The sequence below is a fragment of the Rhodamnia argentea genome, chromosome 9 (assembly GCF_020921035.1).
Source record: "Rhodamnia argentea isolate NSW1041297 chromosome 9, ASM2092103v1, whole genome shotgun sequence".
Lineage (NCBI taxonomy): Eukaryota > Viridiplantae > Streptophyta > Magnoliopsida > Myrtales > Myrtaceae > Rhodamnia > Rhodamnia argentea.
The window spans coordinates 18,697,953-18,769,473 of NC_063158.1; the positions used below are offsets into that span (position 1 = coordinate 18,697,953).

General features: G+C 39.3%; 5 protein-coding genes and 1 long non-coding RNA gene across 7 annotated transcripts; 4 read left to right on the plus strand and 2 right to left on the minus strand.

Annotated features, from left to right (window-relative positions):
- The first annotated feature begins 3,946 nt into the window (after nt 1-3,946).
- Nucleotides 3,947-15,108, plus strand: LOC115729760 (cytochrome P450 714C2-like). Its single transcript, XM_048285902.1, has 6 exons — nt 3,947-4,294; nt 11,827-12,109; nt 12,768-12,994; nt 13,443-13,684; nt 14,035-14,392; nt 14,624-15,108. Exons 1-6 carry the CDS (start codon nt 4,028-4,030, stop codon nt 15,047-15,049), a joined length of 1,803 nt encoding a protein of 600 aa, XP_048141859.1. The 5' UTR covers nt 3,947-4,027; the 3' UTR covers nt 15,050-15,108.
- A 1,008-nt stretch (nt 15,109-16,116) lies between these two features.
- On the minus strand, nt 16,117-18,209 carry LOC115757177 (cytochrome c oxidase-assembly factor COX23, mitochondrial). Its single transcript, XM_030697297.2, has 3 exons — nt 18,054-18,209; nt 16,601-16,677; nt 16,117-16,373 (listed from the first exon to the last, which is right to left on the minus strand). The coding sequence occupies exons 1-3, from the start codon at nt 18,142-18,144 to the stop codon at nt 16,326-16,328; spliced, it is 216 nt and encodes a 71-aa protein (XP_030553157.1). The 5' UTR covers nt 18,145-18,209; the 3' UTR covers nt 16,117-16,325.
- A 3,960-nt stretch (nt 18,210-22,169) lies between these two features.
- Nucleotides 22,170-25,908, plus strand: LOC115757176 (rac-like GTP-binding protein 5). Its single transcript, XM_030697296.2, has 7 exons — nt 22,170-22,505; nt 22,687-22,774; nt 23,669-23,778; nt 23,934-23,997; nt 24,343-24,407; nt 24,879-24,944; nt 25,450-25,908. Exons 1-7 carry the CDS (start codon nt 22,212-22,214, stop codon nt 25,546-25,548), a joined length of 786 nt encoding a protein of 261 aa, XP_030553156.2. The 5' UTR covers nt 22,170-22,211; the 3' UTR covers nt 25,549-25,908.
- Nucleotides 25,909-41,847: 15,939 nt separating this feature from the next.
- On the plus strand, nt 41,848-48,104 carry LOC115757174 (uncharacterized protein At1g28695-like). Its single transcript, XM_030697293.2, is given in 4 exon segments — nt 41,848-42,079; nt 42,157-42,567; nt 47,407-47,802; nt 47,804-48,104. Coding segments are annotated over 4 exon segments (1,107 nt in total). The 5' UTR covers nt 41,848-41,920; the 3' UTR covers nt 47,945-48,104.
- Nucleotides 43,240-43,637, plus strand: LOC115731194. The gene is made up of 2 exons (XR_004014228.2): nt 43,240-43,346; nt 43,379-43,637. It is a non-coding gene; the product is annotated as an uncharacterized LOC115731194 (long non-coding RNA).
- A 5,060-nt stretch (nt 48,105-53,164) lies between the features above and the next one.
- On the minus strand, nt 53,165-59,119 carry LOC115757173 (protein gar2). 2 transcript variants are annotated; one of them, XM_030697292.2, is made up of 12 exons: nt 58,609-59,119; nt 57,536-58,080; nt 57,357-57,446; nt 57,014-57,253; nt 56,361-56,582; nt 55,524-55,815; nt 55,128-55,441; nt 54,920-55,029; nt 54,708-54,820; nt 54,543-54,616; nt 54,367-54,460; nt 53,165-54,187 (listed from the first exon to the last, which is right to left on the minus strand). In XM_030697292.2, exons 1-11 carry the CDS (start codon nt 58,880-58,882, stop codon nt 54,368-54,370), a joined length of 2,367 nt encoding a protein of 788 aa, XP_030553152.1. In that variant the 5' UTR covers nt 58,883-59,119; the 3' UTR covers nt 53,165-54,187; nt 54,367. The 2 variants fall into 2 exon arrangements, with proteins under 2 accessions (XP_030553152.1, XP_048141858.1); XM_048285901.1 differs by having other exon boundaries at nt 53,165-54,244.
- Nucleotides 59,120-71,521: the final 12,402 nt, after the last annotated feature.

Here is a 71,521-nt window from a genome sequence, read left to right on the forward strand (position 1 = left end):
TTAGACTTCATTTGACTCATGTGCTCTATTATTTTGTTTGGACCAAGCCAATAATGGAGACCAAGCTTCTCGCACACTCTTTGACTTCAGTTGATCAGCCACTCTTGCTCTTCACGTTGCTGCCTTGCTGCTCTTTCATTTTCTGCACTTCCACAGAAAGTCGCTCAGCCCGACAAGCCCCGATGCCCTTCACTATTTCGGTCGTAACTTCTTCTTCCGACATCGGTTTAAGGTGAGTTCACCTCCATCAGAAATCTTGTTGTCTTAGCTTTCCAGGAACATATTATGAGCTCAATTTGACCCAGTGGTTTTTCCCGTAGGTCTGATTGAATGGACAAAGGTCCAGTCGAGATTGAATCTGACCCGGTTTGAGAGGGAGCTCTCTTACAACGGTTTCAAGAGCTCATTTTGCTTCAAAATTTTTGTGGGATGTTCTAGACATATAGTACTTGACTTGGCTGAGTTGAAATGATAATTGTAGTTGAGAATTGATGGGTGTTCATAGCTGTTTTGAGATGGGTTTTAAAGAGCAGAATTTGACTGTTTTGCACACTTGAAAGGATTGGTTTAATTGGAGGTCTTCAAGGTGTTTAATTGACTTCAAATTTTCGGTGAACATATTAGACATATAGAACAAGGTTTTGGCAAGTTGGTTTCGCATTAAATTGAAGCTTAGAGTGAATGATGGACTGATTAGTGTGGATTAGAGCAGAACCAAATTGGCCATGTTCTGCGGGAGGTGCTGTCCGGTTCTGTTCTGGGCTTAATGGGGTGTCGCCTTAGCTTGAACTTGTCGTTTAGACATGCTACGACATATATTAGTGTGTTAACGAAGAGTATGTGGAGTGGTTTGGCGATTAGAGCTAGAATTGTGACTAAACGGCTCGACGGAACTTAATTGACGATCTGCTCTGTTTTGGACAGAATTAATCTTGGATTTGGAAGCTTGAATTGGAGGTCGCGACTAGCTGAATGGAATAAGTAAATTGCCCTTAACCCTTTATTAAGACGTTAGGGTACTAAGGGACCAATTTGTGATCCAATTTTGTGAATTATGAGGGAAATTATGCATGATCGATTGCATTGAATGATTATACGGTATTTAATCATCTGTATGACACAAGAATAAATTATGCTTGAATTGGCGGGAATTTTGCCGGGCCTAGTGTAATGTGGCCTTGTGTATTTTTGTGTGATAGATTAAATGTTCGCTAAGTCGAGCTATACTCGATCATGAAGTCTACAAAATGAGAATTGTATTTGTGAACCCTTGGCCAATGGGAAGGTTTTAACTGAAATTGAGTCTGATCAACTGGATTGCGAAGTCATGGACTATAGTAACCCGAGGCGTTATGACGCGGGTTATGAGATTATTTGTACCCCGATGCATTATGACGCGGGGTTTTGATATTATCCTGAAACGTTAAACGCGGGATTTGACCTGATGCATTATAACATGGGTCTTGGCAATTATACATAAACATGATGCGTTATTACGCGGGTATTGCCAAGTACATCAAGATAACCTGATGTGTTATTACGCGGGCCTTGATATCGAGAATGAGATTATTATACTAGTACGTAAAGCTTGGTTTGAAATATTGAATGCCTGGTGGTTGTGATTGCTTGATTTGCCAATGTCTTTGCTTGTGCCTGTATCCCGTTTATACTGGTTTTATTGACGTCTTCAGACGTCTTTGATTTGAAAAGTAGTCCGGAGGTACTAGTGGCTTAGTTTAGGGTTAGGGTTGATTTACCGAGATTCATTCTCACCCCGTTGTGGGATCCTTTTTTTTAGACCCCACATCCCGAAGATGCTACCGGTTCGCCTGGGAAACCCCAAGAGATGACCTCCACTTTTGATGAGTTCCCTAATGGTAGAGGGTTTGTGTGCATTAGGAAGTGTACTACCATCCGGGTGGATGAAGGAAAGGAACATTTAACACCTTATCGTTATGAGGCGTGGTATCGTCGGGTTAGGGACATTACAACAGGTCCACCGAAGTCAATATAGGTCCCTAGAAGAGTAGTGTCAAATTGGTGTCACCCTATCCGAGACGACATAGAGCTGGAAATTAGTATGGTTGGATTGAAGAACATCTCGGAGAGTACTCATAAAGCCGAGGAGGACATGCAAGTGATTAAGGTTTTTGACTCGAAGGAGGAGGAGGAGGATACCACCGAGGTGCGATCCGCCGGTTCTTTTGATTACGACCCCGAAGCGGACCAAGATGAGGATGAAGATGAGACCAATAGTTCAGTGTAGTGGTGTTAGGATCCGGGATCTTGGTTGTCTTTTGCTAGAGACTTTTGACGAGACCAAAGTGGACGTCTGTTGTACTTGAGTCCGATATTTCTGTAAGACTTTTGGTGTGTATGTTTTATAAGTGTGGGGTGTCCCAGTGCATCTTTTATTTTGTCTGAGTTATTTATTTACTTCTGCCTGTGTATTTCATCCGAGTATTGTTACCGTCCGGATCCTGGAATTGATGGCGATAGCGGGATGTGGCGAACACTAGGGTATGCGGGCATGACATCACCCATCAAAGGATCTTCATGAAAATTGATATCGAAATGGCATTAATTGAAAAATTAATGTACCCAGTGTCTCGAACTCATAATCTTTAGTTCGTAGAAATAAAATAGTTCTTTCACTGTTTTATTTAGGTTTCTAATCAACCTACCGTAAATGATTAGTGTCGACTCCAAGATAAATCTTTACATGAAATTGAACTTGAGTTGCTATTTGGTAGGGCTTGGGAGAGTCCGCATTAGGTTAGTTGAATATAACATAATAATCCATTAATATGAAATTTCCTAATTTTAGGTAGCGACAAATCAAAGAATTATGAAGGAGCTGTGAAGCTTCAACATGAACTACAAATACAAAGAACGATGAGACTTTTTAGGAATCTCATCATGCCTTATTTTTTGAAAATTAAAAACATCATTTTTCAAGTTTATATTTGTTCATCTAAAATATAGATTCTTTTACTTCATTTTTATTTACTTTTTTTTATGTTTCCTTTTTTTTTTATTATTTACGTTTTTTTATTCCTTCATTATTCCTTACTAATGATTTCACTAAGTAATAAACTATAGTCATATGACTAATGTTCATAATAAATATAAATTATAAGTATATGTAGACTATATTACAGAATAGAAAGAACTTCAAGTATATGGAAAATTAGGAATAAATAATAATGAAAACTTTTTTTTGTTTGTCATTTTGAATTTTCTTTTTTATCTAAGAAATCAAATATTATTTATATTAAATTATTATCTTAATAATATTAATTTAAGAATTTTATTTTTCCAAAAAGTAGAGTTTATATCATTGATATGAGGAACCATGTCCACCTTATTTCACCTTTTTCATGAGATATTTTTATTTGGGTTATGTCCCTCTTATATCCGACTCTATCTTGCCTTCGGTGAGAACTAAACACAAGATCTGATAAATTTTATCCGATCGCGACTTTTATCCCTGATGTCAAACATAACCTGTCAATTAAAATAAAATCATATTGATTAGCATAAGCATACTATTCAACTTTGGTTTATGAATTTCATGGACTTATTAATTGCGTGAATCAAAATATTGAGAGAATTTTATACTTCCGACGGTCACTTTATTTTGATGATACATTTGCAATTTCAAAATCATATTCCAATGCCGAATACATTGCAACCTGAGCACTTATGAAGATCGATACTTCTATTTATGATACTCCTTGCGAACTCAAATTAACAGAAAAAGTGGAGTTTCTATGACCACCTAACCGACCAATTAGATAGATTTAGTTTACTATATTCATAATGTTATCAATAACCATAGCCTAAAATTAAAATATTGATTGCAGCTGTCCAGTCCAGTCATTATCATCGGGGTCATGATGCGATAGATTTCTAGCAAATCGACATTATACGAAGGAAGTTACAAACTCATCAACTCGCAAGATTCCCAGTGAAGCGACGAGAGGAAGAAGGATCGCCAAACTGAAACAACGAAACGAAAGGAACGATGGCAGCTGATGAACCAGCTATGTCTGCTTCCATGGCGATGGTGAAGATGGCTCCCACATTGATTCTGGGCTTGCTCGGGCTCGTCCTGATCCATGCGTACAAAGTGTTCATATGGGGACCGAAGAGGCGCCGATCAAAGCTTTGGAGGCAAGGAATAGAGGGACCTCCTCCTTCTCATCTTCTTCTCGGAAACATCCCAGACGTCAAGAAGGTCCGAGCTGACGAAGCCCAGAGAGCTCGAGAGTCCCGCAAAAATGGCGGCCTCTGTCACGACTGGCCTTCGCTTCTGTTCCCACACTTGCAAAAATGGCGAACACTAACATGCATCATTGGCCAATTAGCTTCGTCTCTGTGATTCACCGGCAAAGAGTGTTCAATGGATTGTTGCTTGGGCGTGTGTTTTGGATTGGTGAACATGTTTGGACTTCTTGCCGAGCTCTGAGATTTTGGGCGCCTGTGGAACACGATCTGTCACGGCGGTGAAATTTGACTGTTTGACCGTCTCGGCCGTCTCGATCTGCGACTGGATTGACTTGTATCCATAAAGAGGCAATGGCACTTTTCAGACACAAACGTTCGAGCACAGGGCATGTTTGTGATTATAATTGACTGGGATGGTTTTCTCTTCTTTTTTTTTTTTTTTTTTTATATGAATAAAACTTATTCTAGATCTAGTTGTCGAGACAATTAAAAAAAGTATGGCAACATTTGATGCATGTTTGTTTGGAGCGATGAGGAATTCAGTGAACTTGAAGATCCTGATATCCTACTCTATGGTGATAAACAAAGGAGGAGTCTTTCTCAGTGTCAGTAGGAAAGTGGGTTCTATAGTTTAGCTGACCAACTATCCACATTAGAGAAATTCTTGTGCAAGCGCCATCACTAGCGCTTGCTGTAGCTTGCTGCATAAGTTAGCCACAGCAACAGGATCTTGAAATGTGTCGCGTGATTGACATTGTTGCTGATGTGATCGAAAACTTCTCACCGTCCATAAGGCGAACTTGGTAAAAGGATGCGCAAATGAGATACAGGAAATGTTTCTTTCTACACAACGACGACAGATCCTTCTAGTGCCACTTACTCCTGAACTGTGTTTCCCTTTGCGAAAGAAATTATGTCAGCATGTTTTTGGCAGGACCCCCCATCTTCACGTATTCAGCCGGGAACATACAGTTCTTGTTGATAACCAATGTGGAGATGGTGAAGGAACTGTGCATGTGCACATCGCTGAGCCTCGAAAAACCTTCCTATCTCTCCAAGGACAGGGGAGCTTTACTTGGACAGGGCATTCTGTCATCAAGCGTCTCTACTTGGGCCTACCAGAGGTAGATAATTGCCCCCGAGCTGTATCTCGATAAGGTTAAGGTGATTCTTCCCATACATTGCTCTTTTTTGGATCCAGAGATGAACCTTGGATCAAGTGAAATGGTAACTGCACATACACCCGCCTACTATTTCTGCAAATGCAATTCAAAGTAGGAGTAATAGGAATAGCATACATCTAGGGTTGATCTGGGGGATCTTTCATTATTATACTGCGAAAACTCATGATTGTTTTATTGATGTTTGTCGCTTCACATTGGCAAGATATTTAAGGAAATGAAGGAGAATTAATCTTGCACAATGTGGCAGAAGTCCTAGTCAATAGTTAGGAAAAAACTTCCCGAGAAAAATATGAAGCTGTTACGATAATGTTGCTTTTCGAATTTATTGAAATGCTATGCTGAAATATAAATAAATCTGTAGATTAATGAACCATCATTTTAGTCGCTTATTCACCTTGAAATCTTCTGTCTAATTGCTTTTCAAGGGCATGGTCAGCCTCATGGTAGACTCCGTAGACTCGCTGATATGGTCTTGGGAGAGCAGAATCAAAAGCAGAGGAGGAACGTCTGACAGAAGAATCGACGAGAACTTGAGAGGCTTGTCTGCTGACATTATCTCCAGAGCTTGCTTCGGAAGCAGTTACTCCCGAGGGAAGGAAATCTTCTTGAAGCTCAGACAACTCCAACAGCTCATGTCACACGGAATGGAAGCATTGGATTACCCGGAATGAGGTGTAGTTTTATCATAGCTAAATCTTATAGAGACTGAAATATCATATAGGGTGATGATGAATTCAATCGGTTAGAAATCAAAGTTAGAATGTTGTACATCTAAAAATATCTGTGTAATTTCGTAATCTGAAGTATCTTTGATTTAACTACAACTCAAAGGAAAAGTATTAGATGATTTTTGCTAAGTGCTTGGGAACTTTCTCGATCAGCTTCACAAGCATGTGCTCAAATATGTTCAAGTTCGCCTACATGACTGTTTTCATCCAACTCCTGTATGGGACAGTATATCTCAATCTAAGCCCTTTGTCTTCAAACGTCTCAGATACCTGCCAACCACAAGCTCGAACGCAGGCCTCATACGAGAAGGACCTCTTACAGATGATACTCGAGGGTGCCAACAATGAGGGCCTGCCGTCAAATCTCCCTGCCGAACGATTCATCATGGACAATTGCAAGAACATATACTTAGCCAGCCACGAGACAGCTGCTATCACAGCATCTTGGTGCCTGATGCTGTTGGCTGCTCATCCTCACTGGCGAGCAAGAGTTCGGGCCGAAGTGCGAGAGATTCTTGGCCATGGCGTTCTGGATTCTGATAAGACCCGAGGCATGAAAACAGTGAGTCACATTGGTTTATCTGACACTTGCAGCCGGATACTGTAGGGTGTATAGTTAGTAAATTCCTTGAGTCTTAGGTTATTTCACTGGTGCTTCTGGAGATCGTCTATACGCTACATGCTAACATGTACCATATTACTTTTTGAGCTAAGGGAATATTCTGGTGTGATTATTATTCAGGCAGCATTTTTCATGTGCTTTTTGTCCTGATGTGTGTCTGGATGGGCATTCCCGTAAGCATTTCAAGCTTCCTTTTCTTTTGCAGTTCCTAATAATCTTTATCAACTATTGGCTGCTAACCATGGGAATCCAGGAAACTTTGTGACTATCCACCGGCAGTGTTCCACAATAGAGAAGCCTTAGAGGACATCAAGTTCAAGGGACCAATCCACATTCTGCACCAGCTTCCCAAAATATGGGCGAGGCATGCAGCTCCGTCCGGCCACCTCCGGCGACAAGTTACCCGTTGAAATGCTTGTCTTGTCGATACAAGTCTAATGGTATACTTAAATCCCATTTTCACTAAGCAAAATTACATGAAAAGGCGACATTTCGCCGCTGGTCCGACGTACCCAAAATCACGGTGGGACGTGGTGCATGCGGGCTCTCTTGGCGTCGCCTGGTGACAGTGACCACTCAAATTTCTCATTTTTCCAAGTCCATTCCAACTATGTGTTTGAAAATCATTTTTATTGCATAAAAATTCATGAACGAATCGTGAACAGTACTCTCGAAAGCGGGTTTTTTGCTCTAAAATTGACGACAAAACACAATATGATCAAGAGACAAGAACAACTATACCCTGATATCAATGAAGGGAACCAATCCCAATAACATATATCATGCAGAACAAACATGCCTCGATTGCCACATATTATAACAAATTACATGCCCTAAATCAACTTGAATCATTGATCGAAGAAGTATATCACGTAGAGCAAACATACCTTAATTGCCATAGATTAAGAGCCCCAAATGTAGATGAGAGAGAGAATCGGGATCCAACGATCGCTTGTTCTTCGAGAGAAAAATCAAAGGGAGTTTTTGGAGAGTATTATTGCTTCAAAACTTACAGAGGGAGTGTATATATTTCTCCTCTTTTAAAATCAGAATCAAATTTCTAATTATTGCAATCAAATAAGACTTGTCTATTTAGGCTTATATTATATGGTAACTGATACCATACAAAAAGCAACCTTTATTTTTGCCATTAATGGGTGCAATTATTTCCAACAGCATTAATCATATACAAAATCACGTGATAAATCATATGTAAGGCATGGTAATGAAATGAAATGACATAACATGCCAATAATCATGTACAACATGACATGGCAAATCATAGCCCCCAAAGCTCCATGGGAGAATGTCGACGGATTTGGTTCAGCTTTAGGCCATCATTTGGCCAAATGTCGGCATTGGGAAAGCTAAAAGCTCAATACTCGTAGAGACCAGCATTGGGATTTTAACATTTTGCAAATGCTAAAAAAAAAGTCCCTTCCAAAACTACCCTCACAATTCCTAATTTTCCAATTTTGCTCCTCTTTGTAACCGTTCATCTTCTTAGTTAAGGAGGCTAGATCCGGCTAGCAAGGGACCAGCGAGGCGACAGCAAGGGGCCAGCTACCCAAGCGAGGGCAGCTCGGGGTCGCCCGACCCGGGCATCGTTGCCTAGTTCATGCGAAACCAAGCATCACCTAAAGTAGTTCGACCTCAGGCGGCCCTCGCCCGGGTCACGTGACTTTAGGCGAGGGCGAGCCGAGGTCGGGAAACCTCGGATGACGGCTTAGCGAACGATTTAGGTTTTTTTAATTAAAAAATAAAAAATTTGCATTCAAAACCTTTTTGTAAAGTCATTTTTACCAAACACCATTTAACCCAAAGTTCATTTCTAAATTTGTTTTTACCCAAAGCAATTAGTATTTTCCCGAATTCCTTCAAGTTGAAGGCATTTGTATTTTCTTATAGCCCATTTGAAATGCTAAACCAAACCATATCCCCTCCAAACTGCATAACTTATATATCATCAGCAACAACAGCATGCATTATATCATACGCCCATTACGACCATCATTTTAATAGCCTAATGTCATATCTAAACAATCATTTTGACGACCTATTCATAAGTCCTGGCGTCGTTTTCACAGCACGGGGACATATCATACTACTCGAGATCAAATTTCTCTATTATGATAGCCTAAGAACATATATTCACGATTATTCAAATGGGTAGCATAACGAAGTATCCAAGGCTTTTGAGCTTTTATTTTTGGCATTGCGGCAACCTAAGAATACGCGAAAACATTTTTAACCAATCGGCATCACAACGATGTATTCTAATTTTCATGATTCAAATAGATATTATGACTTAAGCACACTACAAGTGTCAAAACTTGTGTACGGCGCTCACTTTAGTGTCAAAACTTTTAAAACGATCACTTAAGCGTCAAATTTGTTGAAAAACGATTACTTCAGTGCTAAAACTTTTAAAACAATCACTTAGGTGCCAAATTTTTGAAAAACACTCCCTTTAGTGTCAACTCTAGCGAGCCACGCCAGCTCAAATATTAATAAAAAAAAATAGGCTACATCGGATTTCCGGCGAGGCATGTCAGCTCAAATAGGAGTTGGCATTGAAGTGAGTGTTTTTAAAAAAATTTGGCACTTAAGCGGCCATTTTGAAAGTTTTGATACTAAAATGAGGGCCGTATATAAGTTTTGGCATTTATAGTATACTTTTGCCCAAATATTACGATGTCATAGCACTTTCAAAAATCATCATCATTTACCATAGATAGCTTAGGGGATTGGAGAAGTTTCGCACGATTTTGAGATGTCCAGGTAAAGTCTTGGCTTGGGACCTTTTTCCGGGCAACAGAAGATTTTAGTAAAGTTTAAATGGCTATTACATCTTCGTCTGACATCCGTTCGACTTGATTCTTGTTGTGTTGGAATATGCTTACGATTCTTAATTTCGGGATGTGCGATTGAAATTGTGAAATCACAAATTCCCTAGCACTGTGAACATGGGCGACCGAACCCAAGGGGCCAAAATATCGTCGGATTCGAGTGGCAATATGAGTGTCTAAAGACTGAATATGACTAGTAGAACCCAATTTTTTAGGCACGCATGACAACACTTTTGAAATAGAATTTTGTTCTTCACAAGTGCTTACGGAGCAGAATTTTTTCTTTATGTCACGCAAAATTTTTTTATTTCTAAAAAATATTTTTTTTTTTGTTTTAGAAGTAGTTTTGAATCGACTTGAAGAAGTAAAAAAAAAAATTACTTCTCTCCATAGTACGTAAATCAACTTCAACTCAAAAGTAAAAGTAGAAAAATTAACTTTTTACCGGAAGTTGATTTCTAAGGCGTAAATGTTGCCATATGCACCTATAGGTGCCACATGTGATTCATGCCTTGTATCTCTATGGTCAACCTCAGGTCAGATAGAAAGATCGTTTGGAAGATGAGGCCAAAATTTGAGATGTCAACAATAAGCCTTAAAACAAGTCTTCCAAAAGTCTATGGCATCTCCCTAGCGCCGAGCAGGGTTTGATCGGGCACCCGCTAAGTCTAGCTAGATGCCCGCTTCATCCATAACATGTCCGGGCTTATCCGGGCACTTGGTCGGGGGCTCGACCCTACGTGTCCGAGCACTTGGTCTAGCCGGGCCCGTGGCTAGCAGCCCACAAACTATGGGCGACTATGGTCTTAACTCCGATCGGCCAAAGTCCAATTATTGGCCAGCACCAGCACGATTCAATATTTGGATGCCTCTCAAACTCCATCTTAAAAGGCTTTTAAGATTGTCAGAGTATAATGTAACCCTATTTCAAATCAATATTTGGATGCCTTTCAAACTCCATCTTAAAACATTTTTAGATTATCATAGTCTAATGTAACCCTATTTCTAAATTAATAACATTAACGATACTAAAAATAATTCAATCTACACATTATTCATGATCTTCTGTTCTTTGCCTTTTCCCCATCATAAATGGACTTTGCCAATAGGAGTACAATTGTATAACCACGGAATACCCTACAATAAAATCAAGGGTCAAGTCATGTTTTTAACATTTTAAATAGCCTACAAAAGGGTTTTGAAAGTAATGAGATTGCTCGATGAATGACAAGCCTACAAGGCGTAAAAGTCTTGAAATCCCTTCTCTCTCTCTCTCTCTCTCTCTCTCTCTCTCTTTCTCTCTCTGATAATCGTTATCCCTTCTCAAATCTAAAATAAGACCGAGTTGATTATTATAACCATATTATTCAATGTTTGCCTAATTCATGGATTTTATTTAAATATGTAAGCCAAACCACATAGAGCACCTTAAATTTCGATCGGTCACATTATTTTGATGATACATTTGCAATTTCAAAAAAATCATGTTCCAATCATGTATGTTGCAACCACAACACTTGTGAAGATCGATATTTCCATTTATGTTACTCACAGTATAATAACTTGTGAACTTAAACTAACCCAAGAAGAGGAGTTCATATTTCCTCCCAATGGACGGATTAAATAGTTTTCTTTTATTATATTTCGACTATACTAAATAAGCATATCTTGAAATTAAAATGGAAAAAAATTTCAAATAAGGGCATGAACTGGATTTTGTTTCAATTAATGACATAAAGTGCCATCTTTATTTCAAAAAAGGACCCGATCAATGGCATTTTTGTCAGTTTCTTTTTTTCTTTCTTCTTTTTTTGTTTTCTCATTTGTAGGGGAAAGTCTTAAAAGCGTGTTTTGGTTGTGGCCAAAGCAACCACGTTGTGCATATGGCCGGAAAAAAAAAAAAAATTAGCCATGTTTCGCGTGCGAGGGAAAATTTAAGGCAATTATGAGACAAAAAGTCAACTCTTGCAGAGGACATAAAGTAAAGATTAGATAAATTCGTTACACGTGATTTTGAATATTTCTCAATAATTAAAGGGTATATAAAAAGGAGCATTCATAGAGTTGATGTTGGTGTTGGTTAGAAGAAACCTTTCAGATCGCTGGACGCCCAGTGAAGCGACGAGAGGAAGAAGAATCGCCAAACTGAAACAAGGAAAAGAAAAGGAAAGATGGCAGTTGATGAACCAACAGTGTCTGCTTCCATGGTGATGGTGAAGATGGCTTCGACGTTGATTCTGGGCTTGCTCGGGCTCGTCCTGATTCATGCGTACAGAGTGTTCATATGGGGACCGAGGAGGCTCAGATCAAAGCTTCGGAGGCAAGGAATAGAGGGACCTCCTCCTTCTCATCTTCTTCTCGGAAACATCCCAGACGTCAAGAAGATCCGAGCTGACGAAGCCCAGAGAGCTCGAGAGTCCCGCAAAAATGGCGGCCTCTCCCACGCCTGGCCTTCGCTTCTGTTCCCACACTTGCAAAAGTGGCGAACCCAATACGGTACTCTGCTTCGTTTCTGTGATTTGCGTGAGCCCAAGTTGCTGAGGAATTTTCTTCTGGGTCTTGTTTCTTTTTCATTCATCAACTTGTTTCCACGATTGTTGCTTGGGGTCTGTTTTCGATTGGCGAAAACGTTTGAACTTCTTGCTCAACTCTGAGATTTTGGGCTCGTTGTGGAGCACGAACGGTCAGGATGGTGACATTTGACAATTTGACGGTCTCGGCCCTTCTCAAATCTGCTACTTCGTTAACTTGGATCCAGAAGGAGGCAACGACACTTTCGGACATGAATGTTCAAGCACTGGACATGTTTGTGATCATGCTTGTGTGGGACAATTTTCTCTTCTTTTTCTTTCGTTTTGTTTTGGATGAACTAAATAATGAATCTCGAATGCCAACAGTTGAGGCATGTTTGTTTGGACCAATGAGGAACTCAGGGAACTTGAACACCCTAATATGTATGCATTCCCTCAGCTAATATGGCGACAAATGAAGGAGAACTCTTTCTCAGTGTCAGCAGCAAAGTGGGTTTTATAGTATAGTGCAAGCACAGTCGATTGCCCGATGCTTGCTGCATAATAGATCCTTCTCGCACCACGTACTCTTGAACTGTTTTCCCCATTTGCAAAAGAGTTTAATGTCGGCATGTTGTTGGCAGGACCCATCTTCATGTATTCAGCTGGGCACATACAGTTCTTGTCGATAAGTGATGTGGAGATGGTGAACGAACTGAGCACGTGCACATCGCTGAGCCTCGGAAAGCCTTCATATTTCTCGAAAGACAGGGGAGCTTTGCTTGGACAGGGCATTCTCTCGTCAAGCGGCTCTACTTGGGCCTACCAGAGGAAGATAATTGCCCCTGAGCTGTATCTCGATAAAGTTAAGGTGATTCTTCCTCTGCATCACTCTTCTTTGGATCCTTACAGATGGACCTTGCATCAAGCGAAACGGTAGATGTACATACACTCGCCTGCCATTTCTACAACTGCAATTCAAAGTAGCAGTAATAGGAATAGCATACATCTAACAGTGATCTGTGGGATTGTTAACTATACTAGAAAGCTCATGATTGTTTTATTGATGTGTTGTTGCTTTGCTGGGACAATAGATTCAAAGTACTCAAGGAGAAGTTATGTACCACAATATTGCGGACCGTTGTAGTTAATAGTTAGGAAAAACCTTCCTAAGAAATTTATGAAGCTGATACTAAAATGTTGCTTTTTGAATGTTGTGGATATCCTACGGTAAAATGTACAGAACTCTGTAGATTAATGAATCATCAATCAGTAGTCGCTCATTCACCTCGAAATCGTCTTTCTAATTGCTTTCCAAGGGCATGGTCAGCCTCATGGTCGACTCCGCAAACTCGCTAATAGGCTTCTGGGAGAGCCGAATTGAAAGCGGTGGAGGCACGGCAGAAATAAGAATCGATGACGACTTAAGAAGCTTGTCCGCCGACATTATCTCCAGAGCTTGCTTCGGAAGCAGTTACTCCCGAGGGAAGGAGATCTTCCTGAAGCTCAGAGAACTTCAACAGGTCATGTCACATGGAAGCATTGGAGTAGCTGGAATGAGGTAGAGTTGAATCAGAGCTAATCTAATAGAGACTGAAATGTCATATAAAGGATGATGGTGAATTCAATCAGCGAGAAATCAAAGTTAGGAATGTGTATATCTAAAAAGGTCTATGCAATTTCATATCCTGAAGTATCTGCGATTTAACTACAGCTCAAAGAAAAACTATTAGATGATTTTTGCTAATTGTTGGGGAACTTTCTTGATTAACTTCACAAGCATATGTGCTGAAATATGTTCAAATTTTTATCTTTGGAACCTTGTATCTACATGGCTCTGTTGGTTTTCATCCAACTTCTGTATATGATCAGCATATCCCACTCCAAGCCCTTTGTCTTTAAACATCTCAGATACCTTCCAACCAAAATCAATAGACAAATTTGGAAGTTGGACAAACAGATTCGGTCGATGATTCTAGAGGTCGTGAAAGCACGAACGCAGGCCTCATATGAGAAGGACCTCTTACAGATGATACTCCAGGGTGCCAACAATGAGGGCCTACCATCAAATATCTCCGCCGAACAATTCATAGTGGATAATTGCAAGAACATATACTTTGCTGGCCACGAGACCACTGCTCTCACGGTATCTTGGTGCCTGATGCTGTTGGCTGCTCATCCTCAGTGGCAAGCAAGAGTCCGTGCCGAAGTGCTCGAGATTTTTGGCCGTGGAGTTCTGGATTCTGATAAGCTCCGAGGCATGAAAACAGTGAGTCACATTGGTTTATCTTACACTTGCTGCCTGAAACTATAGGGTGTCGGTAGACTCTTTGGGTCTTTGGTTATTTCACTTTCTTGTGCTTTTGGAGATCGTTCATGCAATCATGTACCAATTCCCTTCAAGCATTTGAAGCTGCTTCTTTTTTTCCCTTCTTTTCCCTCTGATGTGCGTTACAAATTTATTTGCAAGTTCCTAACAATCTTTATCAACCATTGGCAGCTAACCATGGTAATTCACGAGACTTTGCGGCTCTATCCGCCAGCAGTGTTCAGCATGAAAGAAGCCTTAGAGGACATCAAGTTTAAGGGACTTCTGATTCCACAAGGCTCGAACATCCAAATTCCAATCCACATTCTGCACCAGCTTCCCGAAATATGGGGGACGGATGCTGCGGAGTTTAAGCCGGAGAGATTTGCACGAGGAATCTCTGGAGCCTGTAAATCTGTTCATGCATACATGCCCTTTGGTTCGGGACCTCGGATCTGTGCAGGACAACACTTTGCCCAGGCCGAATTGAAGGTGATCTTGTCGCTCATTCTCGCCAAGTTGTCGTTTTCGCTTTCACCTAGTTATGACCATTCTCCAGCATTTAGGCTGGTTGTCGAACCTGGAGATGGGGTCATCCTCGATGTGAGGAAAGTTTGAGAGATCTCAAAGCTTGGTTTTTTGCGTCGAAAACAGAATGCTATTCACTTGCAAACATATCTTGGAATTGGCCTCTCTTGGAAATTATGGCTGCGTATGGTAAGCTTTATATTCCCGGGAACAATTTCTTTCTAGAAATAGTTTTTTTCTATTTCTATTCTTTGAACAAATTTCTGAACAGAAGAAAGCGTTTGTTAACCGTATAAAATTTATATTCCCGAAATAGAAAAAGAATAGAAATGCGAATGATTCGACCCTAAAAAAATTATACCGACGGTGGTGATCGACGGTGGCGAGTGGTGATCCATAGTGGTGTCCGGTGACCAGCGGCTGCAAGGACCAACCACTGGAGGCGGTGGCAACCTGTGGTAGACTCGTGATTGTAAAAAAGAGCATTAAGTTATACTAAGCTTATTTTCTAAAATAACATTCTTTCTCTTTTTATTCTCGGAAACAAAGATGCTACTAATTTTTACCTCTTATTTCTGTTTCGAATTTATTCCCTTTCGAATTTATTCCCTGGCCACCAATCTGTTTGAACAAAAAAGTTAAATAATGTACACAAATAAATTTATGTTCTTTTTCCGAAACAGAAAAACAGAGAATCGTTACTAAATGCACCTTAATCTTAAGAAATGTATATTTCCAGTTGGCAAAAACTGTGAAGAGACATTGATTCACCAACAAATTCCTCGGAAAAACTCAAAACTCTGCCTTTAGATAGTAACCTCGAACTATGAACGAATTCTGTATACCCTCTTTGCGACTGCATAGAAGAGCATTCCATGCAAATTTTTTAAAACAGATTAATGATGTACATGCGCTCAGTAAAGGTAGTGCTCTGTTCAAAGTCTACTAAATCATTGAAAGAAATTGGCACCAAAATTTCAAGTTCCACCAAGAAGTTCTAGGCCTCGCTTGTTTTTTTCTTTCTCTTTCTTACCACCCCTCTGGCCGGCGGGTTCAGAGAAGTCTGTATGCATTCAACATTCTACAGAACTTTTAGAAAAAAATGGTCAGGCGCAATGTATCTTCTCCGCACCAGCTAGACCAAAGATATGTTTACAGACAACATCAGAAACTGTGTTCCATTTGTTTTCTCCAACAAGGCTGCTCCTTAGGTTGAAAACCTTGATCCGCACAAATCAAGCTGTCAGAAGCTCAACATATTGATCTTATTAAAACATTGTGCCCAATTTTACAACACTCAATCTTACGACCTCGAAACAGGCATCTTGGCTCCATCTATCAAAAGCGAAGTCCTTGAAAACCGTCTTCAAGAGAAGAAGGACCGGTTTTTGTTACGTTCAAGTCGAGCTTCCCTCTGTTGAAGCACCAAAGGCACAGCACAATGTTACCAAAGGCTATAATAATAGACACAAGCAGAACAACGACACTACATTTATCTAACCTTTGACTATAGAAAAGACTATTCGCCAGATGAATTATTTAGTTACATTCAGATAGACTATTGATGTCCAAGTAGGCGGTAAAAGGAAAAAGTCAATAGGCTTGTAATCCATATATTCATTAAAAACTAAGGTTCAATACCTCTTTTTTCTTGCATTCTTTGTAAACATCGAAATGTTTCTGACATTTACTCTTGTCAGGACTGAACGTTTCTAAACCTGCATCATCAACATACACAGAAAGGATTTATATTGCAAAGTTATAGGTCTCATGAAACATTTGAGAAGGAACAGTCATAGGAATACGTATATGGACATTTCCAGGCCTAGAGAAGGCAATCAAAGAAGCAAACTAAAAGCCGTCAGTTGTGTATAGCATGGAATTCCATCATATGAGTACTGTAAAATATAAAAGAAGAGCCCTGACACTTTGTTAGGGATTGATGGTCAGTGTACATTATTTTTGTAAATCAAAGCAATCAATTTCAAACACCACATCAGCCCTTTCGATCTACAAGCGTAAGTAATGTATCACACATCTGTCCATCTATTCAGTTGTTAATTTGCCTTAACCCCATGTGAGCCTCGTAAACCTCAATTTTTAGCATATTTGTTGCCGATGATACACGTTACGATATGTAGGAAAGCATTCTGGGTAATGCACCAGAAACCAATGCTTTTCTTTTTTCCCCGTCTCAAGAAAGAAGGGAACGGATGGCAGTTTGCTCCAGTGACTAAGAAACGTGACGACAGTACTGCTATTAGTAGACTCGGCAGCTGCCTAAACCCTAATCAAAGTCCACCAAAAACACTTACCTCCTCTAATCAAGATTCTCCACTGACTTGAAGGATCTATTCCAGGAGATCCAGCATTGAAATCTCTTCCAATACTTCCTCATAATTGAAGGGGAAACACAAGCAGTCTACTCGAATGAGGCCACAAATACATAGGAGTATGGCAATTATAAGGGATTTGACGGGAGCTTGCCGTCGACTGAAGTTAATAGTCCTCAGCACTCAAGGACTGATCGGAACTGTCAAGCCTGCACCGAAATTTCTCCTCCCGAAAAGGAATTTCAATGCTTTTTACCTTGCAGAAGCAATCTGCATTGATCATAATCGTTGTAATCTGAATTTAGAGAAGCAATTCCTATCCCAATTCTCTGGTCATGATAGAAGTTTTGTTACATACAACACCCTCCCTTGTTCACTCCCTAGACCCGATTAGGGAACAATCAGAGAAAACTAATCCATAACTCAATAATCGCCCCCACTATCTACTTCTGTGAACCCAACCAACGACGCATCCCTTAGGATTCATCCTAAGCATCACGCCATCACAGAACTACTTTATCAACGCGCAACGCGATTCGCAATGCCCCGAATCGATCCACAAACACAGTGCCTCCCACTCTCTTCGGCTCCATCGAGCAACCGTACAGACAATCCTACCCCGAAACGCCACCAGAACTCTAGACAGCGATGGAAACGAGCCTCGCAAGCAGATTAGGATTGGAGATCGGGGTCGAGAATGCGCGATGGTTCAGTAGGGTGAGCGAGAAGGGCAGGTCGAGGTCACGGCGGAGAAAACTTACACTTGAGCGAGGCGGCGTATTGATGGTAGCATGGGGAATCGGCGATCCTCGCAGCGCTTGGGTACTGCGGCGTTGAAGCTCGCGACGCCATTCTTGGATCTCTCTTCGCGTTTTCTTCTTCTCTCTTTCGTTTCGCCTACGCATGTAAATGAATTGATGACAATTTCACTAAATTATATTTTCTTTATCAAAGATTAATTTAAACTCATTTCTCCCTATTTTTTTTTATTTATGTTCTATTTACTTCGCGAAAAATTAGTAAATTGAAAATATTTTATAAAAAAAATAATTACTTATATAACTTACAAAAATGAATTAATAAAGAATATTTTTTTCATGCACGAAAATTTTTAAATATAAAATATTATTAATAATGAAATATTTTTGACTCTCAAACAATTAATTTACTAAAGATATTCTTTATTTACTTACATTTCACAAAATAAACAAAGCATTAAATTTGGATTTTTCTCCATTTACAATCCTTTGGAGAAATCAAAAGTTTAAATCACACCCCAATGAGAAGTCAATACTTCAATCAAGATAATAGTCAAATAATAGTAAAAAAAGGCAAATCAATTTTTAATTTAGATGTTTTCCTGTCATGACCAATTAAATCCTTCTCCTTAAAACATTGTATTTATTAATTGAATCTTCTTACTATTGGGTGATATCTAATGAGAAGTTACAAGAATGTCACTTTTTATTCAATTTTTTGGCGAACGAGAAGCAAAATGGACATATTTTGAATATACAGACGAATATCAATGTGTTACACAAATTAATTGACTAAAGAAAAGACACGAAATGAGTTTTACTTTGAAGCAACTATATACTCGGTTTAATGCGATTTGTCTCTTATATGTGTATTATTGGATATACTTCAAAATGACGAGTACTTTTCCATAAGTTCAGCAAACATTATTGACACGTTTCCTTTGAGTTTATTCTTTTGGGAAAAACGATTTGTCTAGCTTGATATTAGCCATAATAATACAACCACACAACCAATCACGAGTCTGCATCATGCAAGTGTGGAAACTCGTACATAATTAGGATGTGACAAGACACCAACTTGCTCACGTGATTCCGGAGTAGTGCCCATTATCATGTAGAGTCAAGTCTTGCTAGCGTGAAAAAGGCCAAAAAAAAAAAAAAAGATCAAATTTCATGCGATAAGAGTGTTAACAAAAATGTCGCAATTATATGGTTAATTAATACAGTTCTTATCGATTTAAACTCTTGGGAAAAACGGTTTTCCGATTTCTTGCGTCTTTTTTATCCTCTCTCTTGGGCATATCACTTGAAAATCCTCCAATTGAACATGTGCATTTATCTCGACTTTAGACACATTTACGTTTCCAAACACTCTCTCTTGGCCTTCATGACTTCCTCCTTTTAGAAGCTCCTGTAAAATAGCCATTTGAGCATCCGTGGAGAAGAAAAAGAGCCGTTGGAGTTCTACGGGACATCTTGTCCTCATGCCGGTACAGCTTTTTTCACATTAGACTTGACTTTCCTGAAATGGGCCCTTAGCTACTATTTCGAGTTGACAGTTTTGAAATTTTCTCTAATACAGTAATATTATATTCCCAAGGAGATTAAAAATACTCCAGTTGGCCTTTCACATCAAGTATGAGCGGCTTCAGTTAATCTTTCTCAAACATTTGCAAGTATAGACTTTATACTTCTCGTTTCACCTGATCTTTCAAGCTCCGATATCAAATATTCGGTGGCTAGATCTTTTGAGGTCCTCAGCGAATGTTTTCACGAAAGTGATTCAGTCTTCATGCGATTTTTATCCAAAGGCCATCTCGTGATCCATAGCCATATGCAACAAACATCTCTCCCCTCCGCGACTCGCGAGATCGATTTGCCGCCGCCCATCTTCGGTGGCCGAGATTGGGTAATCGTCAGCCCGAACAAGATAAATGACTTTCTCCCCTTCGTGACTCACGGATCTGATTTATCATTGAGCTTTTGCTCGGCTTGGACATGTCGCCCTCAATTTTCGAGACGCGGGCAGCCATGGCCACAGAGATGATCCTATGAGCTAGATGGAGCTGGTTGTAAGGGTCCGTGGGCATTACGGCAAGTATCTCCTCCGCGAGGTCATAGTCGGGACAACCATTGCCGATGCCCTCTGCGACAATACCCAATTCCAATTCCCCGCCGCTCTGAAACAACACACACCAAGAGCAGGTGAGGGCCGCACCCCTCACTGGCTGGCGAGGGCATCATGACCCTTACCCGCGACTCGCAAGCGCGGCGCTCGCCCAGTGCTTGGCAAGGGTCGGCTAGCAAACAATCGCTACACCCTAGTATGTGCCGATCCTCGCTGGTTTTAAAAGGAAAAACAAAATAAAAAATGGACTTTTTAAAAGAAATAAAAATTAAAAAATATAAAGAAAATCAATTATAAAAATTGCACACAATGATTTACTAATATAATTTTTTCAAAAGCTATAAGAAATAAATTTTCTTAGATTAGATTAAATAGAGAAGTATTTTAATAAATGGGTAGGGTCGAGTATGGGTTGGGCATGGATCGGGTCAAGAATTTTGCACTACATATAAATAGGTCATAAACATATTAATGGGTCAATTTGGGTCAAACCATTTTATGACCCGATCCAAACCCGACCCAACTCGACCCACCTGTTTGACAGGTCTAGGCTTAGGTCATCGAGTACATCATTCGAATAACATATTTACTTTGGAGCCGAAGAAACCTCGTGGAATCAATTAGGAAGCGAGCACGCGGGCTAGAAATGCTTACATTTTCGGAAATTCTTGAATTTTTTAACGAGTTTGTCATCCAATCTTGTCCCTCATTACAGCCTAAACAAGGCAAATTCCAACAACATGAGATCCAACTTGAACGTGAATTCGACCTCAATGCAGCCCGACAGTTCCACCTAGTTTTAAATTTTCTCTTTCCCTCGCATGTTTAATATTAATTTTTTCCTCAGCGTTCGCGCCTTGATAACCATCCGAAGGCCCACGAGAACGAGTGCAAAACCAGGATTGCTTCAGCAGGAATGGCGACAGCTGAGAAAAACTCAACAAGGTGAGAACTCAGATGTTCGATCTGCTATCTTTTCTGGCTTTTCAGCTCATCGATTATGGCTTTTGGAAGTCCGATAACTTCGTGTCGGTCATGTGCTTTTCAGACATGCCAGTTGTGACTGGAGCTAATAAGGGAATTGTACTGGATATATGTATGCAACTAGCTTTGAAAGGAATCGAGGTGATATTAACAGCTAGAGACGAGAAACGGGGCCTTCGAGCTGTTGAAAGCCTCAGAGAATCGGGGATTTCTGTGATCTTCCATCAGCTCGACGAGACCGATGTCGACAGCGTCGCCCGGTTGGCCGAATTCATCGGGACCAATTATGGAAAGCTTGATACTTTGGTGAAAGGTCTATCTTGCCAATGGAATTCTTTGAGAAGCGTTCGATGAAGGATCTCTCCGGTCTTCTTTGCGCATAATTTTCGCAACCCAGTCGAGGACGGAGTGAGAGGGCCGGTGATGTTGGCTTTGCTACCTGATGATGGGCCTTTAGGATGCTTCTTTACCGGAGGTCTCACGATTTTGACCACCTTAAGTGAAACTGTTGTTTCCCATTATGAACTTTGCTTACATAGTGCTCAGTTTGAAAAGTGTACGCATTGGGATTTTCCCGTAATTTAGATGAATTCGGACCATGTGAATCTGCGTCTCGATCGAGAACTCGTTTTGTAATGTTACTCTAATAGGATCAAGCAAAATATTTATGTCGGCCTAGAATGAGATTACTTATGGAAAATTATTATTGATCATTTTGAAGTTCAAATTATGCGTACGGATCAAATTATTGACATCTACATAAATTAACGAGCAGAAATTATCCTTTTTTAAAGATGTACAAATATTTTTTAAATTTCTTTGGCACTTTTTTTTCTTTCTTTATTTTATATTGAAATGATTAATCTCCGAGGACAGGGAGGTGCTCTTTTTTTTTTTTTTGGCCTTTTCCAAAACTTTTGCCTCCTTGACAGCTCAAATTAAAGCGCGTGACACACCCTCAGCCAAAAAGCTGCACAAAAATCTTTCCTTTCTTTTTCCTTTGCCGTCCTTCTATTTTGTACAGTTGGTTTTGACTCCGCCTTTTCTACATGGCACAAAATCTTGACTTCCCTCAAGAAGCCCACACATTCCACATTGAAGAGAGAGGGAGAGTTTTAATCGCCAATAGAAAGAAAAATCCACCATCATCTTCTTCTTCTTCTTCTTCTTCTTCTCCTTCATCTTCATTGTCGGGTTACACAATGAGCAGTGCAGCAACAGTCACAGGCAAAGCAGGAGCAACAGCATCAGAGACCAAGTTCATCAAGTGTGTCACCGTTGGTGATGGTGCTGTGGGCAAGACTTGCCTCCTCATCTCTTACACCAGCAACACTTTCCCCACTGTACCTCCCTCTCTCTCTCTCTCTCTCTCTCTCTCTCTCTCTCTCTGCTTAGCTTGGTACGGTAGACTTATGTTTATCCTGGGTCAAGTGCATTTATCTTATGTCTCACTTTGTCTTCTCTCTTGTTTCATGTGAGTTATGAGTTAGAATAATTGAGGGTTTTCGTCCCTTGTGTGGGCAGGATTACGTTCCAACTGTTTTTGATAACTTCAGTGCCAATGTCATGGTTGATGGGCAGACTGTGAATTTGGGTCTCTGGGACACTGCTGGTTCTCTCTCTCTCTCTCTCTCTCTCTCTCTCATATTTATGTTCTCTGTGAAATCTGATGGGTGATTGCAATCTTGGTCATTGTCGCTCTTTGTAACTCAAGTTTACTTCATCAATGGGGGTTGCCCTTCCTTCATTCGACATTCTCTGGTATGAACCTGATTTGTAAGGACTTCAAACATGTTTTAGTTGAATTTTGGTTTTAGAAACGACATGATGGTCGATAGCGCCTGAACTTTTACTTGTCATTTAAGATTAAAGAGCATGCTGATTTCAGGCACCCTCTACCCAGATGCCCCCATTCATCATTTCTAACCCGAGCATGGAAAGTAGAGAGGTTATTCATCACAACATGCTGTTTGCCCACAAGTACTAAACATTTTAAGGGCATCATTCAAATTAAAGCATTCTTTTCCAGTAAAATAACTGGTGAACATGCCTATTGTCCTGAAGAATCCTTCTTATGATTATGCTTCCCCTGTCTCGTGGGGTGTCTAAAAAGCGTTCTGGCTTACCGACAATTCCATCTATCTTTTTGATGGAACTAGATTATCTGGGCGAGTCTAAAGATTCAAACTTTATGCCATTGCAGACGCCGGTGGTAGTCAAATCGAAGATGATATCATTTTTGGAGTAGTTTGTATGACAATGTTACTTTGTTTTAAAGATGTTGGATTAGCCCAAGATAGTGGATGTAAGATAATTTTGCATGTGCACTTCATCATGACTCACTAAGTTTTCTTGCTTTATTTGAGAGTTAATCATTGCGGGAAATACACTTGATTTAATTAATGCGGAAAGTGGTTGCTCATACATTTGAATAATGTCCTTGAAGTTGCTCTCAAAAGCGACTGAATCGTCTGAAAGTTCCTTAACATTCGAGTTTTCTATTCAGGCCAAGAAGACTATAACAGGCTGAGGCCTTTGAGTTACAGAGGAGCAGATGTCTTCATCCTTGCTTTTTCCCTCATAAGTAGGCCAAGTTTTGAGAACATTGCCAAGAAAGTAAATGATGCTTTTTTTTTTCTCTTTAACTTTAATCACTTCTTTAGAAACTTTTTTTTGACTTTTCTGTTGACTAATTTTTTCCCTACTTTCTTGTTCTTTGTTGCTGTCTTTCTTCTTCTTTTTTCTTTCTGCACATCTTTATGTTGGAGAAGTGGGTTCCAGAGTTGAGACATTATGCTCCATCAACTCCAATTGTTCTTGTGGGGACCAAACTAGGTAAGATGATGTTTCTTTTCTTCTTTGACATGTAGCTTCTAGGAGGTCAGTTAGATCAGACCTCTTTGCTTGAATTTTGAAATTTCAAATTTTTAAATATCGTCATGAACTCTAAATGACTTGCGGAAGTTGTTGCAAAAGATTCAAGAATTATAAGATATATGTCTATTTAGGAGTGGCAGTGTTAAACAAATAGCAGCAGGTTGCTATTTTGTGCACTCATACAAAAACAGAGTTTTACCTTAGAAAACAGATGACATTGAAGCCCTAATTAATTTCAAGCTGAGCAGTTGTTAACCTGTTTAGCTTGAGTCTAAGAGCACTTTTCCTTCTCTGTAAAACCAGATCTAAGAGAAGACAAACAATTCAAACTAGACTACCCTGGAGCATGCACTATTTCAACGGAACAGGTAAAGTATCATTTTTTTCCTTTGTTGCCCAAAGCAGCTGTCTCTACTAAACAACATTATATGAAATTGTCGTGTGTTTGAAAATGTTGCGAAATCAATTCATCATGAGTGAGGCAATGTATTGAGGAAACAGGACATGCTAACTGATAATAATGTCAGTCCATTGCAAAGACGAGTTCATGTGGCAATGGATATTCCTGCATCTTGCAATTTTCAGAAAAAGACGACCAGATTAACTTGCAATTGAGGAACAAGATTAATTTGGGCATATTCAGAAAAAAAAATTTGCTTATTTGTGTTTCAGCCCCTGTATTTCCTTAACCTGCGAGTGTTCCAGTAAGTACATTTAACTAGTTTCCATACCCTCTTCGTTACATTTGGAGTAACTGATATAGATTTTTCTGTTGGTCAATCAGTCAACCACTTTTCTATTCCCAGTTATGCTTCTCGTATAATTTCCTCCATAAACAGGGTGAAGAACTGAGGAAGCAAATTGGGGCTTTGGCATACGTCGAGTGCAGCTCAAAGACACAGCAGGTCAGTCTCAGTAGGTGGTTGCAAAATGAGTTCTGTACAACCTTAAGCGCATCATTGTGTTCAACATGTCATAGGTTTCTCATTCTGTAGACTTACCATACTGGATGCACGAAAAGGAATAATGGTGAAACTATGATGATTTTGAATTGCTTGTAATAGTTGTTCATGACCGGTGATAGCGTTAGGGCCCATGATATTCAAAGTCAATGAGTGCTTGCAATTGAAAATCCGAGATGACCTGTCGAATTACGCTTGTCCGCACGAGCAGTTATTTCAAAAGACTTGTGCATCTTTTGTCCTTCACTTTTTTCACTAAAAGGCAATAGAACCAATTTTTAGGAAATTTCATCTGGAGGTAACATGTGAAGAAAAACATCCCTACAAGTTTTTGAAGAAGCACAATCATTTTCATAAGACACTGTGATAAATACATTGTTCCATCCTAGTTCCTGGTTGAAACTCAGACCTGAGCAATATTCTTTTTTTTAATCTGGCCTACGTGCAGAATGTGAAGGCCGTGTTTGATGCGGCGATCAAGGTGGTTCTTCGGCCTCCTAAGCGCAAGAAGCAACAGAGACGATTGAGCGTTTGCCATATCATGTAGACTTGTCCTTGAACAGCTACGCCGTTGTTCAACTCCGGTCGAAATTAACCCGTTTCAGTTTTCACATTTCTGTGCATATTTGACATCCTCAGTCTTCCTTTAACCTTTGCAAGATTGCATTCTTTTGTGAGCGAACTGAAGCCGCGAAACTGCCTTTTCTTCCTTCTTTTCTGATGCATAATCTGTGACTTTGTGAACTTTAATCTCTATTTGCCTATGTGAATGTCAAGTCTGGTTGAGATTGTAAATGTATACACGCATTATGTTTGGTTATTGTTCCTCTTTTGATGGGCATAAAACGATCTGTTTGCTACACATCAATTGGTGCTTCTGGAGTAGGAATTGTGTTGATTGTTTGAACCTGGTTTGGATTTTCATCTAGTGATCATATTTGGGTTTTCATCTAGTTCTATGGCCCATTTTTTTACCTCAAATTCAGTGGGTGGGGGAGACGTTTATATCGATACAGGAAAATTTTGGGGTAATGTTGCCAAATAGTTGTAAAACGTTTCCCATTATGTACCAATAGGGTTGTGAATTGGTTAAGCCTGGTTTGAGTCTCCACTTATACCGGACCCGACTTGTGGACATGAAGGTTATATATGTATACATACAACACCAATGGAAATATTAAAAAAAAAAAGAGTCCGAGCCTGGTCGGCTTATTAATTATCCTTTTTCTTCCTCGGAACCGGATAGGTACCTTTGATTGTCTCGACCCAAATTTTCGTGAATGTGCTTGTACCAAAGCTCCAGGATAAACAACTTTGAGCCTCAATCTCTTGTGGCCTTCTGTGCTTTGTCTAACAGCAAAAGATACTACTCTTTAACACCTGGTCCACGGCAGGAGTCTCCTGATTGTGCAATACATCGCTCCTGGTGCACCAGATATGGTAAATGCAGCCGTTCCAAGTTATTTTCAACTAGAAAACAGGCTGACTCTTCCCAAGCATGCTGCTTGATCCATAAGTACTCAGAATTCCAATCACCAGGAAATCTACCGAAGGAGAATAAGAACATAGCCATCCTACAAACATGCGAAGAGAAAGCACATAAAAGAAACAGGTGACCCAACCATTCTTTGCCCTACTTACATCACGAGCATAATGTTGAAAATGGAATAGAAAACCATCGAGTTGTTCGGCGAGCCAAACGAGTGAAAGTCTGGAAAATTAATCTCCGGAAAACACTATCGCTCCAACAAAAACACCCTCAGGTGCATTAGGAGAGAGACCAAATAAGCTTATTCCAATCCACCTTAGGGCCCCTTGTTCCTTGCTAACTCCCAATTAGTGACAGAGTCCTATATACCAGAAGCAGATGCCATACAACCTACTCTGTCCTCAGCAACAAAATAGATAGAAATACACCTCACCAAGTGGGATTGATTCCCGGTCTAAGCTCTTCCTTTTCATGGTTCAGAAATTTTTATGTAAGCACATGACCATAGTCCACCAGTCTAGTCCGAACCAGGAACTAAATTCACTGTAAAAATAAAAAATGGGTTAACATCTACCAATCTCCGACTTTGTCGATCATCAAAAGAAACCAATACTGAGTTCGGGCTCCATGCTCGTAGCAGTCATCCAATGCCAATGACTCAATGACCGACGCCACATGCAAGTTCAGTGTACATCATCAGAATTTGCTTCACTCTGTCCCATCCCTCAATTGATTTCTCGTTTCCAAACCAAGACCTGAGTACTAAATAACTTCGTGGGTCCGCAAGAACCCTACACATATGGACCGCCACAATCCAAAGAAGCAGGAAAGAACCAATGAGAACTGAAATAAATAAGGGAAAAAGAGACAATTTCACAGCTTGGAACTATAAGCTCTCTCTTGACTTTTGCACAAATGGGTATGATTGGGTATGAACATAGTAGGACTGAGATCTAACTTTTTCATTGGAAAGTTAGATGCAGCATTTTGATTATTTCCCAGTTTTCCAATTTTGTTCCATCATTTTCATGGTTGATCAGCAAAATCCACCCTCTCAAATGAACTGTGCTAATCCTTTTCCTTTCTCTATGTTACACTGGAACTTTTGAAGCGAAGAAGAGACACCATCCGTTGTGCTCTTCTGATGAGTTGAATGTTTAAGTTGCCCCCTTTCTTTATTCAAGGAGAAAATGCTGGGTGAGACATACATCATTCTCATTCTTCAGGAAATAAATCATTTTCTGGTTCAGAATGCACAGATAGATGGCAAGATCGATGGTGAATGAAATGGCCTACTGCATTCCTCATTTTAACGTGTCGGTGCCCGCATGCCTTGCACCCCCATTGTCAATCTATCATTTTATTCCTTGGTGATGGGAAATACCCTCTATCTGCTTTACGTTTGAGGTATCCCGAGACCGGAATGAGACCTTAGACAAAGCAGTTTATGAAAGGCCACTGATGTGGCATGCTGAATAATCGTCTAACTGGAATAAGAAAGGTTACACATATAAGGAAGAAGAATGCGTGCACCTTTATGAGAATCCTCAGAAAAATTGATGCGAAACGTTGACGAATCGAGACTCGAGCGCTTCCCCTCTATTTCCTCTTGTTTACGCCAGTCAAATGAGATAGCCATCATCGGAACGAAGAGGTGTGTTCTCATTTTTGTGAGTGAGGGTTAGAGGGGGGTGGGGAAGGGTCTTGAGCCTTTATATAGAGTTTTCAGCGCGGACCCTCGCATCATAGGTCGTGCCTCTTCGACCTACACTAAGCCAGCCCATATTATAACTAATTAAGAATGTGCATCATACTTTAATGGACTAACCTAATTCGCCTAATTCACTGAAAAGTTTCAAAATTTAATTCAATCTCAAATCTACCCTGAAAATAATTTTTTTTATCTAAAAAAAACTCTCAAGTTCAAATTCGGTCTCAAATCTACCCCAAACTTTTCTCTATCTCGGAAAAAACCACATGCTTTAGGTACAATCCCAAATATGTTCCAAATTTTATTTTGTCTAAAACAAAATCACAAATTTTCAACCTATTCTCAAATTTACAACATGGTCCAGTCTCAACTCGACGAAAGAAATTCTCTAAAATGAAACTGTTCTAAGATATGCAAAATTAGGGATGACTATCGCCGATTTTTTGACAGAGGGCTAATGCGGCAGATTTGAGATTAGAGTAAACATTGGCGATTTTTTCTTAAACAACAAAAGTTTGGGGGTAGATTTGGGACTAGACCTAAAGCTTATGATTTTTTCTAAGACAAAAATAAAAAAAAAAGTTTGGGACAGATTTGGGATCGAGCTCGCAGGTTTTTTTTGCAAGACAAAAAAAGTTCGGGGCATATTTGGGATTGAGCCTAAAGTTAGGATTTTTTTAGGGAATTAAGCTCATTACTTTTAAGGTTTTGAGATCAATATTGTGTTTCGGCTCCGTTTATTTAGTAAAAAATTAATAATTAAAAAACAATCGTTTTTTTAGAATGATCGTCTATGTTACTTTGAATAATTAATCGATACTAAATATTTTAATAACAACAATAGTATATATTCAAATATTTACGAGGATGATCAAAATATTTTTTCATTCATTTATTGCTCTAAGGATGTAAGTGGTTGTTTTTAGGAAAATATTTTTCAAGTCATTTATTTTTCACGAAACAATTGCACTCTCGGTTGATTTAAAATTTTAATTGTATATCGTTCAAGGACGTCTACCTAATGCCATGCACTGTCCGTAGAGTTGGTTGAGTTTCTTTAATTTTTTTCATTTTAGTACTAATGCAAAAATGTAGACATTCAAGAATCAAGGGTGTTTCGACAAAAATAAAATAAAATCAAGGGTGTATGATGTGCATACATGAGATAATATTAGGTCAACAAAAAGAAAGTTCGCGACATGTGTACCGAGGTGTCTCACCTTGCAGAAATTTTGTGATTTTATGTGTTTAGCACTTACTTTTCTTATTTCCTCTTATGTACGCCATGGCTCGAGCTCGAGCTCATGGCCACTTTGGCCACAAAGCCCGACCTCGAGCCCGGAGCTTCGGGGTAGCCTTGGTCGCTTGAGTTTCAAGATCACCGACGTGGTTGCAATGTTTTGTTTTCCCTCAACAATGGCCACTTGAGCTTCGAGCTTATGGCCATGGTGGCTTCCATTGTAAGGTTTTCCTAACATGAGCTTATATTAATTAAGATTGTAACTGCTGTTTTATGGGATTAATTTACCGTTTACGGGGTTGGTCTAATAAAGTAAGATATAAATATTCTTAACCGATTTGATGTGGGATCGGCATTGTGTGAGCCGAGTTGAACCCGACCCGTGATGAGAGTGGCATGGTTGAAAACTCTATAAATAACGCTAAGTCCCTCTTCTAGCCCTAACAAACTCATAACAACCTCACATATAGAATGCATATGGATTGGCGTCATTGAAGGGCTATCTCATTGAGCCAGGTATACTGAAGATCATAGAGGAGAAAATCTTGAGCATCATGATTCCGCCTAAAGTAATGATGGATTTCAAATCAAGTGTACAAATTCCTTTAAACCATTATTCTGTTTCTAGAATCTAGCTATGTTGATCCTAGGATTGTTGCAAGAAGGTTTACAACGGCTTACATGTGATATTAGAGCTTACGTAGTATAGATTTGAAACTTTCGGTTCATGCCCGTTTTTGGAATTTTTATCCAATGAAAATTTGTTTTGATCACATACTTGAGTTCATCTCGTCAAGACGGTCATTTTGAGTGGTAGCGTGTCTCCAATGGAGGCCGGATGCGGCCTCACGCCCGCTACGTGTTTTTGGGGGCATCGGTGCATGAATCCCACATACTCCACGTGCCCTACCATTTCAAAAGCATGGCATACACACACGCGTAAGGCGGCAAGCCGCACGCCACGCACCCGACACACACTCTACGTGCCCCACCACTTCAAGAGCGTGGCATACACGCGCGCGCGAAGCGGCAAGCCACACGCTTGACACATGGGTGTTATGTGTCAACACCGTGTGAGGTAGCAAACATGTGATGGTGTGTTGGTGCGCCACATGGCCCGCCTCTAGTGTGCCACGTGGCTCGCATCCAATGCACCACATGCCCACGTGATGCCATCGGGCCGGATATGACCCGGGTCCATTGACCGACCCAACCCGCGTTAACCGGGTCAATGTAAATCGAGCTTTGACCTCGACCATTTGGGCTGGCTAAGGGGCCGCACGTGCGGCGAGCAAGTTCACGCACCATATTTTGTTTTGGTACGTATGGGCACATTTGAGCTTCGTTTTAGGCGTTCTTGATACCGTTGTGCTCGTATGAAGATACTCTATAATGTGGCATATTTATTATATATATTTGAGAATTTTTAATTTATAAAAATGCATAAAAAATTTATATATCTATACTTTTTGGGGGTATTGTTGGCATTTTTCCTATATTTCCATATAATTTCGAAAATACTAAGGCTAGCTCACATGTATATGACCACATACATGATGTGTAGATTATTATTATATGTTGGCATGTGTAAATTTTTAACATGCATCAATGAATGGAGTAATGGTAAAGGCATCGCCCGTGATTTTAGGATAAGGTATCCCTATAATCAAGTCTAAAATCGCATGTATATGATAAATGTGAGACATAAAGTTTATATCCTTAGTGTGAGAGAGTTTCAAAGATTGAATTGGGTTATGACCACCAAAGTCGCAAGTTTGATTAGATTTGAGAAATATATATCTCATATTGTGGTTGGATGTCTCCTGTTCTAATGTGTGGTTATACTTCCAAATGAGGTGATTATGTATTGACTCATGGAGGGATACATGTATAGCATATAGTTGAAGATTGACCGATTCTAGTGTTCATATACCCAAAGGTGGTGATTCACAAAGATTGAAATATATTCTAATGGTCGTTGTCATGTAAAGAGTTTACAACCGCATGTTATATATTCTACTCAAAGGTGATTATGTAATATTATATGTAACTCTCGGGATGTGTACTTATAAAGTTTCAAGTTACACAATATTGATTCACGAAGGGTCAAATGTATAACATAGGATTGAGGAAACAATTAATCCTAGTAGTTCATACATCCAAAGGTGGTGATTCACGAAGGTTGGAATATATTCTTATGTTGTCTGTCATGCATAAAGTGCATGTCATGTATTTTGCCCAAAGGTGATTACCTCAAGATGTGTACTTTTAAAGTTCAAGTTGCACAATACTCACAAGATGCTAATTGTATACATTGCTTGTTAAATTTGTCACCTTCGCTATAAACGGTAACACCATTAAGATTGACGTTCATACTAATTCAAACTTTGAGAAGTGGGTAGAGGATTTTATATTTAGGATGAAGTGGCGAGAAATCCATATTGTTCTTATTAAGGATAAGTCGCGTGATTTTACTATCGACAATTCGGAACCCGAGAAGGCACATTTTGTTATCTGGGTTAAAAGCAATCGGATTTTCTTATTATCTCCGAAGCAATCCATTTAGCACCACCATGAAAATGGTTTGCCGGTTGACCGTAGTGCTATACATATGATGAAAGCCTTACGGATTAGGAATTGTGTCTCGTCTAATGTTGAGATTGTGAAACATCTGTAAGGACTCCTCAACATGAAGTTTGATGGTTCCGGTGGGATTAGAAATTACGTCATAAGGATGTGGACCAATCGATTAATAGGTCTAAAAATCATACTCATAAAAGAACTCATGAAACCACCGGTCATTTTGATAGTTTTGGTCCAATAATAGTGTCCTTTAAGAAAGATGGTGATCACAACTACTTTTGTAAGAAGAAAGATCACATAAAGGAACCGCAACAAATACAAAACTTGGTTGTGTGAGTGTGAACATGTAGGAAATAATTATTTAGCTTTGGTTTGTGAATCCAACCTATCATAAGCCCCATTCGGTTCATGGAGGCTAGATAATGGCGCAACCAATTTTGCTGTGTTCACCATAAATGGATTCATGAATCATAGAAAGCCAAATCATGGTGAATCAAAGCTCACCATAGGAAACAACAATAACCCGATATTGAGTTTATAGGAGATGTCATTTTAATTTCAGATTATGATTTTGATTTGATATTAAGGAACGCACTTATTGTACCTTCCTTTAGACAGAACTTAATTTCCGTATCATGTTTGGACATATGTGGTTACTCTTTGAAACAAGGGACATCGGTATTTCTATGGTTTTTAAGTTAAATAAGGCTAGGCGCTGCAATATGTCCAATGGATTGTACTGATTGTGTTTAACTCCCAATGATATATACGTCGCTTATACAACTAACGATGTTGATTCCAAAAGACCTCTACCCGAAGAACAATCTTATGCATTGTGAAATAAATGACTTGGCCACATATCTAGGGAGAGATTGGAAAGGATGATAAAGGCTAACATTCCACATGCTCTTAAATGTAACCTAGAGACTTACATATACCGATGTAGGAATAAGATGACTAAGATTAGGAAGAAAACTGCAGTCCAAAATTTTGACCTATTAGAGGCTATTCACACTAATATCAGTGGACCCTTTATAGAAACATTGTGTAGAAATTTTTATTTCAACACATTTATTGAGGATTATTCTCGATGTAGTTTTCTATACTTGACTAGGGAAAAGACATAAAGGATGTCAAATCACACCGAGGTGGTGAGTATTTTGCCAAACATGGTAATGTTAGACAGCTTAAAAGGCCATTTGCTAAATACTTAGAGAAGTATGAGATAGTAGCTCAGTTTACTATATCCGAAATCTTGAACAAAATGGTGTGGCCAAAATGCATAACCGCACTCTTAAGTTTACGACGAGGAGTATGATTAGTATAACGAACCTACATGGTTCTTCGTGGGGTGAAGCTTTCAAAGCTACCCTTTACCTTCTAAACCGTGTTTCCACCAAAGATGTTCCGTTGACTCATTTTGAGTTGCAGACTTGACGTAAATCTAGCCGAGCCATCTAAATATTTGGGATTGTCCTACTAGAGTGAAGTTATATTACCCAATATTAAGTAAGTTGGACTCTATAACTACTTGGTGTTACTTTGTATCTATGCCTAGATCATTAAAAGGGTCTTGAGTTTATAATCCCAATGGAGGCACAAGAATTGTGGAATAACAGACGGCGAAGTCTTTGAAATTTGATTGGCTAAAGAGGGTAGTTGCTCAAAGACTATTGAGGATAACGATACGGTGGGAATTACCGTGTTCTTTTTCTTTGCCTATACAGACGATCATGAAGCCTCCCATATCACGGATTGAGCCTATAGGGTTTTAGGATCATGTTGTTTAGACAGATCTTGATGAAGTTCCTCAAGCCTCATAGGTGCGGGATAAGGTTAAAGTAGCTCCATTTAGAAGATCTATTAAGTAGAGAGAACCAATTATACTGTCGGACTATATAGTCTATCCGGGAGAGTATAACTATAATATTAGCTGTGTGGTTAATCTAGTGACTTATATAGATGACGTTTCTTATCCTCAATCAGGTTTTTAGTTGGATGAGATAAAAGACGAGATGCGGTCTATGAAAGATAATGGTGTTTGGAAGCCTGTTGAACTGTTGAGGGTTACAAGCTCATTGGCTGCAAATGGATGTGTAAGACTAAAAGGGACTTCAAATGAAAGATTGAGAAGTTTAAAGCTAGACTGGCAGCCAAAGGTTTTCACTTAGAGAGGAGTGGTATACAACGAAGTAATTTTTTTACCACTCTCTTCTAAAGATTCTTTCAGAGTGACCATGGTATTTGTTGCTCATTTTAGTATGGAGTTATGTCAAATGGATGTTAAAACTGTCTTTCTAAATGGAAACCTTAACGAGGAAGTTTATATATTGCAACCCGAAGGCTTTATAGCTGATGATTTAGGGAAGCTTATATGTAGACCGAAATAGTCTATTTATGGCCTCAAGCAAGGCTTCTAGACAATGATATTCGAAGTTTCATAGTGTTGTCACTTCATTTGGTTATGTCAAGAGCAAAGTGAATCAGTATATATCTTGTAAGGTCGGTGTGAGAAATTTTATATTCCTAGTACTTTATGTAGACAATATCTTGCTTGCGAGCGGTGACCTTAGATTTCTGCATAAGTGTCGCGACCCTCGATCTCGTCGGCGGGAGATCGTGGGCTAATGGGTCGCCCTTCCGGCCCGGTTGTGTGTGGACCTTTGGACGCGGGCCTCTCCCAAGGCCCATTACCCAAATCGCAACGAAGGATAAAATCGAGTCGACCTTTCGGTGCGGTCTAGTGACATGTGTTACGTGTGCATATCGAGGAGTCGCCACCAATCGTTTCATGGAAGGTACGATTGGAAACCCTATCGAATAGTCGGGAGTCTCTATTCGATTATGCGAGAACCAGAGAAGTGGGTTCGGGGACTTAGTTACGTCAATTACCTTAATTGACGCCCTTTCGGTACCTAAGTTGAATGAATTTTTCTAATATCGGATTTCATGCGGACGAGTGGGGTACGGATCCTAATCTAGGAGTTCATGCGGACGGGAGTGACTATCCTAGCAATCACAATCAGTTAAAGTAAATGCACAAATTAAGGAATCCATAACATGCGAATAAATCACATCAAATCAGCATGACATTCTTAATATAGCCCTATCAGCTTAGGGAAGGGACACTCAAAGCATAAGAAGTCTGGAGTGATTTGGAAATGATTTGCCCATGAGGGGTAAAATCGTAATTTTGAGAAAATTTGGGGACGATTTGCCAAAAAGGGAAAAATCGTCATTTCAGAAAAGATTCGGAGTGAGAAATGTTGAAAATAGGATTGGCCACCTAAACCGACCCATTTCCTAATTTTCGACATTTTTTAGAATTTTTCGAAATTTTCTGGAGACAAATTACCCCTAAAGGGTAAAAATGTCATTTTGGAAAGATTGGGAAAAGAAATCTCAAAAATAGGATTGCCCAGTTGACTGTGGCCATTCCTCAATTTTCGAGAATTTCTGAAATTTTTTAGGAATTTTCTACAATTTTTCCTAATTTTTTTCGATTTTTTATGATTTTTTCGATTTTTTTTTATATATTTATATTGGGCCGGGTCAATCCGGTCAACGGACCGGTCAACCCGGTCCACGGACGGGGTTCGCCCGGTCCGGATTCGCGCACGAATCGGTACTCCCCGAAACGGCGCCGTTCCATACCAAGCGCGCTAAAAAATTTGAAAATTCCCGCTCAAAAAAATTCAACGCTCGAGATTTCACCACGTGGCGCGAGGACGGCAATCGGATTCGTTGACCGGAATCGACGGCTCGGATTGAATGGAGGCTTAATCTCCACCGCACGATCTACATACCGAGATCAACGGTTCATATCAAATGGCGAGATTAAATCTCAACCGTTCGATCTAATCATTTTTTTTATTTTCTGAAAATAATTTTATTTATTATTCAAAAATTCGAAAATTTGATCCAACGATCGGGATGGTGACACGCGGCCAAACCTGGGCCACGCGATCACAAAATTTGGATTTTTATTTTTCGAAAAAAAGAATAATTTCGAAAAATGATTTTATTTTCCAAAAAAAAGGAAAAAAAACGAGATCTTGACACGTGGCACATCCGGGCCCGTCGGATCAAATTTTTTTTATTTTTGTTTTCGGTTATAACAACTTCGCCGACGTGGCTGCCACGTCGGCGACACGTGGACATTGACCCGGTCAACTTTAGTTGACCGGTCAAAAGACTTCGCCTGAGAAGATGATCGACGCCGGCGAACCTCGTCGGCGCCTCGTCGGAACTCCATTCCGATGTGCCAACCTTCCCCGAACTTCGCGATTTTCCTCTCAATCGACTCCTTACGACCTACGAAACAACATATGTCGGTCTAGCGTCTATATTTATTCTAAAACCATGTGAATCAAAGGCGATCGGACGTCCATGTCCGGCGAACTTCAAGCAAATCAACTAAGCACGATTTCTTGTGTTGAAACTTCAAACTAAACCATCTAGCATCATCCAATGAAGTGTAAGATACTTACCTGAAGGTCAAACGGCTTCGATTTCGAAGCCGGCGAGTTCGTGAGCTCGGATAGGCGGCGGGGTTATGAGGTCGACGGAAAGGGATTTCATGCACAAAAATCACAAATAAAACAGCGAGCGGAGAATCGGGAGGAGCTTACGAGCATTTCTAACTCAAGTACTCATGAAAACATTGATAGATTAAGTCTAAGTTGCGAGGGATTGAATCTGGAAATGGTGAACTCGCTCAACTGTTTCAATGGTCGAAGAAGAGTTGATCGTGCTTGACGCCTTCCTCGTATCAAGATGAAGCAAATGAATGCGATGATGCGGCCTTGTGTGGTCTAGATCGCAGGGGTTCGGAGCTCACGGCTCTCGAGTTACTGAACTCCAATGGCGAAAAAAATCCAAAACCCTAGACCTCTCTCCCTCTCTTTTTCTCTCTCCTCTCTTTCCGTTCACCCCCCCCCCTCCGTTTGCGAGCACTTTTTTTGTTTTGTTAACTTCCCTTTAACCGTCGGTTGCTCCAGAAGCTTCTCGAAGCTTCTTCGCGGAATAACAGACTCAAAGAACGGCCTTCTTCCCTCTATCTTGCGCCCGTGACACTTTGGGAGAGACGATGAACAAGCACTGGTCGGATCCGCCCGACCCGGCAGACCGGTTCGTGCAAAAAAAGGCTAAATTGAGGTAGCAATTAGCATTTTTTTCACAAAATTGATGCCAAAAATCACTTTCGCAACATGGATTACCTCTGAAAATGTGATTTCCGTGAAAAATTCCTTTGAAATTAAGTGAAAACCCCAAATTTGAGTAGGATCCGAAATTGATTTTTACAAAATTGGAGTCCTTAATGAAAGAATTATCATCAATTGAGCCTACCATTAGATTCAGAAGGTCAAAAACTACAGGATAGGGGTCTTGGGGTTCCATGGGTGTCTCTCAATAAAATTTAATTTTGAATTTGGCTTTCTAGGGACTAAAATGAAAGAATTTTATGTGTAATCAAGTCCCTAATGCCGAAATTGAACAAATTAACGTGCATTTGGATTAGAATGTGAAGTGGAATACCAAAGAATCATGTCACAACCCTCAATAGTGAAGAAAGAAAAATAAAATGACCCCAAATGGTATTTTTATGTCTAATTTGTGGGGTGCATTTGTGAAGGAACACACAAATCCGGATTGAGATTTTCAAATTTTAAGAGGTCAAACTGAAAAGAAAATTAAAAGAAAAATATTGACTATTTTTCTGTATTTTTGTGACCTCAATCGATATTTTTTCTTAATTTTTTAGGAATTTCCCTATTTTCTGAAAAATATCAAAAATGCGAAAAAAATATGAAAAATTGTTTTTTGATCAAAAATGGTTCCTCGAGCTTGGCCAAGGCTACCAAAGTTGATTTTTCAATTTTCTAATTTTTTATGAATTTTTTATGAATTTTCAAAGATAAATCGAAAAAAGATTGATTAAAAATCGTGTGTCAACAATAAGGCGAAGCGAATGTCGTCAAAACGTTTTTTCATAAAGGACTTTGATAAGGCATCTTTTGTCCTAGGCATTGGGATCCATTAGGAACATTCTCGTCGGGTATTGAGTTTGTCTCGGAGGGCAAGTATTGATCTTACTATGGAAAGATTCAATATGCAGCATCGCATGCTAGGAATTCCTCTTGTCATTAAAGGTGATAAACTGAATCTGTCATCTTGTCCTCATCCATATATTGAGAAATCCCAAATAGAGAATGTACCTTATGCTAATGTACTTGGGAATATTAAGTATGTTCAACTTTGCACTAGACTAGATGTTGCTTTTGTAGGGAAAAGTACATTAGAAGTGTCATAACTTTTGTACGGCGTTTATTTGAGTGCCATAACTTTTAAAACGTTCACTTAAGTGCCATAGTTTTCAAAAATCGTTCACTTGAGTGCCATGTTGACGTGGACGTTGGAAAAGTTGACGTGACGATCGGAAAGGCGACATGGCACGCCGGAAAGCCGGCGTAACTCATTGGAAAGGTGGCGTAGCTCATCGGAAAGTTAACGTGACACATCGAAAAAGTTGCTGTAGCACTCAAGTGAACAATTTTGCTCCGACGTGGCATTTAAGTGAACGATTTTTGAAAATTATGACACTTAAGTGAACGTTTTGAAAGTTATGACACTCAAGTGAACGCCGTACACAAGTTATGGCACTCATGGTGTACTTATCCCGCTTTTGTAATAAGACTTTTGAACAAATATCGGTTAAATCCAAGATATGATCATTGGGTTGCTGCCAAGAAGGTATTGAGGTACTTAAAGAGGATAAAAGACTACATGTTGATTCACAAGCAAGTTAAAGACTTGCAACTAGTAGGGTATTCGAATTTAGATCTTACTGATTATCATGATAACAAGAAGTTGACAACAAGATACATCTTTATATTAGCAAGTGGTGCAGCATAAAAGAAAAGTGAGAAACAAAAATCTATATTATCTTCTACCATGTAAGTAGAATTTATAGCATGTTTTTCGGCTGCTACTCAAGCTATTTAGCTCCGAAACCTCATTAGGAAGTTGACCGTATTTGATTTTGTAGATAGACCCATAAAGTTATATTATGACAACAGCTTAACAATGTTGTTTATCAACAACAATAGAAATCTCAAGCGGTCTAAGTAACTGGCGGTCAAGTTTTTGACCATAAAGAAAACAATTGAGAATGGTGACATTAAAGTAGAGTATAGTCCCACGGATGATATAGTTGCAGACCCACTAACTAAAGATTTTTGCCCATGTATATTTGAATGACATGTCATTAACATGGGCTTACCGGCATCATTGGATGCGGTTGTTCGATGGAAGCTATTTTCGATTTTTGCTCCAAGAAAGTTTACATATGTGTTTTTTACATTTTGTAACATCTTGATATGTATCAACTCTATTGCATGCAATAAAGCATTTATTATTGAGGTGATGTTGAACACATATATCGGTTGGAAATCTCAAGGTATGTGTATACCTTGAGTAAAAGCTAGGGCATTCTGTTACTAACCTCAAGGATATGTTTTGTTACACATAAGATAGAGGTAACTATAAAGATAAGACATGTACATATGTAGGTTCATTGGATAAAGCTGAGACATATACATATATAGGTTCATTAGAACCATAAAAGATATTTTCTTATGGAACATCAAGTTTCGTGACATATAAGTAGAGAGAATGATGAATAACAAAGGGATAACACATAAAATATCACTATTTGCGATTTATTATCCATTTGCAACACTACCATATTGAATATTTATCAGTAAAGTTAAGAGCACTTGTCACCATGGATGGCTCTGTGTTTGCCGATGCGATTCTTGTCATGATTCGATATTTGAGACTTTATGGGATCGAATTGATCGTTAAGAATAATCTCTAGACTAGCATAGAAATGCGCATATACAATACAGTTTCAATTAATATTCGCTTAAGTGGAAGAATGTAATGTTTTCCTAATGTAGGTTTATATTAATTGAGATTGTAATTACTGTTTTACAGGATTAATTTACCGTTTACGAGGTTGATTTAGTAAATTAAGATATAAAGATTCTTAACTAGTTTGATATGGACTTGGCATTGTGTGGGCCGAGTTGAGCCCTACCGGATGAGAGCGGCCTGGCTGAAAACTCTATAAATAGCACTTCAATCCCTCCTATAATTCTAATGAACTCATAACAACCCCACATATAAAACGCACGTGGATTGATGTTGTTGAGGGGCTATCTCATTGAGCTAAGGATATATAGGGTTATAGAGAAGAAAATATTGGGCATGGGATCATCGTGATTCTGCCTAAAGTAACGATAAATTTCAAATCATGTGCACAAATTCTTTTAAGTCATTATTATGTTTATAGAATCTAGCTATGTTGATCTTCTGGAACTGTTGTAATAAGGTTTATAGTGGCTTACATCCATGGCCACTAGATCAAGACATTCAGTGGGCACGAATGCTCGATCCGGAGTCTTGCAGCTGCCATGGCCACGAAGTTTGAGCCTGAGCCCAAAGTTGCTATCTCCTAGCAACAGCCATGGCCATCTATGCTTTCGACATCTTTCAGTTGTGGTGTCATTTGAGCTCTAGCTCGCCTAAGCCATGGCCAGTGGAGCTTCGGGCGTGTGGCCATGGATGCTCCACGGGAGCTTTGCAACCGTCATAGACACGAAGCTGGAGCTCCAGCTAGCGGCCATGGCCACCATATCTTGAGCTGCGCAGAGGGTGTCGGTAGCGTAAGAGAAGATGAGGAAAAACCGACGGAGAGAGAGAGAGAGAGAGAGAGAGAGAGAGAGAGAAGGGAGACCTCAAAATTTCTGTACGGCCGGACTACATGTCGGGCTCTGAATAAACTGTTTTCTTACTGCCTGACAATTTCGTCCCACCTAACATTTTCTCATGAAAGCCCGCATATGCCCCTGAAAAGTCAAACCCAAGATGCCCGCGTCGATCCAACTCTCTGTAGACCATCCAGTCAAACCGAGTGCTGTTAAAGCAACACGGTCCAATTTCGATCATGAACGCTTCCACTCAGTCCAATAGCCCCTCTTAAGATCTGAAACCCACCCAAGTACTTAGAATGATTATAGTCCTTTATTTATAGGCCTCAAGACTAGGAGTTAAAACATACATTTATATGGGCTTTATTGATTATTATTGTACTTATTAATTTATTTAATAAAGAAAACATATACAGTTTTCTATTTAGTCTAATATGCAACTAGATAGTATGGGCTGAAATAAGCCTTATTTATAATTAGGAGATAGGTCAAAATTTTTATAAATAGAGCTCAAGTCTCTCATTTAAATTCTAATGTACACATAACTCACATAAAGAGTCGTCGAGAGCGATACGTAAGGAGCCGTCTCATTGAATCCAGTGTATAAAAGGGGTTCATAGAAAAGAAGCTCTTGAGTATCGGATTATCGCAAATTCCATATCAATAACAATGGATCCGAAACAAGGTGCGTCAATTCTTCTACTTTATGAAACTGTGATTCGCATATCTAAACGTGATGATTTTAGGTGGCTACATAAAGATATTAATTGCAGCTTATACTAGGATCATATAAACCACCGTGTGTGTCGCGGACTCCTAAACTCTACCCAAAAGAGTTCTCCACGGCCACCATTTCAACCCCCTTTATCAGCCTCCAACGGCGGCCGGTCTTACTCGTTTTTTCTTTCCTTTACAATGAGTCAGAAAGAAGATGTAAATAATAGATTATCGAAGGAAACCGATAAAAGTGGCAATTTTTAGGGCAGAAAAATTGGTTTCTGGACTATTTTGTCCTCATTCTAGGTGGGAAGTACTAATAATTTCCCGACTTGGACTTCCGATTCTTACAAGCGTCCCATCATATGAACTCAACCTCTCTCTCTGTCTCTCACCCTAGAAAAAATGAAGATGGATCACTACCCAAAGGGCTCTCTCTCCTACCTCACCGTCCTTTCTCTTCTCTTTGCCGGCTTTCTCTACCTCTGGATCACTACTTCATCTTCCACCTCAAACCCTTTGCTCCCTATTCAGTCCCAATACAACTGCTTACCCCAAAACCCTGTAAGTGCCCATGTCTTCATTTTGCATGATCGCTCGATTTCAGAAACTAAGTACACTGATACCAGTATTCCTTCCAGGAGATCGCCCCCGCCGCCGCCATTGCAGTCCCGAGGGACGACCTCGAGCTCGTGCTGAGCAAGGCGTCGATGCCGAACAGGACGGTGATCATCACATTCGTCAACCGGGCCTACGCAGACCCCGGCGCAGAGGTGGATGCTGGCACGACTTTGCTGGACCTGTTCATCCGAAGCTTGTGGCTCGGGGAGGGGACGAGGGGGCTGCTGGACCACGTGGTGGTGGTGGCGATGGACCGGGCGGCGTACCGGATGTGCCGGTTCCGGCGGCTGAACTGCTACCGCTTGGAGACGGATGGCGTGGATTTCAGGGGAGAGAAGGTGTACATGTCGGAGGACTTCATCAGGATGATGTGGAGGCGGACGGCCTTTCTCGGCGATGTTCTCAAGCGGGGTTACAACTTCATCTTCACGGTAAGGGGCTACATTTTTTTAGCAGAAAATAATAAAATTATCAATTTTTTTTTATTAATTCCTGATTTTTTTGTTTCCTTTTCGTACGATGGCCGACAGAACAAAAACCCATGTTTTACTGGGGTTCACAAGTCACCAACAAAGACTTTTGTTTTCGCAGAATAATCTTAGCCACCTAGGGGCAGAAAAAAAAATGGCTACGTGAAATCCAAATTGATCTACAAAATAACCAAATTTATATGAGGATTCGATTTAGAAAGGCAGTCGGGTACATTCGTACTTAATAAGCAAATACCGAGCAGCAAAGATCGACCCTTTTTTAGATTTATGCATGGCGAAAAAGGCAGAGAAATTTACCAAAGATGCTTTTGTCGATCAACAATTAGGTCATTGGTCAATAAACATAACTGCATTCTAGACGTATGTTCTTTCCGTTTTCGCTTGTGTTTTTTTTTTTTGGTCGATATTTTTTTGACCAAATAAATTTTTTTTTTTTTTGCTTGTGTTGTCTGGCCATCAATCTTCTTCAGAGGAAAGTATGTGGTGGAGATCTATAATTGGTTCCCCGACTAAATTTACATTGAGTACTGACTCACATATCGTGTCGTGATAGAGCTAACAATAGGTTTAAAGATTACACATGCTAAGGTTAGGTTTACAGAAAGGATAGTAATGATGAGGTAGCGATTCGAACCCAAAGCATAGAGCAAAAGGCTACTAAGTGGTCCTTGTTAGGAAACTTAGGTGGGGATAAAGGGATGATGGAAAATGTCTCTAAGGTGTAGTTTTTTTTTCTGGTCGAAACTCTAAGGTGTAGTTGAAAAGGAAGAATTGATGAAGTGGGGACAGGTTGGCAATCATACAAAATAGAAAATTTGGGCTGAAGTGGAAGAATGCCACGTGGAAGAGAGATGGGGTCCTTCCCTCCCCAAAAGTTCGGGAATATGTGGGAAACAACTTACATCGATTGACTTGTCAGTATTGGCATGTGACGTGTGGGAAAAGAAAAGCTGTAGCGGGAAAACCTTGGACTGAATTCGTGAATGCTAAAATGAACTTTTTTCTTCTAATGTTTATCCTATTTTAAAGTGACAAAAAAGTCAATAAACCTCTCCTTCGAAGCCCTCCATCCTTAGACAAGAGCTTCAAGATTTGTCCCTTGAATTTTAAGGTACCATTCACATTAATCTCACTTTACAAGGGAAGTAAAGACAACCTAAAACGGAGTTGAGGGTTTGTGCCACCTTTGTAGTTGAGATTGATAACTCCTTTACTTTAACTGTATTTCGAGGTGGGTATAATAATTTTATTTCTTTTTATATAATTAAGAGACATTGTCATGAAAACTTGACTATCCGAATATTCATGAAATATCTTGCAAATCCCATGAATTTAGCTCTTTCAATGTAGCGTGAACTCTATATCATGGAACTAGTAAAAGTTTGAGTGGCAATATGTTATTGTTTGTCCTTCCTACATTTTTAAAGTTGTGCATTGTCTTTTAAAGGAAAAATTATCCAAAAAATCTTAGATCTATTGTACGGCGGTCAATTCAATTCCAAATCTTTCAATTTTGTCAATTATGTTAACGATGTGTCAAAAAAATAGTCCTCTCACACAACTAACCAAATGATAGGTTTATGACTAAATTTGCAAAATTTCAAAAAGTTTAAAACTGAATTGACACAATTGAAATGTATAACACTATATTGGTAAATCGTCAAAATGTTCAGAACTAAATTAATATAATTAAAAAGTTTAAGACTCAATTGATCGCCATATAATAGGTTTAAAACTTTTTGAATAATTATCCCTTTTTTTAATATGCAAAGAATTTCTCAAAAGAAAAAAAGACACACATAAAATAGACAAATATCGCTTGTACGGGACATCGAAAAGCACAAAGCAGGTTTTTCTTATGAGGCTATGATACCATGAGAACGGGACATCGAAAGGCATGTTTCTAATGATATTGATTCCCTTGCCTAGAAAAATCAAAGTGTTTGAATTGACAAGTGTAGAAGAGGCAGAGCTCCATTATTGTTTTGACACAGGTATGGAAGGTGAGGAGAGTCGATCCATGAATAGTGTGGGAAGGTGAGAAGAGTCGATCCATGAATAGTGTGGGAAGTTATCCTCACGCCTCTCCATTTATCTTGTATGATTAAATGCCCAAAGAGGGAATTTTCTTTTTCTAACTTTACTCATAGTTAGAGATGAAATAATTTTCCGGATGGGTGTAAGAAACTCGCACAATCATATAGATCATGTACCAAATAAGGCTGATTCTACACAAGTCTCTGAACTTCATTAGGGTTTTCTAAATTAATTTCTTCCACTAAAGATCGACCCAATAAAAGATGGATTGGATGTTTACGAGTGCTCTTGGGACGATCTTGAGCATATGTTGTATTTGAAAATACATTTCGATTAATAACACGGTTAATTATACTGAAAACCGTAAACTAGTCTCGGTCAATTAGCAACTTAAGAAGCGTCTTAAGAACACCCTTTAACATATCCAACATGGTATTACCCTAACACTAATAGAGGGAGCGTTTGGCTGCCGACAACTATTGAATATGTTACTTGATTAGGATATTTTGTTTCAGACCTCCTCGTGTTCAACGAAAATTGCCCGTCCGTTTTGTTATAATAGAGCGGTGCATGACCTACGTCACGGATCACTTGATTTCCTATTGAATAATTGGGATGAACAGTATTTTTTTTTTTTTTTTCTTTTCGCTGGTTAGGAATTTTTGGATTTAATAATTATCATCACGGGATGGGTGGTGGACATTGATAGGCTCCACATGTTGGAGACAAGGGTGTTTACTATAAGGCCAATTCTTGCCTTTGTTTCCACGGAACCATACGGGGGTTTACTCGAGATGAAATTATTTCGAGGAGATTTTATTAATTTGCTTTTTCCAAGGGTGTTGACTCTTGATGGATACGTTTGCTGTTCGCTAGAGAAATTGAAATAGGAGATGCTGCTTAATGTTTAGTTTAAACGGAGGAGACTAGTGGCTAGGATCTTTAATTTCGTTAATTTCTAGGAAATGCTATTGTTGCATTTCATAATGTTCCACATGGGCTCGGGACGAAAGGTGCGTGAATGAGATTTAGGCTGTGTTTGTTTCATGAAAAATGAACGATTTGAAAAATATATTCTTAAAAACGATTGTTTGTATCGCTTGAAATAATTAGTTAATAAAAAATATTTCAATTGTCGACGATAATTTATATCTAAATATTTTCATGAACGATGATAATATTTTTTGTTCGTTTGTTTTTGTGAGCAAATCAATTTGTTTTTTCAAATAATTCCTTTTTCGAGAAGCAAACGTAACCTTAAAAGAGAAGTCCCGATTTGCATCCCATAGTCCGTATCATGATCAACCCTTGTACCACAACATCTATCTCTCGAGAGCAAATTTAAGTAATAAGTTTTTTTCCTACCGTGAGGGGATTCTAATCCTTTCTCGTAGGGTGAAGTACATTATAAGTGTCAAAACTTGTGGACGACGCTCACTTTAAAACTTTTAAAACGATCACTTAAGTATTAAATTTTTTTAAAAATACTTATTTCAATGCCAACTCTGATTTGAGCTGATGTGGCTCACCGGAGTTGGTACTGAAGTGAGCGTTTTTTAAAAAAAAATTGGCACTTAAGTAATCGTTTTGAAAGTTTTGGAACTAAAGTGATCGTTTTTCAAAAAAATTGGCACTTAAGTGACTATTTTGAAAGTTTTGGTACTAAAATGAGCATCGCACATAAGTTTTGACATTTGTAACTTAAGCCCTTTCTCATATATGCCGAGATGTTTGAATGTCTAGACGTTATAACATAAGGTTAAATAAAAGGTTAGGCAAGAAGATATAGCAATAGTTTCCACCATGCAAAGTGAATCTCTCAAAATGTAGTATGCCATTAGCAACAAGATTGGGAAAAATTACCAAACAAATCATAAACTTATTGTATTTGTGTCAATTCAATCCTAAATCTTTCGATTTGGCCAATTTAGTCCTGAATCTATTGATGATTTGCCAATTTAGTCCAAACTATTTTAGCGATTTGCCGGTTTGATCCTTCCGGCTAATTCTAGCTAGAAGTCGCAGGTATGGATGTTGATCACGTTATGTAGGACAACCGGCGTTGATGTGGACAATATTTTGCAATTTTTGAAATTTTTTCTGATTTCTAATATCTTTTTAAAATTTTCATTTTCATTTTATTTTCCATCTTTTCTTTTCTTTTTTTTATTCCTTCTTCCTCCATCAATCGCCGAGCCTCGGTGATCACCGGAAAAGGAAAAAAAAAAAAAAAAGAAGAAAGGAAAGAAAATAAAAAAAGGAGAAAAAATCCCGAAAATTAAAGAAAAGTTACAAAAATTTATCCACATCGGTGTCGGTTGTGATAAATAGGATGGACGATGCTAATTGACCGCTAAGTTAGTGATTTTTTTACCAAAATTAGCCAAAAGAAGTAAATCGGCAAATCGTCGAAATTTTTAGGACTAAATATGTACAATTGAAAGGTTTAGGACACCATTAGAAAATCTTCAAATGGTTTAGTACTAAATTGGCCAAACTGAAAGTGTGATTTTGCGAAGAAAAATAAATATCAAAAGAGTATGGGCAGAAATACTAATTTTTTTTCTATCATGACATTAGTGCTCTTGTCACACCATGAAACTTCCTTTGATGTGCTTCTTTTGAATTAGTTTTGTAATTTATTCACAAAAGCGTAGCTCAATCTTGATTAAGCAGTTGGTTATGAAGATTTTTATTTCGACTATGTAACCTCATCCATCCGCAATCTTAATTTTCTCGCAGGACACAGATGTGATGTGGCTCAGGAATCCATTCACAAAGCTGAGCAGGAACGAAAGTGAGGACCTCCAAATCAGCACCGACGTCTTCAACGGCAACCCGTGGTCGGAGGACAACTTCATCAACACCGGATTCTACTCCATCCGGTCGAACAACAAGACGGTCGCGCTGTTCGACGAATGGTACTCAAGACGAGAGAACGCCACGGGCAAGAAAGAGCAGGATGTCCTATTGGGCCTAGTCCGTGAGGGCGTGCTCAAGAGACTCGATCTCCGCGTGCGGTTCCTAGACACGATCTTCTTTAGCGGATTCTGTGAGGATAGTAAGGATTTCACAGAGGTCACGACAGTCCACGCGAACTGCTGCCGGAGCATCACGGCTAAGGTTTTCGACCTCACTCGCAGTGCTTCGAGATTGGAAGAGGTTCAAGTTGTTGAGGAAGAAGATGGCGGCTGCCAATGGGACGGTGGCGAGCTGGAGATGGACGAACCATATGGGGTGTTGGCGTGCTTGGGGAGTGCGAGGCAACAGAAATAATTAGATGGTTTTCACGTTTGTTGGCCATTCTTTTCGTTGTAAGTATGTCATTAAATTATTGAGCATCGATGGAACTTAGAATGTAATAAAAATGACAGAACGAACGTACCTATTATTACTTTACCTAAGGACCCGAACCTATACGAATCGGACCGTGTTTCGGGTATGCCATTTGTTCGAGCTACAGTAATAGCAAAGAATTTCTTTTTTGCTTCCCATAAAGAATTTCGTGAAAGTTTGAAGTGTATCGGGTTTTATAATAACCAAAACGATGGTGGGGCTACGGCATTGGCTTTGACGCCGTATTCGCCGGAGATGATGGACTGCCTCTCCGCCAGTGGGGGGGGTGGGGTGTTGAGGAGGCAACGGCGGTGAAGGAGGCGCTGATGGCGCTGGGAAAAGGAGCAGGAGCTGTGTGTCGTCAAGAGTCAAAAAGTAATGACTCGACAGGTTTGTTTGTTTTTTTTTTTGAACTTTTTTAAACAAATCAATCTGTTTTGTTATAGTGTTTCGAGTCAAATCTATGAGTTTTCACTAGAAGAACCCAAACAAAAGAAGAAATTGAAACCAACAGATCCAAACGTTTTCAATTCGGTTCAGGCAATATTCTATCCTCTGCGCAATTTTTACAACCCTACTTCTTGTGAATTTTACACATCAAGCGTTCGTTGTTTGACTCGTAACCCTAATTTAGAGTGCCAAAACCTTGGATTTTGACAATATTTTGTTTGGTCTGAGTTAAAATGGACAGAAAAGAAAAGACTTAGACGACCCTCAAAGTTGCCGATGACCGATTGAAGCGTCGATTAAGCTCAACCTTAAAATCGAAAATCACCCGATCAAGTTCTATCAATTGCATGCAAACTAGTCTTAGACAAACTAAAACAAGAACTTAAGCGGTTCATGGAGTTTTTAGGCGTTTCACGACGTCTATGTGACCAGATCTCCACGCCCGTGCTTTTGAATTATAGGGGAAAAAAAAAGAGGACTTGAAAGAGGTGAGTATTTTCTCCACTCATGCTAATTTAAATAATTTCTTAATTTAATCTCTCCAAATTCCTTTAGAAGTGAGAGCTAAGCATATTCGACAACTTGATAATTGCCTTTCACTCTACTTTACTTCCCTCGTTAATTTAATCATCTATCGATTTTTCCACAATCGACCTTTACCTAGGTCTTCTGTTTTTTTTTTTTCCCTCAGAATTCGCTTTCTTCTGCATAATAATAATTCAAGTTGACTACTTATCTACTTAATCTGTATTAGTATTTTATGTTTTGACAAAAATATTGGACTTAACGAAAAGTCAATCGCGTTTCTCAAATTTGGCTGCAAGAATAAGGGGAAAAAAATCATAGGTTGACGTAGCAATAGATTTAGAATTTCTTTGATAATTTTCCCATTTGATCAACGCCGTTGCAATAAGAACTTTTCTAGCTACTAAGGACACTATGCATGTACGGCTCAAAATGAGTTATAAATGCAGACGTTTTAAAATTTAAAGGCAAACTTTAATTTCAAGACCCAATCCACAGCCCAAATGACAGCATAAAAAGTGACCAATCACCCTTTTAAGAAGTCAATTATCGATGCCAAACATAAATTCCTTCTTTATGTCTTTTTCAAGCGTGTCTTGTAGATTCCTTCCAAATTTTCTTGTCAGTTTGCACTTGCTGATCTCTTTCTTTCATGATTTACAAGATTAATGATTCGAATTTCTGTTTAGATTGCTTTTTCATGAGGGTTAATGCCATGAAAAATAGAGGTGAACATGGTTCAGGTGGTTATGTTCTAGACTTAAAACCCGAAACCTACATTATTATAACCGGTTCTCAGTTTTTGAAACATGAAACCTATCATTTTTTGTTTTGAAACCTATTTTGGAACCTACCCTTTTTTTTGTCCGGTTCCAACGTCTATCCGAGATCTTGTTTTTCTTTTGTTTCTTCTTCTAATTTCATTTTTTTAGCAAAATAATATGAGTAGCAATAAAACGATTCAAAGTAAAAGATTGAATAATAAAACTCATTATTTGCCAATTGCAATGATCCCTAATATGAATAATAAAAATTAAAATACATCAAAAATAGAGGAGGAGAGGTGAGCGAAACTATTTTTTTTTTTTTTTTTTTTTAAGCTAAAAACGCTAAACCGGTTTGTTTTAATGAGTCTTTCTTGGAATCGAAACCGAAAAGTTCCCGGTTCCTAAAATTTAGAACCAATTATTTCAAGTCAGGTTTCTTTACTTGGAATTGGGAACCAGGAATAGAAAAGTTCTAAAAAATATGCATTCCTAATGGGTTCCTTTAAAAATAAAAAAAGTAACTAAAAACTTCTATAGGAAAAAAACCCAATAGCTTTCGATTTGATAAAATTCTTGGACACCTTTAGAAAAGGGAACCTAAAAAAAAAAATTTTTCGAGTGGTTTGGTCTAATTGCACACCCCTAATGAAAAATCCTAAATTGGTAAACCCGTGACCAATTTATCGCAAATTAATTTTTTTTTACCTATTTAAAAGCCCTAATTGCCCTAATGAAAACCCTAAATTGATAAATCTGTGACCAATTTATCCCAAATTAATTTTTTTGACCATTAAAAACCCCAAACTAGTATACATATGATAAATTTACGCCAAACTAATTTTTTGACCACAAAAAATCTCAAACTATGCACTTATGATAAATTTACTCCAAACTAGTACACATGTGATAAATTTACCCTCTATTAATTTCCGTAAAATTGAGTTAATATCATGAACTTCAAATTGGTACACATGTAACAAACGAAGAGTAAAAACCCCAAACTAATAAACCCATCAATTGACATGTGCCATTTAACTAAACAATTTGAAATAAAATTTAACGAAAACTAATAAAAGGTAAATTTGTCAAACATGTACTAATTTGATATTTTTTTTTTTGTCAAAAAATTAATGTGTAATAAATTTATCACAAGTATACCAATTTGAGATTTTTTGTGGTGTTAACCCTTTCAATGAATTTTGTTGATAGTTTTGATAGAATAAACATAAGAATTCTTAATCTTCAACGATATTCATTGTCTCCATTTCATTTAAATTCAACGTCTCTCACACACACACACAGAATTATCCCTCCTTTCCGTCTGTTCGTTAGAAGATTGAGAACAAAAAAATCATAGGAATTTTCGAAAGAAGGGTTTGTGATTGTTTAAGCGAGGTATTGCCTGTTCTCTAGGCAAGGGATTCTACTATAAGAGAAAAATGTTAAAGACTTTGTCGTTCCTCAAAAAGAAACAAAAAATCATGTTTCTCACGGCTGGCTGCATGAACAAGGGGGAAAATCATCCTATATTACACATAGACTTAATCAACGACATCACAATAAGAACTTTTGCAGCGAACCAGGACATCGCAATGAGAACTTTTCTAGCAACCAAGGACGCTGTGTATGTACAGCTCAAAATGAGGTATAAAGCTAAGCCATATGTCCAACGGAGATGTTTAAAAATGCAAACTTTAATTTCAAGATGAGCGGCTCTGCTTCCACAACCCAAATGGGAACTTACCGAGGAAGGAACAATACAATTTCTGGGTACGCAAGGACGAATGCATATTTTTCTTTTGCTTAGTAGGAAAATCGGAGGATACATCGGGGGGAACAATACAATTTCTTGGTATGCAATTAACCAAGATAACATTGGCACGGATTTTCGGATACAGCAACCGGAACGATATCCCTTCACCTCATGTTACCGTCTACGAGTCGTAATATTACTCGTCATGGGTGCGTTTGCCTCCTGGAAGTGGACGACCGAACCAAAAAGGTCCGCATCTACTGCCACATTCTGTTTCCACCAGGATTGCTCGTCTTAACTCAGAAACAAATTGTTGAAGTGCTAGCTGCTTAGCTGGTTATGAAGTCTAATGGAGGATCAATCTCATTAACAACCATTTCTAATGGCAACAGAAGTGTTGCAGATGTTTATTGGGGAAGTCATGGACCTTGTGGAGCCAAATCCGCTGACACAGGCCTTGGTCAGTTTGCCTGGTGTGGATGGACCATCGACAGAGCAATAAATCTTTCTTGGAGGAGGTTAAACATCGAGTAATAAATCTTTCTTGTAGGAGGTTAAACATCAAGTAATACATCTTTTCTTGGAGGAGGTTAATCATCGAGTAATCAATATATTGCTGCTAAAGAGGATTCAATACTCTTCAGCTCGACCGAGTTCCACGACATAAGATTTATGATGGAATACAAAAGTGACATACAAAACATGGAGAGACAACCCACTTATTTTCACTCGTAAAGAGAGATTAATTCAACTACAGGTTTCTCCACAAGTAACGCCCTTTCCAACTCACAAGGAAACCTAAAGAATGGAAAGAAAGGACAAAAAAACGAAAGGATAGCTGAATCTGTGATGAACAAGAAGAATGCCAAGCTATGGACAACTCTCCATACCCAAAAAAAAAAATTAGACAGACGCAAATATCAGACATATCAATGCCTCGCCACAAATCTTCTACACTCCAAGCTCTTACTGTCAATTATGGTTTGAGCAGTCATAATGCATGTAACAAGCAAAGTGCAACGAAACCAATGGACTTGGGGCAGCAATAATAGGGGATCCAGCATCTCATCCCCAAACTCATTTCACTACTGGGAACAAAAGTCACCAGATTCAGAAATACCAAGTTATGGGGCGTAAGTTTTAATTTTTCAGATTCGGGAGTCAGCCGGTAGTAGTTAAATATAAACTTCTCCAAGTTCAGTAAGCAATACCTACTTAAATATATGAAGCCGAGGTTTGGGTCACGCACAACCAATCTTATGGCACAATGGTTAGAACTCCCATAAGAAAAACCAATACCATAACTGTTGGAGGGTTAGTGGCCACGACTTGCTGCTGCAAACTTCACGAAAGGGCATATGCCGAAGTCTGACAAAATGCCCAAATTATTAGGCATAAAAAGCAAGGAAGCAGAGTATCCATGGTTTTTTTCTCTCATAATCTCAAAGTGGTATTAGTTGTCCAATGTTTCCCAAAACAAAATCAAATCTCAACTAAGCCATTTGTAAGATCTTGACTATTGCAAGATATCCATCCAGTCAACAAGAAGAGTATATTTTTCGGGAAATCAGTCCAATCACTTTCTTAGGCCATTTAGGCTTTTCTGCCAAGGAACCACTTTGGTATAAAGCAAACATTCAAGTGATGGCCTATGTTTCACATCCAAATAACGGCATCAAATCTGTATCGCATTACAACTGCAGTTTCACTGTTCCAACAAGTTTCTCAGTCACCGAATAAACAAGCCAGCTAGCAATAACACACCCAACAATTATGTTGCTCCTAAATAAATCTGCTGTATAGGGCTTCCCATCAGCAGCAATCAAACAATGTAGGAAAGATGTGAAGCCCATGATACTTTTTGCTCTCACAAAGTTATACCACAGCAGCAACGACAATATGTCCATGACTTTGAGAATCTGACTTTCAGCTTATAAAGTAAGCTCATTGGTTGTGATAAAGAAGATTCAAGTGCAATCAGAGCTTTCTTCCTGCGTATAGCCGACAGGAGTTACCCTCCTAAGAGAAATACCATAAAACTAAAGGCCAGTAATGGGACAAAAATAATGTATCGTCAAGGGATTCTCCTGTTATGTCGCATTTCTTCTTGTGATCTTTACCACTACCGAGAAAATGGATTCGAATACCAACATGCACACTGAGGCAGTTTTCTTCTGAAGCCTCAGTCATTCTCTTAACTTTCAGGCCAAGGGTTGAATTGTTCTTATTAGGGAAACAGGGAAGTGGTGATGGGCCATGAGCCATAGCTTATGATATATTTGACTGCTTTAATTATGCTCATTAATTTTCTTCAGGCATCACCAAAGATAACCATCACATTCTGAACCTTTAAAAAGCAGTAGAACTCCTTTGCTCCGTCCAATAGAAAAGCTGATGCACAACATCCCCCAACAGTCTCCTCCAAAGGGAACACTTTCAGAACATGAAAGATGTAATAATACAAATAAGAAACGATCTTGATGTCCTAAATAACTCAAATTGTCTCCACTGTAGAATAAGCATGGCATTGGCCTCTAGGGATGATCACCACAGCCTGTTTGAAATACTGAAGCACGAACATCAAGCTAGAATCCCAATAATGACGAGGCCTGAATTCTCTTCCACATTTATAGGCATCATTATGCTAGCTTCCAAAGATCCACACAAGACCAGCCTCTTTGAAAGGTCAAATCTGTTCCATAGATAAATTCACTAGTAACCTCACTCTTGAAAATTCACTAGTAAACCTTTGGATGAAACAGCAGAGTGATGGCATGTCCCGAGAAACTGTTAGCCTCCAATGTAGACCATCCAATCCCCAAACACTTCAGAAACACTGAAAAACTAATAACATAAATAAAGAAGACTTACCTCAGTAGTATGAACCAGAACTACCGGGACCCATGTAATTGTTGCCTCCTCCACTGCGGCTTGAGTACATTGAAGAGTAAGAGCTGCCACCAACCTGCATTACAATCAATGGACTCAATGTGAGAGCATGCGAAGCACATTGCTAACACATCTGTCACAGATAAGTAGAGGATTACATTATTTCCTCGAGACATATACTCGCTATAGCTTGATGAGTACATTCCTCCAGCATCGCTGCTACCATAAGAACCTGAAACCATAGAGACCAAAATATTCATGTCAATGACAAAAGAAAGCCATACATTATCGGTGAATTAACACTTAGATGACTAACTGCCTACCTCCATAACCCATACTTTGATGACGACTCCCATAGTATCCATGTGAATCTTGACTGGACATACTGGACATAGAACTCCTACTGCCACCATAACCCATACTAGATCTCCCATGTCTAAAACAGAATCCATATGTAGTCACCAGCAGCAGCAGCAGCAATACAGACTTTATATTCCAGTAATTGCTACCCTAGACGATATTACAGAATACTAACCTGTCACTGTAGGTATCGCCGTAGTGGCTACTAATGCCACCAAGTTCATAGTCCAGCCTTGCCCTGGATTGGCGGACACCCGGATCAGCATAACGCGGAGGCACATCATCCTTCATTTTCGCGACACGTAGCAAATTATGACACTCTCAAGTACAATAAGAAACGAGATATGCAATTCAACTTCAAAATTAACTAATAAGATTTTTACCACTGCAGAATATGGGCGTTTTGACCCTGAAATAGATTCATAATCACGTGCACGTGCTTCCCGATAGCTTGGATGTCTTTCAAACCTTTGTCCGTAGCTCTCGTCAGGATAATCCCTCCTTGCAGCAGGGCGGGATGTACTTCTATGCAGGTCAGTGTAACCAGATTCACGTACAGGATAATCATCTCTGTATGCCACACGTCTCTCGGGCATAATTCTGGAACCATAATCTGCAGGTACTCTGCTCCTTGGAGGGGGAAGCTCCTCTCTTCGACTGTATTCCCTCTTCAAGCTATTTCTTGAATATGAAGGAACTGTCAAACAAAAGAGGTTTAAAATGAAGATTCACCCTGCTCCCCTTGCAGCTACATCATATGTATCTTGACTAACTCATACCAGGTGGCCTCCTATCATAAGACCTAGTTGGAGGAGGCAATGGCCTGGCTCTTGGTGGCACGGCCATCACAGGACGTCTCTCTCTCATAGCAACAGGCCTCTTCAAGCTGGCTGACGGAATCCGACCTACAGTGCCCCTTATGCCACGTGCAGGGAAGCTGCGTACAGCTGGACGACTCCATGATCCTCGGGAAGATCGACCAGCCACACGTGCAGAACGCATATCCCCACGACTTGAATATTTTCCTTTGCCTCTCTGAAGAGGTCTTGACAATCTGGCCCTAACTTTGGCCTGAAATACACAGGTAAGTCTTCCATTAATAGGGAAAAAAAAAAAATAATAATAATAACAAGATCTTGAGGTCATAGCCTAACTACGTACCACACAATGGGACTGAATGATATCATGCTGGAATAAGGTAATGGCAACTAATCCAAATGGGATATAATCGGTAACCTTTTTCCATATTATCCAGTCTTATTCTTTCTTAGAGCCCCTTTGGGCAGAAGTTCTCTGACCAAACCAGATTATTTCTCCAACAAGTCATTCTCTCACTCCCTCCTCACCTCTCACGCACACAGACAACATGCATGAAAGCCTCTCTCCCACCCCCTCCCCTCCCCCTTCTTTTTTACACAAGCAATACATATAAAATCTTATGACATGTTTTTCAATATTCCACAACACACACACACACACACACACACATAATATAACATTGTATCCCGACGCACTTGCAAGTTTCCCAGAGTATGCTGCCTTGAGTGATTCAATATACGCAATCAACAAGAATTGGCTCATTAAATAAAAATATGCAGAGTGATGATTAAACGAACCTTACTATCACCTTCACCCAACTCAGAATTATTGATGCTTTTAGCACATGTCACTGCCGCGTCATGGGTGTCAAAGGTAACAAAACCAAAGTCCCGTCTCTTAGCAGATGGCATATTCCTAGCAAGCTCAACCTTTTCAACATCACCATACTTCTTCAACAGCTCCCGCACACGATCCTCATCCCATGAAGCTGGCAGACCATCCACAAATACAGTCTTAACCTGAATGAAGGAGTAGTTGGTGAAATTGGTTGATCAATCAGCCCTCTTGCCCATAAACAGAGACCAGGAAAGAAACATAACAATCTCAACTGAAAGAAGGTTCGATGTATTATAAGTAAATTTCATTGTGACAACAAATTAGAAGCCCATGTTGCCAACTAAAGTAGAAAAGAAAAGAGCCTAATCTAAATAGTAGTAAGCCCAGAAATATTATTTCAGAGAATACTTCACATAGAAAAAGGAAGTTGTATTAGCAAATGCACACAGTTGAAGTGCTATTGTTTTCCATCAATAGGGACATTTTCAGGCACCGTTACTTTCTTAGTGCTGTGACATTTTGCATTCAGAATCTAGAGACTAAGCAATGCAGTGCTTTTCCATCCCAAAGCTAGACAATATCATGGCACTGCTAAAACTTTAGTACCAATTACCTGTGCCATTATTTCATCCCCAGGATCAATAAATGAATCAGCAAAAGAGACCTTGGCAGGCCTATCAACTCCAAATAGAACATCTCTTTTCTGAAGTCTTTTAAACGCATCCATGGCTTCAGAACGAGATGAAAACTCCAGAAAGGCAAAGCCTCGGTTCATCCCTTCATTGTTACCATCGTCAACTAATGTCACATCCTCAACGTTCTCCACACCATAATGTTTCAACTTCTCTTTCAACTGAAGACAAAGTCATGAGAAGAGAGGAGTACATAAGATCTTTGAACGACCGGCTAAAAAATCTAGCGCAACAAAAATAATTTGACCAAAAAGTTGCACTTACAGCTTCCTTTGTCCAGGTTTTACATATGTTACCAAGAAATAGGGTATCACTGTCTTGACTTGGAGTAACCCCACATTGTTTTCCTTTAATCTGGAATAGCACTTATCATAAGTTAAGAATATAATTCAACACTAGTTGAGTGAAACACCAGTTCAAGAACTACAGGAACCAAAAGTTACCACTGGATTTCTAAGATCCGTGACAGCTCGTCTTGCTTGTTCAATAGTCGCAAAGCGTAGGAAAGCAAATCCCTTGTTCCTCCTCGTCTGAGGGTTCATCATCAGCCTCACTTCTGTTACCTCACCAACTGCACTGAAGACTTTCATCAGATCATCCTCAGTCACATCCTTGTCTAGTCCTCCGACAAATACTTCAAACTCTTTGCGTTTGCGCCTCTCTTTGAAAACATCATGGTGATCATCCTCTTCAGCATCAAGTGTCTCCGGATGTTCTGACTCCTCATCCTGATGATCTTCATCTTCTTCACCCTCAAGTTCTTCATGAACATCCTCCAGTTCCTCCTCCATCATATCTCCTTCTTCCTCTTCGATAAGATGCTCCTCCTCATGTTCTTCCTCCCCTTCAACTGTCATATCATGAACATCATCCTGTTCCATCTCTTTATCATCATATTCTTCTGGCTCATATTCCGGATCATTATCCTCCAGATCCAGCCGTTCGTCTTTCCCATACTCATCAACCGACTCCTTCACCTCATCTTCTTCTGTCACGAAATAAGTATTACTTTTTAAGCTCGAGCTCCTTTTCTCATCAATTGACATCCTATTTATTGCATGACAACGGCTCGTTTTGTGCCTCTCCATCTCATAATAAAAGCAACGATAACCAAGAACAAACTGACCCACAACTTTTTCCAAGGCACAACATCTAAACAGTAAGCTTCACCCAAATCTACGCTTGTACAAAAACCATTTCTTGAACGTCAACTTTGCATCAGACCCCTTAATCTGGATCCTCCGCACTTTATTTCAACGAAAAGTGGAAAAGAAAAGAATCATGTTCGGTTGCAAAATACCCAGAAAAAAAAAAATACTCGAATGACAATGGAAAACAATAAACCAAAAGCCGCAAAAGGAACAAGCAACACTAGCAAAGTCGAACTAAGCAACGGCAAACCCAGAGAACAGCCACCACAACTTCGCAAGAAAAAAACAAAATCTCATTAGAATAACCGTAATCCTAATCTGATCCGCATCAAATCAAGCAAATTAAAGCACAAGAATACACATACTCATCAGCGGAACTGAACCGTTCGCCCGAGCAACCTCTGGCTCGCCCCTTTCCTCGACAACCGGCTCCGCAACGAGCGGCTTCTCCTCGACCTCGGGCTTCTTCTCGAGGACCGAACTGTCCTCTTCCACGACGACGACCTCCTCCTTCACTTCCTCAACCTTCACCGGCTCCTCCACCGGAGCATCCTGCTGGCTTTGCGCCTTCTTGGAGGATCTCGGCGTCCGCTTGTGCCCCGACGCCGCTCCGCCCCGCTTCACCGTTCGAGGAGGCATCGCTTCGAATTTCGGGCGATCGAAAAAGCCTCGATAGCTCAGAAACCGCGGAACGAAACCCAAATTGAGCTAAAAAGCGATCACTTTGCTAGGGTTCGAGAACTTGCGAGCTAAGGAACCCGAATCGGGTCAATTGAGGAGGGAAATAGGTGCAGACAAGTGCGAGAGAGCGAGAGAGAGCGAGAGGTGAGCCAGAGACGGTGAAACCCTAGCTGCGGATTTATACGGTGGAAAGGAGAGTGAAGTTCTATGGCATTTTCGTCGAAGTGCTTAGCGTTGGTACCCTCGGCTTTCACACGTGTGCGTCGAGAATGGGTTACGGGGGAATCGGATTCCGAATCACGCCAGTCAATGCACGAATTATTATTATAAAAACTATATTTTTTTAATGTGGATTGAAAAAATTGTAATTTCTATAGACAGGCTCTTAATAACACCTATTTGTATTACATCATGGGCAAAAGCAAAAAAACACAAAAAAAATTAAGGAAAGGAAAGAAGAAGAGGAATAAGATAAGTTCGCACTCTTAACCTTCCATCGATGAAGAAGGTTGAAAACGGAAATGCACCAAAAAGATATTGACAAAAATTGGTTAAGATAATCCGAAATTCGAACAATTAGATATTAATTAAATTAGTTTTTTAGTTCCTCACTTGAGCACAAAAGTGCGCGAATTGAGCTTTTGCACGGAGCGTAAGTTTTACTCATTTAGATGAGATGGAAAAGTCAACGGATTTGGGAAAAAAAAAAGGAATTGAAATGCACTAAATTGAAATACATTGAAAAGGAATGCACGTGGAACTGAAAGGTGCAGGAAATTGAAGGTGCAAGAACAATGAAAGGACAAACTAATTGGAGAGTTGACGGGGATTCGTGTGTCCATAATATCAATTTCTTGCACTTGCCCAGCAAGTGTTCCTGCTTTGTCGAAATAACCACCTTCATGATTTTTGCCTCATTGTACTCGCATGCTTATAAGTCACCAGCCGGTTAATTTAGCGTTCTTTACCCGTGCAGCTTTAGAAATTGCTTCCGAATTCAGCCTAACTTACAGCACATATAAGAACTCTAGAGAGGGAAATTAATACGGGAGATCGGTTTTGGCGTGGTTCAATTCTCAACCTGGAATCGAGCCTTGAAAATCGGACAGGAATTGATCGATTCCGAACCTATCCACTCGGGAATCGGATCGGACTGGTTTGATTCTTAAGTTGAACCGGGACCGAATGTGTAACTTATTGCAAGCCCCCTGTGCTCCCCCCTTCCAGTTGAAAGAGATTTTGTTGACCCTAATCCTAACCCTCACAAGCTCTCGGATCTCGACAATAGCCCAGCCCTAACCTAGATATTCCCTCCCCAGTTCTATTCAAGTTTCGAAAGAAGAGATTTGCCAATGTAAGAAAAAAAAAATCAAGAAATTTACCTCGTTAAAAGAACAAGGGCTTCCTTGTGTGATGATGGCAACGGCAAGGAAAATGATCGTAGGGATTGCGTGTTGATCGGCAAGCGTGAGAGAGTTGAATTAATGGCATCTCGTTCGGCGGGAGGCGGAGCAAGTAACTAATCAAAGAGAGATGAACTAAGGGATATGATGACTCGAGGCCAAATTTTTGTTTTAGGCTAGCCAGTTCCGCCAATCTAGTTCCTGGTCCAATTCTGCTCAAGGAACCAGGAACTGGCGCAATTGTCGCCAATTTCATATTTAGAACCAAGCTTGTTTCTATGAGAATCAAGTAGAATCTCATTCCATCTAAGGACCTATGCACACCTCTAGAAACTAGAAAGAGAAACTCCAAATTCATGATTGTATTTCTAAGTGAGTATAAATGAGGGCATGGGGACCCCTATTTATGCAAGATTCCTTTTTATTACAACCGTTGATCTTCAACCCAACCTAACGACGGAGATTGAAGAGAAATTTCTAGAACACAAAATCATATTTCCCATTTTAATCTAGCAGAATACTCTAAAATGCCCTCAAGAATGTTCTCGAGTACTTAAGAAAGGGTCCTTAGAAACGTCAATACTCGTCCGATTATTTTTGATAATTTCTTGTTACATTTCGCCTTGATAATTTTGAGGCGAAAGAAACCCGACTCGATTGGCTTGCCGGCCTAATCGAGTATCTAACTTTTTAAATAATTTTTTTTCATGAGATAGATAATTAGATTCATTTAATGACATTACTATTTACGGTGTAAACATACTTTCATCCTATAACAAGAATGGCTGGTGGCGGTATTTCAAGCTAAGCTGAGTTCGATTGAGTAGGAAAAAATCAAGTATATCGAGCCGAGTAGAGTTCAAGGTTGTTTGAGTTTTATATTGGGTTGAGTTCGCCGGGAATAATGACATTACTATTTACGGTGTAAACATACTTTCATCCTATAACAAAAATGGCTGGTGGCGGTCTTTCAAGCTGAGCTGAGTTCGATTGAGTAGGAAAAAATCAAGTATATCGAGCCGAGTAGAGTTAAAGGATGTTTGAGTTTTATATTGTGTTGAGTTCGCCAGGAATAAAGGTGTTGGAGTCGAGTTTCGAGCTTTTGAGTTTATGAATCGAGTCAAGTTGGTATTGTTTTTAGTTCTACTCGACTCGGTTGCACCCGAACCCACCGCCATAGAAGTTGGAAAATTGAAGTAGAAAAAATTAAACTGTCTCTATTATTGATATAATAATAATAAATGCAACTTTTATTATTGGCTCAATACTATTTGGGTTTTTCTGGGTTAAAACATTTACACTTCTCGTTTTTTCACGAAAAATATTTTTTTGGAAAATATTTTTCCCAATTTCTGATGTTGGAGGGCAGAAAAAATGTGGTTAAGGAAATATTTTCTAATCAATGGAAAATATCCTTCAAGAAAGGAAATCATTTTCACCTCTCTTACGTGTGAAAGGGAAATCACTTTCTGAAACAGAGAAAATCCCCCTCTTCCTCCCTCCTCCCCGTTCTCTCTCCTCGGTTGTTGTGTCTTCGGCTCTTCTCTCCCTTCTTGGCTTGCCATTTCGATTCCAACAACTGAGCTGCGATCTGGGGAATCTTTGCCTCTATGGCAAGCTCGAGGCATTACCACCCACAAGCTATCCCTCTCAATCATGACCTAACGCTCTCTCTTGATGTGATCCAGCCACGGTGACGACGAGTAGAACCAAATCAATTCCAAAGTCTTCCATGACGAGATCCTCCACCATAAACCATGACCGATCGTTCGGCCGAGTCCCTATCATAGATGAGTTTCCAACGAAGCTTAGTGACAATCGAAGCTTTTCTAGTACACTTCCATATCTGACACAAGGTCACTGCCCCGATTGAGTTCCAGCAAGCTTCAATAACCACACAGACGAGGCGAGCGCTCGCTAGATCTAGCGAAGCCGAGGCTTGCCTCGCTAGCCTCGAGTGAGGCCGAGCCTTGTGGCCTAGCCAATAGTGAGCTCGAGGCGAGCCACGAGCATTCGCTAGATCCGGCAAAGAAGAAAGTATGAATAAAAATAAAAGGAAAGATAAAAGATAAAAAAGATAAAAGAAAGTAATTAAAAATTTTTTTTAAAAATAAAAAAATTATTAAAAGACATATGTGGTGAAAATTGATTTTTCTTACCAAATAGAGATAAATATTTTCTATTTCATTTTCAAATTTCAACCAAATACAAAAAAATATTGTTATTTTCTTGAAAAACGTCTTTCAAAAATGTCATATTTTTCATGAAACAAACGGAACATTGTTTTCAATAATTCGGGCTTTTCCCGATCTATGGTTAAAATTTAGGGCCTTTAATATCTACTGGGGCCAAGATCTCCAAGTTAATGGGTCGAAACTATATTTAATTCAATGGTTAATACCACGAAAAAAATCCAAACTAATACATTTGTGACAAATTTATAATAAAATATTTTTCACCACAAAAAATTTTAAATTGGTATACCGTAATAAGTTTACCCCAAACTATTTTTTTTCCACTAAAAATCTAAAACTGGTATACAAGTGATAAATTTGCCCAAAATTATTTTTTGACCATCAAAAATCCTAAACTGATACATTTGTGATAAATTTACCCCAAACTAAATTTCTTTACCTAAAAAAATTCAAACATGTATACATTTGACAAATTTATCCTTCATTAATTTTCATTAAATTTGGTTAATACCACGAAATATCTCAAACTAATACATTTGTAACAAATAAAAAGCAAAAACTTCAAACTTGTACACCCGTTAACCGCCATGTGTTATCTAGAGGGGGCCCCCAAAGTCAAGCTAGTCAGAGGGTTTATCCTAAGCGATGTGGGACTTCCTTTTGCAAATTTAACGAAAAGTTAACAGAGGTAAATTTGTTACTAATGTACCATTTGGGGTAAATTTATCAAAGGCGTACCGGTTTGAGGTTTTTGACGGAAAAAAATAGTTTGGGGTAAATATGTCACATGTGTACCAGTTTGGAGGGTTTTTTACGGTAAAAAAATAGTTTGAGGTAAAATTATCACATGTGTACAAGTTTGGGTTTTTTGTGGTGCTAACCCTTAATTTAAATATGCAAGAGTCAACGACCCAAATTTTGTCCCGATTTTTGTGAAATGTATTCACGTTTGACCGAGCATTGACCAAAGGTTGGTTGGCGATTTACAAGACCCAATACACATTTTAAACCCAAAAAATGGGTTTCATTCGGCAAAACAAGTCTTTTGACGCCAATGCTGCCCCTAGAACCCAATAGTCAATTTTTAACCCTTCGGAACTAGTTGCTATCTTCTTCTTCTTATTCTTCTTTTATTTTTTTAATTCGGGAAATACAATATTGGGTAGATCGGATTTTTTTTTCCTTGGTCGAAGGTCGATCGGATGTTGAATGAGCAAATAAATGCTAATCAAATCTTGCTCAAATTTTTGATACCCGAAAAAAGGTCCTGCACGGCCAAAGCCTACATCGTACTTAAAGGTCTTGAAATAGAATGTCTCTTGAAACTCATAAGTTGTGATAATTGAAGATTTTAAAAAGGGCAAATATCACGAAAAGTCTCAAACTAGTACATCTGCCATAAATTTACCAACAATCAATTTTTTTACCATAAAAAAAATCCCACATTGGTACATTTCACCTCAAACTAATTTTTTGACCATCAAAATAACGTGACAAATTTACTCTATGACAAACATAGAGTAAAACGCTAAACCGGTACATCACTTAACTACCACGGGTCATCTAACTCAATTATTCGACAATAAAATTTAACAAAATTTAATGGTGAGTAAATTTGTAACGGGTGTAATAATTTGAACTTTTTAGTAGTTAAAAAATTAGTTGAGGCTAAATGTGTCACGTTTGTACCACTTTAGGATTTTCATGGTGTCGCGACCTAAAATTTAGGCTAATAGATTATCGGATTAACTAAATTAACTAACTTAACTCGGACTCTCCCAAGTCTTACCAAATCGCAACTTAGGTTCAATTCATAAAAAATTATTTAATTGGAGCCGCCACTAATCATTTATGGTAGGTTGATTAGAAACCTATATAAAATAGCGAGAGAACTATTTTATTTCTGCGTACTAGAGAAAATGAGTATGGGGACTAGCTTACTCTAATTTGAAAAATTAACGCCCTTTCGGTACCAATTTCATAAAAAATCCCTTTCAATTGATCGGCGTGAATTTGATAATTTTTTATTTAGGAAAAATATGACATAGGGACCATATATTATGCAACTAAAAGAATGATTTTTTTTTTGTGTTTTTTCTATGGATTTTTCACCAATAATGAAAGAAAATAAAAGGAAAAGCAATCAAAAATTTGAACAAAAATAAACAAAAATGCCCATGATATACCTTTTAATTTTCGATTCTTTCGAAAAATTCACTCATTCCCAAATATCCGGGTTAGAGAAGAATTTTTATCCACTACATACTCGAAGATTTGAGCTAGTATGCGGATAAGGGTATAAAACAACAATGTCCCTTTTGCCAAAGGGAAAGAACACGAAGTTTTATACTAAATCACCATCCTATTCCATGAGATCATGGCTAAGGCATGTGATTTAATTTTTGTAACATTCTGAATTCCGACCCTTTGATGCTATTGACTTGAGATGGAATCTCGAAATTGGAAGCATGGAAATGAAGAATTCTAACATTGGATATGAATCTGAAAGGAATTAGATGTCATCTCGTTGAGGGTGGACTGGAAGTGGTCGAAAATCAAGGGGAAAAATGGGTCAATTGGGAGCACGATATTAATTGATAAAATCTTGAGAGTCATTATGTGGATTAAAGATGGTTGGTCACATTATTGGTAGTCTTATCCCCAACCACCTCCTTTATCCTTTTGACTACCTTTGACCCTTGATTTTCCAAGACCCTATCTCATTATTTATGGATAGAAGACTCTCTATCTCCCTCTCTCTTATTATCTCTCTCACTCTCTCCACGTTTTCCTCTTCATTTCTCCCACGAACGTAAGCTGTTTCGCTCAACCAACTCGCTGTCCTGTCCCGATCGCTTCACCGCTTGGACCATAACTTCTTCATCCGACGTCGGCTTAAGGTAAAACCACCTCCAATAGAAAGATTATGGCCTTATCTTTCTAGGGACATATTATAGGATCTATTTGGACCGATAGTTTTTCCCGTAAGTCTATTTGAATGGGCAAAGGTCAGATTGAGGCGGAATCGGACTGATTTTGGGGGAGGAGCTGTTTCGTGGGCTTCAAGACTTCAAATGGCTTCAAAATTTCGGTGAGACTCTCTTAACTCATAGTACTTGAGATGGATGAGTTAGGGTTGTAATTTTATTTGAAATTTAAGGAGTATTCATGGCTGATTTGAGGTGATTCTGGGAGGCGGATTCTGACCGCCTGCGCACTTGAGGGAATTGGATTGATTGGAGGTCTTAGAGGTGTTATATTGGCTTCAAATTTTCGGTGAACATATTAGACATATGGAATAAGGTTTTGGCAAGTTGGTTTTGCATTAAATTGAATTTTAGAGTGAAGCTATGGGCTGATTGGTATGGATTAGAGCAAAACTGGTTTTGCCCCGCTTGTGGACTGCACCGACCTGTTCTGTTCAAGGCTGAATTGGGTGTCGCCTTGTCTTGAATTTACCTTTTAGACATGCTATGACATATATTGATGTGTTATGGAGGAGTATGTGAAATGGATTGATGATTAGAGGTAATTTTGTGGCTAAACGGCATGATTGAGCCTAAATGGTAATCTACCATGTTTTGGACAGATTTGATTCGAAACTTGGACGCTTGAATTGAATGTTGTGGCTAGCTTGTTTGGATAGGTAAGTGACCTCTAAACCTTCACTAGGAAGTTAGGGTACTAAGAGACAAGTTTGAGCTTTAATTGATGATTTTGCTAGCCAAATCTTGTTCGTATGAAGTGGCATCGATTGTGATCTTGGGAACCGAATTTATGCTTGGCTGAATTGAGGTGAATTGGTGACTTATGTGGCTACAATTGTGGTATGGATATTCGATGTATATGTAGCCTCGATTGACTATGTGATTGTGTGATTCTTGACTAGCCATTGTGCATGATTTATGCTTGTATTGGCACAAGATTGACCGACTTGATAATCCGCCATGTTGTGCCTTGTGCATTTAAATGGCTAGAGTGTCATGTGATATTAAATGACCCGAGGCATACTAACGCGGGTCCGTGAATGGCAATTGTAAATGTAATTTTATGAGCTTGAGACATTTTGACGCGGGCTTGGCCATTAAAAGTTGAAATTGGGATGAGCTCGAGGCGTATTGACGCGGGCTTGGCCATTGGAAATTGAAATTGAGATGAGCCTGAGGCTTATTGACGCGGGCTTGGCCATTGGAAATTGAAATCATGATGAGCCCGATGCATTTTGATGCGGGCCTGGACTATGGTAACCTGAGGCGTTATGATGCGTGTTATGAAATTATTTGTACCCCGATGCATTATGACGCGAGGTTTTGATATTATCCTAAGGCGTTAAACACGAGATTTGACCTGGTGCGTTATTACGCGGGTCCCGGCAATTATATATATATACCCGATGTGTTATTACGCGGATATTGCCAAGTACGTCAAATAGCCTGATGCGTTGTTACGCGGGCCTTGTAGCGAGAAATGAGATTATTGTGCTAGTATGTTGAGCTTGGTTTGAAATATTGAATGCCTGGTTGTTGTAATTGTTTGATTTACTAATGCTTATGCTTGCGCTTGCATCCTGTTTACTTGGTTTTTATGGACGTCTTTAGACGTCTTTGATTTGAGAAGTTGTTTGGAGGTATTAACGGCCTAGTCTAGGTTTAGGGTGAACTTGCTAAGATGTAAATGTCACCCCATCGTGGGACCTATTTTTTCGGGTATCGGGCGATGGAACATCGGGTCTGCTAAGGATTAGCATTCGAGAATTTTGTGGGTCGAATGAATATAAGATATTTTGTGGCCTTATGGATTATGTTGGATTTTATGGATTAAGATTGAACCATTGGTATTTGACCGCTCTATCAATTGAAGTGTAATATACATATGTATGATGTATACCACTTTTGTCCTAAGTCATTCATTTGTATTGATATATGGAGATGTTTACCCGCTTCCTCCTGTTTTATGGATTTTTTTGAAATTGTGGGCCGAAGGATCATGGAAGCCAATCTAAAACAGAAACGGCTAGATAGGATGTTCACGAGCTCGACGGGTTCGGGGCATGACATCACCGTTTAAGTGGTATCAGAGCAAGGTTAGCTCGATCCAGTGTGATCGAGGTTTGGAGTGATAAGGAGTGATGACTTGAGGACAATTAGATAGTGAGACCTTCAGGATTAAACATTAATCACTGAATCTTGAGAATTATAGGCTTGAACTTGTGTGCATGCTAATGGTTTTAGCATTGAGTTTTATTGATGATCTTGAGTGATGTTGTGATTGAGGTTTAAGTGGAAGCAAGTTGGAGTTAAAGAGACATAAGCATGGATTTTGAGGTAGTAATTGTGCTTGAGTTTAATAGAGAATTGCTTATGAACAGAGGGTCATTACTATAGTCGAAGAGGATCTACTAGCTTGTCTTGAGTTGGCCCATGGATGAAAAGAAATAAATGGGAAGTGATGATTACAAGAATGCGAATTCGATGATGCAATTGTTGCTTTGTTCGGCTATGACTAACATTAGGTGTTATAAGAGATGAAAATAACCTTGAATGTGACCATGAATGGTGGTTATATGCTTACTATGTGCTTAGAGCCTAGTTGCTCTTTATATATTCGAGATAAGGCTTTATATATATATATATATATATATATATATATATATATGAAAGTCGTGTTCAATTAAGTCATCCGAGACCAAAGTGGGTCGTGTTCAACTAATTGTCCGAGACTTAATCCGGTCGTGTTCCTATGTGTCCGAGACCAAGAATATGTGGGTCGTATTCAATCAAGTCGTCTGAGACCAATGGGAGCCGTATTCGTCCGATTGTCTAAGATCGAGAATATGTGGGTCGTGTTCTTATAATATCCGAGACCCTAGTATGAGATGTGATAGTCATTGGTGGAATTAGAGATCTTTTGCGGATAAGAGTTGATCCGGAAACGAGTGTGGTATGACAAGTGGCGAGAAAAAAAAAACATGCTATGCATGTGTTTGTGCATATGAAATAAAAGTTGATGAGGGTGTATACATGAGCTTATCACTTTTAGACTTAATAAACTATCGCTTGGTATGAGACAAGTTGATGGGATACCTAAAAATCGTGATGAAGCATGGTATGAGACGTGTGGAATGGGGCTTCCTCCGTAGATGTATGACTTGGGACAACCCGCAATGACCGGGTCTGATGAGGGCGAAGAGTGATCGCCGGGACAGAGAGGTTCGGATAAAGAGCGGCTCCTGACGGGCTTTTAAGATACTAAGGAGGCGGGAATGACCCAAGTCATAAATTGAAAGGGAAAGCCTAGGTATCGGGTTGAGTCTGATTGTGGTTAAGAGATGTATGACACGAGATTAATTCGCAAGTGAATGTTCGAAAGTGGCATGACATTTGTAATGACGCCTGTGATTGGCATGGTTGAAAGCTTTGTGCTTAGCAGTTGATGCCATTTGAAAGGAAAGGTGATGTTTGCGATTGGCCTGTTGGGCATGTGTTGTAATTGGCATCGTGTGATTGTTATGGTTAATGTCTAATTGAGAGATTAGACAATGTGAGGAGTTTATCCTCCATTGATCTAATGCCTGTTGAGATTGAGATAGTCATTTGTGATTATGCTAGAGTGGTAGATACCTCTAGATTTATGACATGAACGATTGAAATGGCACTTTTAGTATTTACTTGGTGCTGACCTCGTTGAGTTTTAGCCTAGTTAAGGCTTGCCTAGTAATGGGTTATTAATCGAGAAGCTGCCTCGTGAGGCTTGCTTGATGTGTGGTTGTTGCTTAAAAATGATTTGGAATCCTTAGATAATGGACAACTAGGCGAGAGTTGTTTGAGAACCTTTGGATGGTTACTTGCTGGCGATGAATGATGAGGTGAGCAGTTTGAAGCTGCTAGGCTTGAGTAGATGACTTAAGTCTTTGATGCCTAGAGGTAATCACGGTGTTTCAAGTGACATGAGAACCTAATGAGGTTGATCGACCAAAGTACGGTCGCTAGAGGAGCACTTAGCTCGTTTATGTGAGATATGAAAAGATCCAAGAATTGAGATGAATTACGAGAATTGAGTAAAGATAAGCGATCGGAGTATAAGTACTAGAAGTGAATATGGCTCGATTTGTTAATTATGTGAGACCCAAGTGTAATAAGGGGTCGCGAGAATTTTAAATGGAAATGAGAAAAATTGATGGGTAGGCAAACTCGAGGAGGAGCTGCCATTGTGCCTAAATCACTATGGTGACGGATATTAGTATTGATGAGTTAAGTGATGGAAGTCACGAGAAAGGTGACTGGGAGTTACTCATTTTTGAATTGAAGGTGTGGGAAGAACCACGAGGGCTTTGAATAGCTTGTGAGGTGGACCACGAGGCTGAGATCAACTAAGGTTCGATAGAGAAAGTGAATTTGAAATTGCCTCCCTCTGGATTGAGGGTTTCGTGAGAAAACCTTAGAAGTTTTGGGTGTACTAAAGAAAGAAAGTGACCATGGCGGTTATTAGCCTTAAGTGGCTGTTGATGACCACCTTCATTGAGTTGTTTGATGGAAGTACTTTCTTGGGATTGCATGAGAGCAAAGATTGTGTAAATCCTAATAATCTTGTAAGGATTCGAGGACGATCGACCAATGTGAGACAGAGTTCTCAAAGTCGTTTAAACATATATTAAATGTGGTCAAGGATCCTTTGAATAAGACATGAAATCCTTGAGTAGATTTGAATTTGGAAGTCTTATGGCTAGTTGTTATTCCCGAGTCTGAGGAATCGTAATGGATTTTAATGAAGGGAACGGATGATTAGAAGACATATGAATAAGAGAACTCATGTTCATGGATTACTAGCAAAGAAATGTTCATTGTGGAAAATGGAATGTGCTTGCGAGAAACGGCTATGACGTTGGCGTAAGGCTCGTAATGAGAGATTGATGTTTTGTTTCTTCCGTCGTGAAGAAAATTAAGGAAGAAGTTATGTTAATTGTTTGATCTTGTTGAATAAAATAGGATTGATTGAGGATGAATCGGGACCACTAGAAGTGACATTGTGTGTTATTACCCCTAAATAGTAGGGTGTCGTTCTTAAAGGGCGATCGGACCATGAGATGGTTATTGAGGGAAAGGAAAGTGAACGGACTTGATAGTCCTGGCTATTCGTAATTTTTTTTTTTTGAATGGTTGAGTAAGCAAAAAGAGCGTTTAGAGTGTAATTACAAAGTGACTTGAGGAAGTCAAATTGCATGTTCAAGTGTGGATTTATGGTGATTAAGGAGGAACCTCGATTCCTTGGAACCTTATCACCCGAGGTGACCGAGTCTCTGGAAGAAGAATGTCGAGTATGGTGGCATCTAAATCCTGGAGTACAAACACTGCAGTTGACATAGACTCCAAGATTGACGTCCTATGGAATGGGAAGGGCGAGGGGGATTCGAAGTAAGAGAATGCCACTGAAGTGTATAGTTTCCTTCATGGGGAAAGAGCCCTAGTGTGGAAGGAAGAGAAAATACTAACTGTCTTAATATCAAAATTGAGTCTCAGAAGCGAGAAAGAAGACACAAAATTGGATGATTCCTAAAAGTGAAGTCCGAGAAACTGTCTTGTAGACGGCATTGAATCTCGGGACATTTGGATGTCCAGTTGAATGAATGAAATCGAGATAGGGTTGCATTAGTTGGTTGTGAAACCAAGAGGGCAAGCCAATAATGCTTCCTAAGGAAAGAATGACAAAAATGAACAAAATGTTGTATGGTCCAAGTGGAGACCCTTGACAACGGAGGGCCAATGTTTGAGCTCTTAAGTGAGATGTATGAATAACGGTTTGAACGTTCTACGTCTAGTGACAAGAAACCGATGATAGTCGGCTTGAGTATCCAAGGAATAATTGGATTGGTTGTTACCGTCTTGAGAGACGATGAATGGACTCATTTAAGGAGTCATAAGAAACATGAACGGCTTTTAAGAGTATCCTATGGACTCTAAGGATATGCTCGTTGTATGCTAAATGTGAAGAGAACGAATTGT

Bases quoted from the DNA above. Each gene is read 5' to 3' on its own strand.
- LOC115729760 (XM_048285902.1), top strand. From the start codon at position 4,028: ATGGCAGCTGATGAACCAGCTATGTCTGCTTCCATGGCGATGGTGAAG. The intron at 12,995-13,442 runs GTGATTCTTCCT...TTGCTTTCCAAG, and splicing joins TGTATCTCGATAAAGTTAAG to GGCATGGTCAGCCTCATGGT. The intron at 14,393-14,623 runs GTGAGTCACATT...AACCATTGGCAG, and splicing joins AGCTCCGAGGCATGAAAACA to CTAACCATGGTAATTCACGA.
- LOC115757177 (XM_030697297.2), bottom strand. From the start codon at position 18,144: ATGGCGTCGCGAGCTTCAACGCCGCAGTACCCAAGCGCTGCGAGGATC. The intron at 16,678-18,053 runs GTAAGTTTTCTC...TTGATGATGCAG, and splicing joins ATACGCCGCCTCGCTCAAGT to GTTTAGAAACGTTCAGTCCT. The intron at 16,374-16,600 runs GTATTGAACCTT...GTGCTTCAACAG, and splicing joins AAGAATGCAAGAAAAAAGAG to AGGGAAGCTCGACTTGAACG.
- LOC115757176 (XM_030697296.2), top strand. From the start codon at position 22,212: ATGGCACAAAATCTTGACTTCCCTCAAGAAGCCCACACATTCCACATT. The intron at 22,506-22,686 runs GTACCTCCCTCT...TTGTGTGGGCAG, and splicing joins CCAGCAACACTTTCCCCACT to GATTACGTTCCAACTGTTTT. The intron at 24,408-24,878 runs GTAAAGTATCAT...CTCCATAAACAG, and splicing joins GCACTATTTCAACGGAACAG to GGTGAAGAACTGAGGAAGCA.
- LOC115757173 (XM_030697292.2), bottom strand. From the start codon at position 58,882: ATGCCTCCTCGAACGGTGAAGCGGGGCGGAGCGGCGTCGGGGCACAAG. The intron at 55,816-56,360 runs GTTCGTTTAATC...TGTGTATTTCAG, and splicing joins TGGGTGAAGGTGATAGTAAG to GCCAAAGTTAGGGCCAGATT. The intron at 54,617-54,707 runs GTAGGCAGTTAG...CTATGGTTTCAG, and splicing joins TCAAAGTATGGGTTATGGAG to GTTCTTATGGTAGCAGCGAT.